General features: G+C 44.3%; 2 protein-coding genes across 2 annotated transcripts; both read left to right on the top strand.

The window, feature by feature from the left end:
- The first annotated feature begins 9,316 nt into the window (after positions 1-9,316).
- Positions 9,317-10,548, top strand: LOC144123893 (52 kDa repressor of the inhibitor of the protein kinase-like). Its single transcript, XM_077656610.1, has 2 exons — positions 9,317-9,553; positions 10,317-10,548. Exons 1-2 carry the CDS (start codon positions 9,450-9,452, stop codon positions 10,546-10,548), a joined length of 336 nt encoding a protein of 111 aa, XP_077512736.1. The 5' UTR covers positions 9,317-9,449.
- Positions 10,549-11,823: 1,275 nt separating this feature from the next.
- Positions 11,824-58,372, top strand: LOC144123894 (uncharacterized). The gene is made up of 7 exons (XM_077656611.1): positions 11,824-11,912; positions 11,997-12,074; positions 12,161-12,238; positions 12,356-12,499; positions 12,622-12,690; positions 18,563-18,642; positions 58,160-58,372. The coding sequence occupies exons 1-7, from the start codon at positions 11,852-11,854 to the stop codon at positions 58,370-58,372; spliced, it is 723 nt and encodes a 240-aa protein (XP_077512737.1). The 5' UTR covers positions 11,824-11,851.
- The last annotated feature ends 13,717 nt before the right edge of the window (positions 58,373-72,089 follow it).

A 72,089-nucleotide genomic window follows, 5' to 3' on the forward strand; every position in this document is an offset into this window, starting at 1 on the left:
GAGTCATCAATGTAGATAAAAAAAAGTAATGGTCCCAGCACAGAACCCCGGGGTACGCCAGAGTAAACTGAGGAAGGAGAAGAATCAGAGTTATTGGCATAAGCAAACTGTGTTCTGTTGAGAAGGAAATTTTCGATCCATGCTAAAAGAGTTTGGATCAATGTTAAGCCTGCTAAGCTTCAAACAAAGTAAGTGATAGTTAACACGATCAAATGCATTGGAGAAATCTAAAAATATGCACGCGATGTAGGATCGAGAGCCTATGGCCGCAACAAGGTCATCAGTGATATATATAAGCTGCGTCTCACATGAAAACGATTTGAGAAACCCAATCTGATGTGGCGTATAGAATGAGTTATTTTGAAGAAAATTAACCAGGTTTGAATAGATTATATGTTCCAAGATTTTAGATGAAACGCTAGTTAAGGAATTTGGTCAATATTTAGGGGGTGAAAGCGTGTCACCTGACATGAATAACGGAACCACCTTGCTCACCTTCCAATCGCTTGGTAACACAGAAGAATTCAAAGATTGAGTAAACAGGTTAAAGAGGATTATGAATGAGTATACATCGGTACTCTTCAAAAACTTCAAATTATTACCATCTACGACCGAGGCCGAAGAGTGTTTCAGGTTTTTAATTAAGTTTTGCTCACAGACCGAATCAATATGAGCAGTGTCCATTGGAGGAAAATTCATGTCAGCAATAACAGTCAGGGAAACAGACTGCTGTCGCAAAAAAATATATGAAAATACTTCATTAAGTGCATTGCAACATTTTTCACTGGGAATAACAACGCCATTTTCATCGGATAAAGTTATCGTGTTGGATTCTGAGCCACAAATAATGTTACAAAGTTTCGTAGAGTCTGTAATCAGCAAAGAAGGCAGGGTCTCTTGAAAAAATTCTTGTTTAGCGCTCTTCATTCCAATTTCCTATAAAGGGTTTCCTATCTCATAGACAACCCAGTCATCGGGCCTACTGCAAATTTTGCCTTCCGAAACAATGTCTTCTTTTTATTTAGTAGCCGTTTTAAAGAAAGGTTGAATCACCGGGATCGCTGCCTGCCCGAAATGAAACGAGGGGCATGTATTTATCTGTTAACGAAATGACTTTTTTTTAAAAACATAGACCAGTTTTCTTCGAGAGTACGTGGAAAAACATTTGGTAGGTATTCATCCAAAAATGTTCCGAGCTTTCTATTCATCCAAGCATAGCCTACTTTCCTGTAATTTCTTATGAACTATGGTGCTGGCGCGGAGCGACTCACGGTTCCTGCAAATGAGAATAGAATAATGCTGTGGTTACTGAGACCCGATATAAGAGTGAGTGAATCAACATCGTGGCAAGTAGTCAGTATCAGTATCAAGTCTAGGATACTGGAACAAGTCGGCGTGGTACGCGTTGGTTGCGTTATGATTTACGAGAAGTTGAATCAGCGCAGGCGTTTAGATACGCTGCGGTTTCAGATGACTGGTCTGAAGCAAACGGAACGGGGGCGGACCAACTTATTTTAAGGTAATTAAAATCATCATATAGGTGAATTTGGAAACCTGACGTCAATATTATTCAATACATCATGAAAATCGGTGCAAAATGAGGAAGAGGCAGTGGGGGGGGGGGGCGGTAGCATGCACAGAAAACCACGTCAAGGTGGTAAATATGCATACATGCGCACACAATTTCTAAGGAGGAGACAATAGGAATATTAAAACTGTGAATATGGTCTGCAATGACAATTAGAACACCTCCGCCGGATCTAAGTGCACGGTCACATCAATGTATGCTAAAGGACTTTTCGCAGTTGAAAAGTTCGTTGTTAGAAATCTTTGTGTTGAGCCAAGTCTCAATGAGTATGCAAACATCGGCGATACAAGTGTGAACGAGGGAGCTGAGGTCATCACGTTTGTTCATTAGACTTCGAATCTTTGAAAAAGGAAAACAAATTTCGCTTGCAGAATCACGAGCACACTTTGGTTGATATATGGGTACGCAGCCGATTTAAGTCTGCACTTGTTGAGGGCTCATTTCTTGCAGATGTATCTGTAATTGTATGACTTACAATTTCTTTTAGGCCTCACTATGTTCCCTTGTTATAATCCATAGCAAAGGGATGATTATTTTAGAGATAAATTTTCAATACGTTGATTTCCTAATTTTCATATTTGTTGTAGTGTGAATATTACTACTATCTACCCACCGTCTACGTGCTGTTTCTTCCTGCTAACTATATCAGTAAAGTGTATCTCTTATGTTATTTCGCGTACAGAAAAAACGAAATAAAAAATACAACTGTATTTTTGTTTCAGTTTGCTGTGGGACGCGATTGCCACATACCTTTGATGACAGGTTTGTGTTAAGGTCGCGACTTGTTTCCTACCGTTAGCTACTCTCACATAATGGTTCCCTGGGTCTTTGTCACGCTATGCGGAAAGTTTAGAGCTATGTTTACCTTACAGTTTTTTTTTCTTGTCACTAAAATTGTCTAGAATGACTTAATTTTAAGGTGCGTTAACAGTCTCAGTGTGGTTTTACAGGTGGACATCGCCATGAAGTGAACCCTTAAGAAAGGAACGAAAGGGGCAGAGAGTTTAGAAAACAAACGTTAACGCTTTCTCTCGCGTAGTTGCATGAGCTGTACAGCACAGCGCGCTGGAATTCTTTTTTGCCTTTCGCCTAAATTCAATAGAAGACGCAACAGTTGTGATCTAACCTGGGGGTTTGAGGTCAGCAGCTGAACTTCATAGGGAATGAGCCGCCGCGAAGAATCGAGTCATTAAGCGAAAACCTTTTGGGAGTGTTGAAAAAAAAGAAGGCTTAATGGCTTGGTTCTTTAGATATTTTTGTCTATGCAAGCATTCTGCCCGGTTAACGAGATTGCTTTTCCTATAGAGGGTGTAATGCGCATCGCTTAACCGCTGCACCGCTGCACTAGGAGAGGTATGAGGAGTCCTAGCGATTTTGAAACAACGCCGACAAGAACGAATTCTGCGTACATGTGCATATACCGATCAATGTTATCGTGTCATGCATTTAAGGAGGAGATTAACTGACCTCTACATGTTTTAAAATTGGTGGCAGTCCTTACGCTCAGGGCAATAAAAAATACAAATTAGGTATGTTCATTGCGTAACGGTTTCCTCCGCTTTACTTGCTGTTTAGCCGCAGAAGGTCGGATTGAACGTATGAATAACGCATTTCAATTAAAGGAGCGTAATTACAATATGGCTTGCCATACGCATTGAAAATACCCGCACCTGAAGCTTTTAGCGTAATTGGCGCCAATAGGGTATTTTACGCCAAGAAGCAGTCCGACAGATGTCAACTGACGGTCCATTGGAGGTAAACGTGGGGAATTATTGTAAACTTGTAATAAACGAAGAAAACTTTAAAACTTATGTGAACTTTACATAAAGCAACCTTATTTCGATTTCTTACTTCCGGTGGAAGAAAAAAGAAAATTCTGCTGTAAAGAAGCCCATTAATTGCTCACGCCGGGAAGAAAAAAAACTTCATCCGCGGCAAATTCCTCCGCAAAACTTCTTCGTATACAGAATAGGAGCATCTTCACTGTCAATATAGGGAATCATTAAAACAACGAGGCTCCATTTGTCTTTCTTTCTAAATCATAATAATCGTGGCAGTCGAATTTAATATCACTCTAATAAGCTGTTACTGCTACCTATGCAACGTGCCGGAGTTACAAAAAAGAACGCGCTCCAGACGTCAGAGCCGCCCAATCTGCTATTCTGATAATCACGATGCCGGCTTTAATGGAAGAAAACCTAGATTGATCGCCAGCTTTTGAGCGTTTCCCGTATTGGGAAACAGAAACGTGAAAAAGCGGTGCTAGGTCTGCCTGCACGCTCTTTAGGGAGTGTGAGTGTGTGTTCTGCTTCGGATCGCGAGTCTGACGCTGTTCAAACGTTACAATTTTTGTTCAGCTGAAGCAACATGCAGATTTCCGAGAGGCAACTGTTTGCCGTCAATAATGAATAACTTATGCGCTGAGGTCAGAGGTATTCATTTTAACTCTGCTAAGGAAGTTGCAAAGGCACCTAACCGATATTGCGGGCATTGACAAATTCTTAATTTCGCGGATTGTGTTTTATAAACATTTCAATCGTCGCACTGTGAAGTAGTGTTTCAAAGAAAATTACTAGCGGCAGTCATCATAATCATTAGCCTGACTATGCCCACTGCAGGCCAAAAGCCTGTCCAACGTCTCTTCAATTGTGTCCTTTCCCAGCTGCTGCGCACCGTATTCTCGCAAACGTTTTAATGTCGTCCGCCCAAATAAATTTCTTCCACCCCCTGCTACTCTCGCCTTCTATTGAAATCCACTCCCTTACCCTTAAGACCCAGTGGTTATTGTCATGTCTGGCATCCAAGAACTGGGCGGCGTAGACGTAGCATCGAAAGAACGTTTATTCCTGTTACTTGGCAGGAAGCAAACAGGTTACATACTGAGCGCGGTGGGCCCGTGCGAGCGGTCTTTTAAAGCCAGCACGGGCTACCCGATAAGAGATAGCCGGGCAGTGAGCATGCGCAGGCAGTACGCGATAACACGCGTGCTTGGTTTCGCGCGCACACAACATCTCCTTCCTTCTAATGAGCGCAAAGTCCTTTTGCTACATTATACAATGCAACTAATGCTATGGCTGATATCGATCAGGAGGTCGCCGGTCCCTCTGTGGATAGCGTCGCTCCCCTGAAGGGTCGTTCGTTGCCGCAGGGGCCGCAGCTGGAAGTGGCTCGGTGTCGCTCTCAGGATCCCTGGAATCTGGAATAAAATCTTCCATGATGCTCTGCTTTGAGCTGTCGATGCTGAGCAGTAGCTGGTCTTGATGACGACGCCAAATGAGCACCCCACGATTCGTCCTAACTCGAACCTTGAATGAAACGGGGCCAGAGTGCTGAATGATAGTGCCAGGGACCCATTTCTCAGGACCTTTGTAATTCCTCACGAGGACCTCATCGTTGATGTTGAAAAGTCGCTCACGTGCCTTGCGTCGCAACACATCGGAGAGCTTTGCTGAGCCACTCTTCCCCCTACAGAAGGCTTGACTGCATCGAGTCTCGTGCGCAGTCGTCTACCTATGAATAGGTTTGCTGGAGTTTCTCTTGTAGTCGCATGCGACGTGTTGCGGTACGTCATCAGGAACGTCTGTAAGATTGCGTGCAAGGAGTCTTGGGGTCGTCCTTTCCGCAACGCAGATTTCATTGTCTGTACAAATCCCTCCGCAAGGCCATTCGTGCTTGGATGGTACGCTGCACTCACGATATGACGACCACCGAAGCCTTTGACGAAGCTCTTGAATTCTTCGTAAACGAACTGTGGTCCGTTGTCGGTCACTATGGTCTCGGGTACGCCAAAACGAGAGAACAGGTCTTGGAGACACTGAATTGTGTGGTACGCCGTAGTCTTCTGCATGACATAAACTTCCGGCCATTTTGAGAGTGCGTCCACAGCAACAAGGAACATTTTGTCTTTCATGGGTCCAGCAAAGTCCAAGTGAACTCTTTGCCACGGCGAAGTCTGCCATGACCATGGATGAAGCGGAGCCGGCGCTGGTTCGTTCCGTTGCTGCTGACACTCTGCACATTTCTTCACGTGTTGCTCTAGGTCCGCGTCGATACCAGGCCACCAGACGTAGCTCCTCGCGAGTTCTATGCATCTTACGATACCGGGATGACCCTGATGAAGTTCCTCAAGCAAGAAGGCTCGGTGTTTTGGAGGCACGACTACACTCATGCCATACATTAAACACCCTTGATCAACTGTGAGGTCCAAACGCTTGTCGAAGAAAAGTTTCAACTCCTTTTCAGCGACATGCAACGGCCAGCCAGCACTTGTGAAGTTCAGTACCTTGCTTAGTAAAGGATCACGCCTCGTTTCACGAGCGATGTCTTGGCCTGTGACAGGCAGCGTTTCAAAACGAAGCGAATAAAAAGTTTCACTTTCTTCTGCCGATTGCTTTTCGCTGCTGTCGAGCGGCAAGCGCGATAGACAGTCTGCTTCCGCATTATCAGTAGATTTCTTGAATTCAAGAGCATAGTTGTAGGCTGACAGCGTCAGCGCCCAACGCTGCATGCGGGCAGTTGCCATCACGGGAATGCCTGTTTTAGGGCCGAAAATTGTTTGCAGTGGTTTATGGTCAGTCACAAGCGTGAAGAACCTTCCGTAGACGTAGACGTGAAACTTTTTTACGCCGAATACGAGGGCAAGGGCTTCTTTCTCGATCTAACTGTACTTCTTTTCGGCACTTGACAATGTGCGGGATGCGTAGGCAACCGGTCGAACTGATCCATTTGTCATTTTCTGCGAAAGAACTGCGCCTATGCCGTACTGAGATGCGTCGCAGGCAAGTTGAAGCGGTCGCTTCGGATCATAGTGGGCAAGAACTGGAGGGGAAGCCATAGCTGCTTTTATCTCCGTGAAAGCAAGCTGGCATGACGCATCCCACGTCCACTCCTTTGTTTGCTTTAGCAGCCTGTACAACGGCTGTGCCAAAGTCGAGAGACGCTGAACAAACTTGCCGTAATAATTGACCATCCCAAGGAATGACTGCAGCTGCTGCTTGTCTTTTGGAGCAGGCGCATTTAGCAGTGCCAATACCTTTTCAGGCGACGCGCAAACACCCTCGGCGTTGATGACGTGGCCCAGATAACGGAGCTCTCGTTGAAAAAACGAGCACTTATCGCGCCGGATGCACACACCGCGTTCCTGCAATCTTGGCAAGACGGCTTCCACGTTATGGAAATGCTCTTGCTTGGTCTTGCGTGTGACCAGGATGTCGTCAAGGTAGCAACTGACTCCTTCCAACCCTTTCAGCATGTTTTCCATAATTCTTTGAAATATGCTTGGGGCGGACGAAATGCCGAAAGCCAGACGGTTCATAGTATACAAGACTTTGTGTGTTTATTGTTAGTAGTTTCCGGGAGCTTTCCGCCATAACTACCTGCTGGTAGGCCCTACTCAGGTCGATCTTCGAAAATTCCTCTCCTCCTGCAAGCGCTGCTAGAAGGTCATCTATCCGAGGTAGCGGGTAGCGGTCTACTTCCAGACAGTTATTGACGGTGGTTTTATAATTGCCACACAGTCGGAGGCTTCCATCCCTCTTCACTACCGGTACCAAGGGTGTCGCGTATTCGCTTGTAGCAACAGGCGTTATGATGCCAAGCTTCTCCATTTTCGCAAGTTCAGCTTCTACTGCACCTTGCAGAGCAAAGGGAACACTTCTTGCCTTTACAAACTTCGGCTGTGACCCTTCGCGAAGGACAAGCTCGGCCTGCTCTTCCGTGATGGTACCTAGCTCATCCTTGAAAAGTTCGGAATGACTGTCTAGCATGGCTTCCAGCTTTTCTTGCCAGTGTTTTGACATTTCTCGAGAGGGACCAAGGTGCTTCAAAAAAACTAGGTTCTTCCAATCCAGACGAATATCTTGCAACCATTCTCTGCCGAGGAGTGCCGGTCCTGTAGTGTGCACGACGTACAGGGGAAGCTCCACGCTCTGGTCATTGTGGTGCACGACGACTTTCGCCATATCCTTCGGTGTTACTATGGCCCCAGTATACGTGCGCAGCTTTAACGTAGCTGGCTGAAGTCGCTTACGTAGAAACAGCCTCTGGAATTCGCGCCATGATATGACGGATACGGCTGCGCCGGTGTCAAGCTCCATCGTCAGTAGGACACCGTCAACGTTCACCGGTACAGTAAACGGGTCTGCGTTGACTGACTGAAGTGAGACAGACGACTCGTTTCGGACTGACGTGAGCATCTTCACACGTTTCCGAGGCTTTGCCTCCATAGTTTTCTTTCCTTTCGTGCAGGCGCGTTGAATATGCCCTTTACCGGTTACAATTATAACATGTATCGCCGATATGAGGGCACGCTTCACTAGAGTGATTGGGTGACCCGCAACGGAAACAGCTTGGCGACATCACAGACTGCTTTTCGCCTCGAACCTTATTCACTTCATACGCCGGGGATACGCTGTTATGCGTGAACGCCGCGCTTTTCATTGCAGTTTCCATGGCAAGAGCTCTATCTACGGCCTTCTGAAAGGTTAGCTTTTTGTCTTCCGTGAACAACACACGCTGAATGTCCTCGCGGAGCAGGCCGCAAACGAAACAGTCCCGGAGCGCTTCATCCAAGAAACTTCCAAATTCGCAACTCTGCACCAGCCTTCGAAGTTCCGCGACAAATTCGTCAATGGACTCACCGCTTCGCTGTGACCGCTTGTAAAATTTCGGATGCTCTGCGATGACGGACGACTGCGGCGCCAGGTGATCGCTCAGGAGTTTCAGAAGACTGTCAAACTCTCGTGACGACGGTGCGTCCGGTGCCGTCAGCGATTTGAGCAGCGCGTAGGTCTTCGCGCCGATGAGACTTAGGAAAGCAGGAACCTTCTTTGCTACTGGAACATCGTTGACCGAAAGATAGGCCTTCAACCTTTCCTCGTACGAGCGCCAGTCGCTCGTGGTCTCGTCGAAAGGTTCAATGTAGCCGATGTGACCCATGACTCACTTGGAAGTTTCGTCTGCCGTGATGGCAGTTTCAGGAATTTCACCGCAGGGAAATCTTCGTGCCGGGAAGCTTTTTTACACAGAGGCCAGGTTCTTTACACTGCGAATTCCGTACGGCGGTCATCCCAACCTCGTCGCCAATATGTCAATGTCTGGCATCCAAGAACTGGGCGGCGTAAATGTAGCATCGAAAGAACGGTTATTCCTGCTGCTTGGCAGGAAGCCAATAGGTTACATACTGAGCGCGGTGGGCCCGTGCGAGCGGTCTTTTAAAGCCAGCACGGGCTACCCGATAAGAGATAGCCGGGCAGTGAGCACAAGGCGGATTTAAAGTGGTGGCGAAGGCTGGGCCGAAAAGTGGTTTAGCGCGACTGCAGCGCAACAAGAGGATGGGGGGCAAAACACTCATATAAAGAAATGATATAGCTACAAAATTGGAATGTAATCTGCTAATAGAAAAGAAAAAATATATTAGCACCTTGTTTTATGAAAGGGGTAAGTCATTTTATTAAAACCTGGCAAATTTTGTATTTTTGCAACACTCTTGACCTGCCCCCTATTCATGAGTGTGCGGTGCATTACAGCGCGTCTTTGCAGGCCTTGTTTCGATACCCGGCTAACCCGGCCACAGTGGCGGGAGCTTACGAAGCGATTTCTTATCGCCAGCTGTCTGCGATGGCGCGCCTGGTAAAGCGTATAAATTTAGCGCGCCGGTCTCAAAATGCTCCTTTTGCGAAGTTTTCGTCGTCCTTGCACGTCGCTCCTTTGTCACCGTTCGGTAAGATTTGCACCCCGCTGCACCGCTGCGGCAGTTTTCTCGGTTTTGTCGTTTCCTTCGGCGTGCGGCCAGTGCGAAGTCTTTTTCCGTCTTTGCACGCTTCGCGCTCTTCTTTTGAAGCGCTTAGCGCTTCATTTCAAGATGAGCTTGCGGCATGTGAAGAAACGATGCTCCGTGGTACACTGCGACAGCGTGGATAGTACCATTGGTGTCACGCTACACCGATTCCCGCTGGACTTTCACAGGTGAGCTCTTGACAGTGTCGTCTGCTCTAGGTATGCGCGATAGCTTCGATATGGTTTCGCCGGGCTGTTCGCTCGTGTTTCATAGCTGTAACCCGTTCGTGCGTACTTGGCTTCATGTTTTCGGGGATATTTATGTACTACACTGCAGGGCACACACTTTCAGTGCTGAGGTGTGCGAAAGAGGCCCATATTTTTCTAATTTATAGTGAGTTTCATGCAGCTGACTATCACCAACGTGAACTTCACACCGGGCTCTCAGGAGCAACCACGTGCACGCTACTGACCGGGAGGCCCATTTAGAACAAAGTTTGCTACCTGACAGCTCTGAGTACGACATTGTTTAGTTTTGCAAAACCATGAAGCCAATTTGAGGATCCCCTCGCAGCTGGGAGTATCGAAACTCAGCCTCGTGTATGTGCGCGGCTTTGAGGAGGCTTTAACTGGATTCGCTCAGCAGGAGTTATTGCCTGCCTTGGTATTGCTGACCTACATATACATGACTGTCAGGGTAATTTTAAACGCACTTCACTCTCGTCACTCGTTGAGCTTAGAAAAGCAGCTAGACGCGTGGCATGAGGATGAGCGTTACCGCACTCTGGGGCGCAGAGAGCTTGGCGCGAGCATTTACTACCATAGTTCAGATGTAATGCAAGTTTAATTTACTGCAGTTAGCAGTGACAGGAATAATGACGCATTGGCGTTTCGAGTATGCGTATTCCTTTTGGCGCAGTTGTATATAACGTGCATGTTGCATCACGTCCAGGTGCCGAGCGTGGGCGCAGTTCTGCCGCAACGTCAGCCTGGAGAAGAAGGCGCCGTCGCAGCTACGAGAACTCAGGATTTGCTCGAGGCACTTCGAACCATCTGTGTATCTGACGTCAGGAAGGCTGCGACACGATGCTTTGCCTACTCGAGCAAGCATTGCCGGTAATTTTTGTTATCAAACTTTTAAGGCATTCGCCGCTCTTGAAATGTTAGGTTTTGTGAAAAAATGAAATTTTTCCTTTTTGTCGTAACCGTAAACAGTCTAGCGTCTTTTGCAAAACGAATATATATATATGTATATATATATATATATATATATATATATATATATATATATATATATATATATATTCGTTCCTTTTACGTCTCTTGTATGCACTGTACACTGTATGTGAGGTTCGTGACAAATGTCCAACATAGCATAGAATTAGGTTTGTGCTTGTGGTAAGCTAATGGCACAAGCTTAGTAGGCGAAGGGTGCTCGAGCGAATTTCTAGGCACGGGTGCGGAAAAAGTACACTGACGGTGTGAATACTCTTGCCTGATATTTCCGGTAAAAAAAAAGGATAATGGAAGTGGGATATTCGGTAGTCTGGTATGGCAAAGGGCTCCAAAGGATCTTAACGTGAGTCTGTCAGTCTTCCGGTTCAGGCTGTTTGATGCCGCTAGCCATTTCAGCAACGGAAACCAGGCGACTCTACATGTTTTGCAGCAAGTGGGAGTTGAATCTTTCATATTCACCGTGAAACCTTGTCTCATGAACGGTCCCTGTCGTGTCCAGAGGGCATTCCCGTCCTTCCTTTGATAGCTCAAAAGAAGTGAGGGGGAAAAAAGGGTGAGCCTTCCTAAATGTTTGATGAATTTTAGTACTCCAGAACTTTGCTTTCTTGTATGCAGTGCTTCTTTTTTCATCTTCAGTCTTATCAGGATGCAATCTTATGCCGACTTGGGCAAGGTACGCTTGGTGAAAAGCTTCTCGAGATATTGTGTGCTCATGTGTTAGGTATCAAAGCATGCACTGAACGATTATAGAAATGCACTAATTGTTTGTGTTGTTGCCTTTTACCTCAATATTCATGCTAGCGAAAGCCAATGTTTGTACAGGTTTCTATTTTTTGCGATAATTGCTTACGAATTCATTCTTGTTGCATCTCATTGCGTAGGCCATAGGCTGACCTGCATAAATCTGTAAACAATATGGGGCACATTACTTGATTTGCGAGCAATCGTTGTTTGTGTGATAGGCGAATTTCGCACTCTTCAAAGTAAAACATAGCATATGAAAATTGCAAATGATTTACTGGTGCTCCACAGCTGCTGATGACATCAAACTAATGTGCCTAACGATTAAGGGTGGTAAACAGGAGTTTATTTCATTGGATAAGCATTTTTCTTTCTAGAGTGATGACAATGAACCGCATGCTGTGGAAGCTATAGTTCTTTGGAAATTATTTACTATAAAGGTACTGAATTCTCTTTTCTCTCCGCAATAATGTTGCCATTTCAGACACCTCAAGGGAATGCAGCAGCGACATGGACTGTTCACAATCTCTGAGCAAAACTTCGGCATCAGTGCGCCGGGCTGGAGAACCAGGTGAGCAGGGTTGTATGCATAACTGACGTAAATCTTTTGAAAATGGTGACGACTGAAAGCTCATTGGACTGCTTCCTATGATAGCTGCTGTCTCCGGTGAACCTGTTTCCAAGGGGTACGTCCAGAGTCGGTCGTCCCAGTCGCTGCTACTCTTCCAAGAAGGTGATTGTTATTTCGTATCTGCTCGAACAGCCTGAGGAGGTATGGCTCAGAAATATGCTACAATTCCTTGTCTGTGCGCTGTGCAGATGCAGATGGTGCCAGCCCTACTGGTTCTACGCTGAACCAAGCTTGTTCCCACGCCAGTGGCTTCATAATGGTTCAGTGTAAGTGTTAATTCCGCCTGTGGCGCTTAGTTATTATTTGTGCATTGTTGGGTTGCTGGCTTCCCTGTCAGAACTGTGCTCTCACTATATTTTGTTCTTTATATTCTGTGGGCGCAGCTGACCACACATATGCAGGACCAAGCACTGAAGCAAGCGCTTCATCTCTGGAACCTGGCACGGCAGGGGTGGCCGCAACACTGTCAGCGAGTGCTGATCTGTCACCAGGAGCTCCGTTCAGCAGTTCGCCTCTTTCTTATGAAGGTTAGCAATTTTACAACGCTTTCGCAATATTGCGCACTTTTTGGTGCTACAGGACTACATGCAGCTATGACTAAACCCGACGTAGCAACTTATTGCTCTTCCGTCGACTCTGTACGTTGCAGGATCTTTCACCAGCCCCATCAATGAAAGGCGGCCACTGCAGAAACTTCAGGCCAAGCTCAGGCAGCTGCGTAACCGCAACAAGAGGCTGCAAGGACTGCTGCTTCAGCGCCGTCGCATGAAGACCACTGCCGAATTGGTAGATAGTCTGCGTGAGCATTTAACACCAGCTGTTGCTGCTTTTGTTGAAGCTCAGTTAAAGATGCACAATGTCAGCAGGTTTGGCCGTCGATGGTGCAGCCAAAACAAAACCTTTGCTTTAGGTTTATACTTCCACAGCCCAAAAGGTTACAGATATTGCAGGAAACTCCTGAAACTTCCATCTGTTAGGTCACTGCAGCTGTGGCTTGCACGCGTACCATTGAGGGTTGGATTTTATCCTGAAGTTTTTGATTTGATCGAGAAACGGGCAGCGTCTTTTCCACGGCAAAACATGGCTTGCACCATAATTTTTTGATGAAATGCATGTTTCAAAGGAGCTGTCGTACAATCCAGTGCCGGACAGATTTGAAGGCCTTGAAGAGTACAGTGCAGCACAAGGTCCAAATCTTGCAAACAAGGCGCTTGTGTTCATGGCCAAAGGAATGTCTACGCCTTGGAAGCAGCCTCTTGGCTACTTTTTTGCAGATAAGGCAGCGCCTGGAACTTTTCTGTATGATCTCCTCTTCAAATGCCACAAAATGTTGGTTGGAGCTGGATTGCAGCCTGTGGCTGTGGTTTGTGATCAGGGGAACCAAAATGTTTCTCTGTTTTCGAAACTTGTGACCCCTGAAAAGCCGTACTTAAGTGTGAATGGTGAACCGCTTTTCTTTACTTTTGATCCACCGCATTTGCTCAAGTGCTTGCGCAATATGCTCTTCAAGTACGACTTCAGGGTAGGCAGTGACACAATTAAAAGCTCGTACATACGACAGGCTTATGAGAAGGATCGAGAAATGCAAATTCGGTCCATCCCAAAGTTGAGTGCCTGGCACTTTAATTTAACTTTTGCTTCGAAGATGTCTGTGAAACTCGCAGCACAGGTATTCAGCAATCATTGCGCTGCTGCATTGTGCACATTGGTAACATTCCAACAGTTGCCATCAGAGGCTATCCACACAGCCAGATTTGTTGAGAGGATCGATAGACTCTTTGACAGTCTAAATACTTCACAGAAGCGGGGAAAGTCTCCGTATGCATCTGCAATTTGTGCAGGATCTGTGCATGAAGAGTTTTTGGAAGAGTGTATTGCAGTTTTCGAAAACATCGAAGTTCTAGGCTGTGTGCGGCAGCCTCTTTGCATCCGTGGCTTCTGCCAAACTATGAGGGCTGTGCTGCTGTTATGGAACCACCTGGCCTCTCGCTATGGTTTGACATACCTCCTTACCAGGCACCTGAACCAGGATGCACTTGAGAACACCTTTGCTATTGTTAGGTCGAAATCTGGATCGCACAGCAACTCGTCTTGCCGGCAGTTTCAAGCAGCATTTAGGCATCTTTTAGTTAGCAACCTTTTCAAACTGTCGGAAAGCAGCAACTGTGCTGAAGACATGTCTAGCCTTCTAGCCACTCTCCCAGTTTGTTTATCTAAGTCTGCTCTTTATCTCTGTACAGCTGCCACATCTTTGCCAGTTGCAGTAGAAGTTTTGCCATATGATTATCAGTCTCCAATACTAGAAAACAACATTGTCTATTTTGCTGGCTGGCTTGCCTACAAGTTTATGAATGATCACAGGTGTGTTACAGGGCCACATACGTGCGAGGTGAGGCTAGAAAATGCCGCCTTTGCCGATCAGAGCCAAGTTCTCTTATACTTAAGTGTCAAAAATCCTGGAGAAGGTGACTTTGGGAGCCTGTCAGTTCCTACACTCTCGTTTGTAGCTTTCATCAATGCTTGCGAGCAGGTTTTTGTCGCATCTAGTTCCAATATTGTGGGAAAAGAACAAGTAGGGCATGATCTGTGCATGTTGCTTCATGCCAAGGAAGAAAAATCGCTGACTGTGTGTGGTGACGACGTTTATGATGGTTTGTTTGCCCTGTTCGTCAGGGTGAGGCTGCATTGGCTTGCACGCAGAAAAAATCTTGAACTGCACAGTCAAACTACTAAACGGAAAGCCACGAAGCAAGCACTGAGGCTAAGCAAATGAAAAGGATGCAATTCCCGAGCTGTTGGCTGAATATTTTGTGAAGTTGCAGGCTATTATGCAGCCTGTGCAACAAATCAGCTTAGTCTGGTTTAACGGTTGCAAAGGGTTTTTTTCTGGTTCACAGCCTGGTTTTATTCTTTTATTTTTTACTTGTGTATTTTGATTTGCTAGGATGTGACGTGGTTGCTCACAGGGGCAATGGTTTAACAATGTAGCATCTTTCATCGTTCATTCCACTATGTCACTCTTTTAGGGTACTTTTATGCCATGTACAGCCTGTTCAAGTGTCACCTATGTACTTGTGCAATATTTTCAGATAAAACGCCATACCGATAAAGCGAATGCCTCTGAAAGGAGACTTTCTAGGTAATGGATTAACCTAGTTTCCGTGGCGCTGGGAATAATTTTTCCACCTGCTCGCCCCCCCTGCAGTTCCATGCTGGCAGGTATAATGAAATCAACCATTGTCATCATAACTACCCCTCGGCACCACTGGCTACCAGGCCACCTTTTAGCAGGCTAGTTGCATCTCAGGGTTTTTAGTAGGATCATTGTCAGCGCAACGAACAGAACAGCGCTGGACTTTTATCTGGCTATATTGTAGCGTACAGTACACTGATTACATGCTTTACTGCCCCGCGAATGTCCTTGCACTTCACTGTACGCTGTACTTCATGTGTACTTTTGTTGACGTAAAATTACTTCAAATTGATCCGGCTAACGACTAGAAGTACTCTGGATGGTACGCCGGCTCAATGTATGGTATTTGCTCCTACGTTGAGCACGTTTGAGGGTGCTAAAGCTGGCTTTAACATTGCCTTGCAGATGTAAACGCACCTGCTATATTCTTTCAGCTGAAGAAATTAAATGTGAAGAATAATCCCAGTGTGCTCTATGGTTTGTGTTGATGCGCCTACTTATGTCATGTTATGTTTGCTTCAATTGAAGCTGTCGTAGCATTGTTTTCTATACTTTTCAATTTCCAAACTGACAACGTTCGTGGCACTTCAGGGCTTTTTCCTATCTGCACTGTGACTATTGAGATGATTAGCCAACTTAAACAATACTGCTTGTGGTGCCTGTGACATGTATTTTTGTTTGTGTGCCAAGGGTGTGCTTTGTGACTGTATTTGTTTGGTTGCTGCAATAAACAATGAATATGAAACTATGAAAACCATACTTGCCGTACACTCTATTGCGAACTGTGCACTTGAGCCAGTGCTTTGTGCGTCATACCTTGCATCATACCTTGCTGTACTCAAACGCTCTCAAAAGTACTAGCACCAGTATTTGCACTACGAAACATGCATGCTTCGCCAGTGTCTGGAAGTGCTGCTGCCTTTCTATGCTGCCCCTCCTTTACCAGTCACTTTCATTGCGTTCCCAATTGCACATTAACAAGGCCATAACTAGCAGGAACTCGAGCACATTTGACTGGCAAAGGTTGGGGCGCGCTGAAAGGCAGCAACCTTCGAGAGGTACGGGCTCGAAAACGCGGATTCTACAGAAAGACCGCTTTATAATTCGCGCCAAAAGCATACGTATGCGTGACGTCATTCTACGTCACGTTTGCGTAGTTTGCCCCCCAAAATCCAGGGGGCGCTGGAGTGCCCACGAGCCGCCATTTTTTGGACCAATGGGCGTCTATGGAGCCTTCGCTACCAGTGTACATCTACCTTGGTGAGCATGCGCAGGCAGTACGCGATAACACGCGTGCTTGGTTTCGCGCACACACAACAGTTATCCTGCCTTTCATATGTACAGCAGCCGGAACACCAGGAAGAAGGAGAAGATAGTACAGAGGGCTGCACTTCCAACTTTTATTTGAAGAAAAACTGAACGCGCACTTATATACACACACCAGGTAAAAGCACACCAAGGGGAGTGGTCAAGGCACGCGAACGAACTGCCCAGGCGGCACAACAGTATTGGGCGAACAATGGGCGGTCATTTAAAAATATGTGGCATTAACGGCAGTCCTACAATGGCTTTTAGGCAAAGCGCAACAACCTTGACACATTGGCCCCACTTTAAGGCCAGTTCTGGGCCAACGTTCGACCGATCGAGCGGCCCACGCAGGCCTGGCGTTCGTTCCGCGACATGGGATTGGCTTTCCAGCTTTTGAACATTTATATCCAGCTTTCAAACATTAATAGCCAGCTTTCAAACACTGGTATTGTGCTTTGGCAAACTGGCTTATGCAACATAACCCACTGCCCAATGACTGGAACTGTGGAGGTATCATTCAACCTAGGATATATTCATATATGAGGGTTCCTAAGAATTCAAGAAAAAGACTGGTTTATTGCATCGAGTTACAAGGATCACGCTTCTAGCGCACGCAGAATACCTTGGGCTCCTACAGTCATCCTGGGAATTAGAGGAAAGGAGGACCCAAGACCATTGTGGCAGATGCTGTGGGAAAATCATTCATTTTCAACATTGCTGTGAGCCGATGATTCAGGTTGGACAGCGCAGCTCGGCAAGCTGCTGTTGCACGACTAAGACATTCATAAAGTGTTTAACGGAGCTGTCCTCCTATGAAGTTATCAGTCATATCTGAAGTAATTGTTGCACTCCTCTTGTAAGGGGACTCTTCCACTGCACTCAAATTCCTCGTCCAGCTCTTGCACGATGACCTCACAATTCGTGGAGCCTGCAAAATGAGGCATGATGTTATGACGAACATAAATATAGCCGTCACAGGACAAAAACAGAACTTATTGAATAGGAATGAATTTTGTGAGGCACAGTCAGTGTGAAAACACTCGACACACATTTTATAGGATATTTTGTAACAACACCGCATTTTTTGCACAAAGTGAAATTTAATTTGCCTTGTGCCAGTTTGGTGATTTCTAGTTTAATGCGCCGTTTCGCACCTCCTGTAAAGATATTCAATCTGAAAAAACTAAGTAATGTGATATTGAAAAGAAATCAATGTATTATATTGCTTTAATATCTTAACTACGTCTCTCTAAATTGAGAGCACATTTCTTATTCATGTAAAGATGCACAGGTTGTAGCATATCCTTCATATAGAGTCGAAACAACAGTTTTTAACAAAGCTCGTTTTTTTAAATGGGGTTAAAAACAAATGCGCTGAACGAAAAAAACTCAGAACAGCTTTGTTTTTTTAATCCAGCAGTTTACCTTAGTCGCTTCCAACGCATGTAATACAGATTCGAAACTGACTTGAAAACCACACAAAACATCCGTCTGACAGTCCAGAGTAGTGCCTTTTTTTCATTGAGAGATAACGTGGCAAAAGCTTTAACCATAAATTGCAGATTTTCTATTGCACCTGCAAGTCTGTTAGCCTGAGAGAAACAGCGCGGAAGTAGTACACATATACTTACCGAATGGTCTGTAGTGGAACACAAAACAGTTCTGATTACTATCCTGCATAAGCTGTACATGACAAACGTATTCCTGAATGCATCGAATGTCAGGTCACATGAATTCAAACCTACTGTTCTAGAAAGTAGTGAATGTTTGGTGAATTCATTGCTCCAAAGACAAAAAAGTTCTTACCATTCGGGCAGATCTGCACTGCGCACGACGTCAAGCCAGACATTTGGCAATGAGAGTAGGTACATAGAAGTCGCCCTCGTGCTTTGTCTCGCTCTCTTTTTGTGCCGGAAAATATAAAGCCGCATGTAGTCAAAGCAACACTTACTCCCAAAATCACATTCATTTGTGAACGTATCTCAAGATAAAATATTTGTAGTACTTAAAAATAAGATATTGCAGGTTAGGGTAGTGAACGGCGTCGGAGCTCTCATATAGTTTAAGATGTGGCTTTTCGCTTGCGCAGACTACGAACGGAGCGAGCTCGAGTGTGCATGCTATTTCGTCGCGCTGGTTGTGCTGTTGGGCGTCGCCGTGCCAGACAAGGCAAGACTCGTCCAGTAAAGAATGAGTCGTGTCAATACATCGCGCTGTGAGGAGTGGCAGGGGAGGCGACGGTGATGGGGGAAAGAGGGGGTGGTGGCTGCATTGGGGAAAGCCATTTTTTACACAGCTTTTGTGGTGGCAAAAAAAGTTTCGAGCTGCTAGGTAGAGAAAACAAGATCTTGGGGGAGGGGGGGGGGGGGGGGAGGGGGGGGGGGCACGAACGGCGCAGCCCGGAGCTGCACAGGGAAGAAACAGCTTGGAGAAAAGATAGATAGATAAAGAGGAGGAGGGAAAGGCAGGGATGTTAACTAGAAAGGGGTTCCGGTTGGCTACCCTGCACTGGGGAAGAGGGATTAGGAGACTAAAAGGAGGAAGAGAGAAGGGGAAAAAGGCATAACACACACACACACACATGCACACACACACGCACAACGCCTTGAAAAGGGCACGTCCGGGAGATGAGCTGGGGAGATACGAAACTTCAAAAGAGAGAGGGGACGAGGGCCGAAATATGTGAAAGAGGTTTGGAATTCTCGGATAATGAATCATAAGCAGTTTTGAAGGCAAGGGTGTGGAAAATGCGGAAGCCTCAAAGTATTCTTGCAAAGCCGCAGGAGAAGCATCATAAAACAATAAATAAAATATTATGCAAGCAAATTCGCATACGGGACATGTGGCAAACAAGCTAGGTTAACATGCGTCGACCACCATTTGTCAGCAGATTTATTTGTTGGTCGTCGAAAAAACCTCCAACTTTATGTTGGTGTAGAAATTTCACTCAAAAAGCTAAAACAAACAAAAACGTGTTGAATTTTGGCTCGCAAATATTTCCGATCCTTTTCATCAATAAAGTGAATGTTCGAAAGCAAAAAAAAATTAATTTTCGATCAACTAAGTAAAGACGCCAGCAAGAGCTATAGCCCTCAATTCCAATTTTCGCAACAGAACAATAAAATTCACGAAAAAACAACATTTTGAAAGATTGCGATCTGCAGAAAAGGAAGGAAAAAGCAAATCAGAAAACAAAGGAGAAGGCGCGATCACAGAGAACGACGTACGGAAGCGTAGGCATGTCTTGCCATGAGTTCGCGTGCGTTTTTGAAGCGGCGGCCTAATATTTCGCGCGTCCCCAACTTATAATTGTTATTTACGAGACCGCTGCTTCTTTTCTAGACGTTGCTAAAATTGCGCACAAAGTCCGCTTAGGGAATGCACTTGCACAAATTTATTACGTTTGATTTAGGGTCTCCATTAAGCAGACACCCACTACGCAGTGTGGCAGTGAATTCTCTAGAATGTGCAAAAAAGCCCTCTTTTCTGGTTCTCCGATACTCGCGGAGGCAGAGCATAAAAAACGCTTTCATTTACATAAATTTCATAAAAATAGGCGGGTTATTATGCCCGTAATCGGACAAAGTCAACAGCGTGAGCTCTGTCTGTGCACTTCTCAAAAAAAAGTATTTTTTTTAATAGCGGCTTGGCTAAGCCATATATAGTTACACGAATCATTACAACTGGGTCGTGCCAGCGCGCATTCGTTAATTACTAAATTTACGAGACCTTTTAAAAAGAATGATTGGTTTGCCGCGTCTAGTTGCCCAGTATTAACAATAGAATTCTATAGATCTGTAGTTGTAGGTCTGGACGATGTCGTCGTCGGCCTCATGCGACAGAGCGGTTGCTCTGTGGCGGAATATGCAGTCCACTGACCACCACCGAAGTCGCCTTCACGTCGCTGCACAACTCAAAATCAGCGAACGGAGACAACAAAAGTCTATGGCAGCAGCACCATTGCTATACAGCGAGTGAATGCGTTTGGAATGCTTTCAAATGCGTTTGGAAATAGTTGTGAAGCACCTTAGAACCCAATTCACCAGCGACGCATCCCACGGCAGACGTCGCTGTTTCGCGCCCCGACGGCTTCGACACGCTCCTCCTTAAGTTTCTCCCTTACGAGAGCTCCCGCTGGTCGGCGCGATCTGCTGACAGCTTCAGTTTCATTTAGTTTTTTCTTCATAACTATCCTCTATCTCCGACTGTGCATTCGGAAATTATACGTTGTTTATCCGACTTTACGCATGTACTTCGAAAGTGTTTGGTAATAAAAAGATGAATAAAACTTCAAATTTTGGAACTCGCCCAAGCCCAGCCCTGGAGCTCAAACGAGTTTTAGCGAGTTCGAAAATTCCGAACTGCCGAGATGGTACTCGACAATAAAATCAATCTTCTACCCAGTATAATAGATGGTAAAATGTTCACCAGCATCTGCCCAGACAGCACAGGTAATTGGCCCAATATTGTAAAAGGGTGGTTTCGCATTGGCCCTTTGTAGGACCAGCCTTTGCCAATACATGCCCAGTATTGGGCCAATTACCTGTGCTTCTTGGGTGCCAGTACACTTTTAACACTGGATAAGGGCTGGCAAGTCAGGGCCAATATAGCCGCGTTTCAAAAATGGCTTATCCAGTTCTGGCAATGACTGAGAGAATTCTGGCCAACATGGCCCACGATAGCTAGGTTTCGAAAACGGCTTTGCCAATTCAGGCGAAGAGTGGGAGAACTCTGCCTAAAATGGCCCACGATAGCCAGATTTTGAAAATGGCTTAGGCAATTCTGGCAAAGCGTAGGAGTAATCTGGCTAACATTGCGCATGTCAGCCTTGATTTGACGAGGGCACAGCCAATATCAGATTCTCATTGGCAACTTGGCGCCACGCTCTGGCAGTGGCTTTCTAATATTGACCCGCTGTCATGTGCTGCCAGGGTGGGACCCACACGATGTTTAGGGCATCTAAAGATAACAAATATCACACTATACAATGAGTTTTATGATATGAAGCACAAATGACATGCATAAAGAGACTGGAAAAACAGGGTTGAGTGTGCGCGAGTGACAGAAATTAGAAAAATGGAAAAATAGAGTTCAGGACGGGAATTTTGCAAAAAGACATGAGAAGGCGAAAACACGACAAAAAGATTAGCGAAACGAAGGATGAGCGCCAGCAATTAACACGAAAATGCTAGAACGAAAATGCAACATGTGAAGTGTGCCTCTAAAAACCAGGCGAAATCAGATAAAACCAGAAAGAAAGGTGATATCGTTTCGAGGTAATGAGATAGGTGAGGTGCTTACGCAACCTTCCTTATGCCAACAGATGTGGGCTGTTTCACGATTTCGCGCTTTAGCTGGTTATGTTTTTTCAAGACGGTTGCCTTCTTAAATTGAGGAATGCATTTCTTTTCGCTGTCAGATGCCCGGCAATAGGCGGGCAAGTTCCTCAATGGCGCCTCAGTTAAATCGTTCTTATGTTCCATTAACCTTTCATTTAAACATCTTCCTGTTTGGCCTATGTAAGCCTTACCGCAAGTTAAAGGACGGGAATATACAACTCCCTCCACACAAGACACAATAGGATTTGGGTGCTGGTTGTACAGCTACTGTTTTTTTTTTCTTTTTGTTCACTTTATTGCACAGGCTTAGCAGGCGTGGTGGGGCTGAAAAGACTACGACTACACCTGCTTTTCGCTACTGTCTTTCTCACTAACATTCTGATTCCAATGGCTACTACAAAGATTTGTGCAGAACTCTTCGGGTATTTTAACTATCTTATGGATATTGCTAATGATACTGCCCTCCTTGTCTCTTAACGCATGCATCTGGTTTTTACTTTCAGTGGTTTCTTTTTCGCCGCTTTTAGGCTACCTACGTTGTTAAGAGCATGCTCAATTCTCTCCATACTAAACTTCCTTACGTCGGCTGCCTTGAGCTTATTTATTACCTTCGATAGCTCTCCTGGTTCTATTTTGTCTCTAGGGCTAGACGCCCTCGTGGTTTGGCGATTCTTAATTAGACCTTTTCGTCTCCCGAGATCGCTCGCCGGTAACCTGTCGAACCATCCTACCACCTACTTCTAGGGCGCGGTCCGTAACGATAGGAGCGACATTATCATTCATTGTTTGAACATTAATATCGTCTTCCTTAGTTAAAGCCGAATATCTCTACTGCAGCGAAATGCTGAATTGCTTTGCTTTCCCTCTTAACGCTAACTCGTTAAGCGGCTTCCGCTTCATTAGTTTTTTCCCATCCGTCTTCATATCTAGGCTAATTCCATACCTTACCATTCTGAGGTCGCTACAACACACTTTTCCGAGGACTCCCACATCCTGAACGGTGCCAGGTTGGGCGCATAGTATGAAGTCTATTTCACTTTTAGTCTCACCACTGGGGCTCTTCCCGGTCCACCCCCTGTTCTCTCGTTTGCGGAATAAGGTATTCATTATCCGTAATTTATTACCATCTGCGAATTCGACTAATCACTCTCCCCTGTTATGCCTTGAACCTAACCTATAGTCGCCTACCGCCTTGTCGCCAGCCTGCTTCTTGCCCACCTTCGCTTTGAAGTCGCCCATCAGTACAATATACTGTGATTTTACTTTGTTCTTTGCTGATTCCATGTCTTCATAGAAGCTTTGAACTATCTGGTCATCATGGATGGATGTACGCGTGTAGGCGTGCACCACCTGCAGCTTGTGCACATTTATGTTTTGGCAGTGCGCGTATCCTATAAAAAAACCTGCGCTAAAAATTGTAGCGACACTAACAATGGCCAAGCTTTTTCCTTCTAGGCTAAGTTTTTTGTCCATGGGTGTTTTGCATATACAGAATGATAGTGTCCTCTGAAACAACTTTTATGGACTGTGCACTCCGAAATTCTTCAGCTGCTCCCTGAAGACAACATTAAGATCGCCTGCAATGTCTTGAGGAATTACAGACATCAAATTATAGAAGTATTTATGTTTAGCTAATGTTTTCTTTCACCGTGCTAGCTCTACCGTATACAGCGCTTCAGAAGCTGTGGTACGTAGCAAATAAATTCCTGAGCAATGAATTTTACAGCATAGGTATGGCAGGCATTTTCCACAACGATCCACGCATGGTTCCGTTCACTGATCCTGTGACGACAGTCTGTACGTGCCTCGTGTTGCCTTCATCCGTCGTCAGGAGCGGCGTAGACAAAAATGGGTGGTAGTGGCGAAACGTGAGCATACCATGCATGCACCTGGCCTCTCGCTTAGTGTAGTGTTTGCCGTCATTGGTTAGAAAGCGTGCGCACCATCATCATCAGCCTAACTACGCCCACTGCAGGTCGAGACGCCTCTGAGATACTGCACGCAGCAGGGAGGTCAGAGCCTGAAGACATGCGGCCGGTCAAACATAAGTAACATGCACCGGAGACGCTCCCCACGGACGCGCTGCCTGGAAACAACCCCGCATCTGTGTCTGCACATTTGGTATACAAGGTGAGACAGCTTTTAGGCCCACCAGCGGAATTGGAAGACTAAGAGAGACCCAGGCTCGGTGCTGTCCCGTGATGACGGGACAGCCATCTGCAACTGTCTCCCGCCGCCTTCGTCGTCTTCAAGTACGACGCGAGCTACGATAGTGAGCGGGGTGGTGTGTGGGCGGAGAAAGGGATTTGCGCTCGATCGGCTTTACTCTTGCACCGATCGCAACATATGCGCCAGCAATCTGCTAAGCCGTTCGTTGGCTAGTTCTTTTAAGACGGGAAAAACACGACTTAAATGAGGCCGTATTGAAAACATTCCAAGTTAACTTCTTTTCCCCGCGCCTGTATTTAAGAACTTAGGCTTATCATACAGAATAATTTTTCAAAACGAACAAACTATAGACTATGCCCCACAATTCCCAAACGTGGAAGGATGACTGAGCTGAGACACTTTCATAATATTTGCCGCATCCCATATATATATAACGCATCCCAAGATGTGTGCTACACTGGCTACCCATCGGAACCAATGGGGCAATATTGGGCAACCAAGCCCAGTTTTTGTACATTGTTGTGCGGCGATCCCAACATACGGGGCAATATTGACCAAATTATACCAAGATATGTCTGATCCTCACTAGCTATAAAAATTTGTCATGACCACATCGACCAACGAATGCCATGATGTATGGCACTCTGGCTGGCCGTCGCAACTGCCCGGATAATATTTGGCATCGAATACCAGGTCACACGCGATGTTGGCAGGCCATTGCTTCTGGCTGACCCTCATTGCTCGTTTTTCAACAGGGTATACCAATGTTGTGGAATAAAGAGCATAGCCGGGCCATTAACCGACGTCTTGTATCGCCTCGCCATTAGTGGTAACGCATTGGCAAGAACGGGCCACCGTAGGACCACGGATTGCCAACGCGTTTACAATATCGGGCCGGTGACATGTGCTGCCTGGGAACATATTCCAGTATATACACATTTCTTACATGCGATCGTTACTGGTGGGACAATATTGACCAACGCATCCCAAGATGCGTGCTACACACTGGCTCCCCGTTGCAACCGGTGAGGGAATATTGGGCAACCAAGCGAAGTTTGTACACAATGTTTGGAAGCAATCCTAAATTCCAGGGCAATATTGACCGACCTATACCAAGATATGCCTGATGTTCACTGGCCATGAAAATTGGCATACCAACATCGACGAGCGAATGCCATGATTCTATATACAAATGTTAGCGCAAAAATAAGAGACAATCACAAGTAGGCAAGACAGCGCGTTGTCTTGTCCACCTTTCTTGTGATTGTCTCTTATTTTTGCGCTAACATTTGTACATAGAACTATGCACCAACTAGCCCCGCAACAAGTGTTACTTGAATGCCATGATGTATGCCAATCTGGCTAGCCATCGCAACTGCCCGGACAATTTTCGCCATCCAATGCCAAGTTGTAGGCGATGTTGGCTGGCCATTACTTCTGCGTGGCCATCGTAGATCATTGTTCACCAGGGTATTTCGATGTTGGTGAATAAAGAACCTAGCTGGGTCATTAATGGACGTGTTCCCAAATCGAATCGCATTATTGGTCGCGCACTGGCGAGATCGGGCCTCCGTAGGACCACGGATTGTCAACGCGTTTACAATATCAGGCCGATGAGATGTGCTGCCTGGGAATGTGCGCTCCACTAAGGTTGTCGGTCGGTAGCAATTGACGGTTCCTTGCTACCAACTTTGCATTGTATCGACAATTCTCCAGAAAACGCAGCAAACATAAGCTCTTCGCAAAACTGTGCGTCGAAAAAACGAAGATTTGCTTTCACATAGCGCAAATAAAAGAAAAAGATGAAGGACGTTAAGCTGTATACGTAAGGAAAATTGGGATGCGGGTAAAGGTATCTTGAACATATCTCCACTATTACACATATCTTCGCTCGGTAGATCCTGAGTTACTTCTGAGCATACGCGTCCTTGGTGCTCTTTTCGTGTCCAGAAAAATAGGCCGGAAACCTGTTCAGCTTACAAAACCAGGACTGAAAGAACCTAGTTCCCATGTATTCAATGGAGGTAGGAGTAGATGAGAAAAATGGAGGAAATATTCTAAGTTTAACACGTATAATTTATTCTTAGCAAAAGGAAATCCTATCTGTGGTGTTTTAGGCAGCCTTATCGACATAAAATTTCCTAGGGCTCCTGGGGAATTTGCAGCGGTGTGCACTCGCCGCCACGGTAGCCAATCAACCCTGCAGGCTGTACAGAGCTCTAGAAAGAGGCTTCCATTATTGGCCGATGTCTCGCCGCCGGAGTGTTTGGTTAAGCTTGTCTGTATTCGTACCTTAGAGCCGACTTTCAAGAAGACCCACACTCCACATTCTCCGCCTACTGCAATATATTTTATCTTTCTAACACTTTGCTTATGAGCATCCAGAGTTCAATAGATATGTGTACTAATTTCCAGCGGCCTCGGAAAAGCAGTCGCCTTACCCGAGCTGACTTGCATGTTTGAACCTATGCGCAGCCGCCGAAAGTCCGGAAAACGCACGATGTTGCCAGGACGGTACAAAGTAAAATGCGAACTTTTTGTCAGTCGACGTGCAGCTGTAATTACGAGCGAAGTAGTGACAGTAACCGTGAGTCCTATTAAGCGAGTATTAACTCCTTGCCATCCACCCAAGCGCGACCATCAGGCTACGAATGAAAGTCATACAGTTTCGATAGAAACTTCGTAGTTAAAGAAAAATTCGACCGGCTCAGGGGTTCGAACCCGAGACCACCGCTTCACCAGAGCAGTCGCTCTACCAACTGAGCTAACCAGGCCGGCTAGCTTATGATAGGGCCAATAACCTTAAATGGGAAATGTGTTCGTTAAATTTTTGGGGGATCCCATAATTGGAGTACATTTCTAATATTGTAGTAATTACTCACTGGCGTACTCCAAAACGCAGCCATACGGCAATAAAAGAAAAACTATACAGCTTCCATTTCTTTTACAAAATTCGAACTTTCTGTGGAAAGCTGTATCGTTTTCGTTTGTAGCCGTAAAGCTGCCAACTTCCTTTGTTTCGTCCGATCCCTCGACACATCTCGATAGAGGTGAGAGCTCGATACCTCTCGGAATGTGTCGATTTCCTTAATCATTGCAAGAACACGCAACCCGGTCTATCCATCAGTAGTTTGTCATCCTTACTATGCCACCTCTTGCTCCGTCTACCTGGCTGACAAAGCGGGTGGATTCTGTATAACGCCAAGCGCTGTATTTAAATCAAAATCTTGGGATGCATATTTCTTCTGTCTTCATTTTTAATTCAAATGTATCTTTGAACTAAGTGAAGTTCCGCACACAGAAACTTTTCAGCAATTTAAATTTTTCTGAACTTGTGATGGCGATCGATAAGAACAAGAACAACTTTTTAAATGCCTTCGTCAGTGCAAAAAGCCAATTGGTGGAAGTGCCACTAAGCACCATTGTCTCCGAATCTGAAGCATGGCAGAACTCTATTGCTCGACTTCTGCAACGGCGCTTTAAGTTTTATCCATAAACTACCCGTTTTTATTTAGAAATTCTGAACAGGTTTTAGATTGTTTTAACATTAACACTGAAAAGCACTTCCAGGCATTCTCAGCTGACAATAAAGGCCTCTTCAATTCATTTCCACATAACCTACTCCTTGAAGCGTTGAGTATTCAACTGAAAAATATGGTCCCATTGCCTTCAAAAATACTGCTTGGGTTCGTTGTTTTTTTAGAACTTGTCTACGGCCAACCTACATCCGATTTGAAGGGACACCATACTTGCAAAAATACTGTGTATACGTGATTTTAACGTGATTTTTGCTCACATCGATCGGCTTTTTGCGCGTCTCTAACACGAAAGAATGGTTTGAAAGTATTCCGCTTTGTAAATGATTTGTTAGTTAATTTGAGTTGTGAACAACAGGCGTTTAAATGGGAAAGCCGGACGGTATTCACTACATTTTAAATTGTGATGAGCCCCGATGACATGACCCACGAACTACCAGTCAATGCCCAAATTAGACCTTTAGATGTTAGGTTCCGTTTTAAAGGCGACAGTATCTGGTGATGCTATGAACAGCGAGTGAGGAAACCACTTCTGCCTTTCAACTACGCCTACTAAAATCTCGTTAAACGAGCTATTGCCATGTGGTGCTTCAAGAGCGCTCTCTAAAAAACTTGACAGCATCTTACCTGAGAAGCGTTCAACCAGTACACCGAAAGACTGCTGAGTGCCGAATACTCTCAGCACCTTCTCCTTTCAGTCGTTGAAGGCATCCTCAAAACTATGCGCACTGAGGCGCAAACGTATTACAGCGTAGGCAGAAGTAGCTGTAATACCTTACGTTCATACGCTAGCACAGAACCTGGAAAAGGTAGTTCAAATTTATGACGTGAAAGTCGTTTTCACTGCCCCGCACAAGCACAAGCTGTAAAAAACTCAGCAACGTGGCTGCGGCAAGCAGCGCAGCCAGGCTTTTTGTACAATGCGCAGAAGGAGCAATATAACAAATTCCCTTAAGTTGTGGTAAGACGTGTGTTGCTCAAACTCTGAGATTGACGAACGATCCGTCAAGAAAGCATGGAAGAACATCAAAAATGCACGTGAAGGAAAATATTTTGAAGGGTTTCTGGCCAGACACCGTCTGACTACCGACGACTGTTGCCCTGATCTCGAGAGTACCTTTATTAGTAAAAAGACCGAAGCATGTACCACAGGATAAATTCGGAATCGGAACAAATATGCAATCTTGGGGAAGCTTGTGCCAGCTCTACGTCAATCAACCTCTCGGGCAAAGAGCTTACTTATTTTATGATGACCGCAGCTCGAACAGAATGTATATATGCGTAGAAACATTCACAACAAAGTGGGCGGAAGTTCAGTGCCATACATGTCGCCTCGTCTCGGCCCCTCTCCATTTTCCCGCAGCCGTCTTTTTCAACTATAAAACATCCAAACCTTATGTAATTTCGGCAGTGGACGACCCTTTTATTAACTTTTCGGTAATACTTTTGTTGGATACTTGTGTAGTACCAAATTGTAAGACATAACAGTGATTTAGCATTTTTTGTAACGTAAGTTGAGTCATTATTGTACCGTAATTAGTTTATGATAGTAAAATTAGCCAAGGCGATTCATTACAAAACTAGTAGCTACACGAAGGTGTTTTAGTTGGGCTAAACCTAAAACAAATCTAATCTACCTTTATGCGCTTTTTGTAAGTGCAAAGTAACCTATGCATTTACATCTTTCGCCTTTGTTATATTTCGTCTATGGAATATAGCCGCTTTGTCCTCTAAAAATGACTCAGTTTTGTCTGTGTGTATAGCTAGTTTCTAAAGTACAGAAATTTTCTGTGTATTCGTTACAGTCGCTTCACCCCACCCTAAAACACAATACCACAGCTGCGAATTGAAAAGACCTTATTATATAACACGTTTTACTACGGTTAGAAGTAAATGGAGGCATCGCTTAATTCTTCGCAGAGCCATGCTTAATTTTAACGAAATATAGCTGATGTGATCATTCCAGTATATGTGTTCTTGAAAGATAACTCCATATAACCTGCCACATTTTCTCATGGATTCTACTTACCGTCCTAAAACAGTGGATTTCGAAACATCAATTATTTTTCCGCGGGCACAAAATAGCACGCATTTCATTTTATTTCAATCAGAATAAGCAAACTTTTTATACCTGTATGACGTTTGTGACAAAAAGCACTTGCTTTATTCTTTATTTCACCCACGTATTTCCCAGACAAAAACAATGTACAATCGTGCGCGTAAATATCAAACCGGAAGGTGTTCATATTTACACTATCTTTATATAGTAATGAAGAAAATTGGACCAAGAATGCTTCTTTGCAGAACTCCTGAGTGTATGCATCTTAGCTGCGACCTGTTATTATTTGTGTCCATGAATTAGAACCGGGCTTTAACCGCCACGGTGGCTCAGTCGTTAGTGGACCCGGCTACTGAGCCATATCCCCCCGGTTCGAACCCGACCGCGGAGGCCGCGTTTCGATGGAGGCGAAACGCAAAAAGGCTCCCGTGTGCTGTGCGATGTCAGTGCACGTTAAAGATCCCCACGGGGTCGAAACTATTGCGAAGACCTCCACTACGGAACCTCTTTCTTCCTTTCTTCTTTCACTCCCTCCTTCCTCCGTTCCCTTACGGCGCAGTTCGAGTGTCCGCCGAGATATGTGAGACAGTTACTGCGCCAATTCTTTTCCTCAAAAACCAATTTTCATTTTTCATTTTTTGTTTCAAGATAAGACTGCATCAGTTCTTGAGCATTTCCTCTGAACGCATGTCTTGCAAGTTTATCTAGCAAAACTGAATAATTCAAGCAATTGAAGGCCTTACTAAAGTCTAGTTATAATCCAAGATCCAATCTTCAAAATTCTTTATTATCACTTCCTTTTGCATCAGCAACTTTGTTTATTTTCTGCTGCTGTTTCTAAAGGCGAATTCGGTTTATGAAGGTTTTAACGTCCCAAAGCGACCCAGGCTTTGAGAGACGCCGTAGTGAAGGGCTCCGGGAATTTCGACCACCTGGTGTTCTTTAACGTGCACTGATGTCGCACAGTACACGGGCCTCTAGAATTTCGCCTCAATCGAAATTCGACCGCCGCGGCCAGGATCGAACCCGCGTCTTTCGGGCCAGCAGCCGAGCACCATAACCACTCAGCCAACACAGCGGCTTTACAGGCGAATTCGTATCCAGCTATTGAGTTCATACTTCTGGGGAATGTTATAAACGGCTATTTTGATCACCTTCTCAAGACGCTTAGAAAAACTGGCAGTATGAAAACTGGCCGATTACTGCCAAAAGTGTTTTTTCCCCTGGCTTTTGTCCCCTGGCTGTCCCCTGATTGTGATGACATTTGTCATTTGTATAATAATAGAAAAAACACCTGTAGAATTTGAGTAGTTGCAGAAATCGGTTAATACAGGAGCATGTACTGGTCTGATTTCTATGTCGTTAGTGTAGCGGGTGCGGCTCTTTTTAAGGGCGTGAAAAAGTCGAGTGACTTCAGAGGCTTGAAAAATATAGAAATTGGTAAACCCGTTGAGCACAATGATGCTTCAGTAAAAGGTTTAAAACTGGCAATTTCGAAAAAGAATTTATTAACTTGCTTGAACAGCCGCTCCAGTGAATTATATGGCATTTCTCACAACACTGGCTTTGCTCCTAACTGCCGTTCGCTTATTCAGAGTCTTATTTACGTTCTTCCACATAATGTGTCTTTCATGGTGGGAGCACGTCTCAGATATTTGTTTGTATTAATTGTGCCCGAAAATTTGATGTACTTCTTTAGTTTTTCTTAGACACTTTATATTCGCATTACTTCTGTTCATCACAAAAGGGTACAAAAGATTCATGTATATTATTTTTCACCCGAATGAATATAGGAGGTCCATGGTATTTCATGAGTCATGCGACGTTTTACGAGCGCGATGTGCCTTTATTGTGAAAGATGCATATTAATGCCTTTGAAAATGTGTAAAGATTCATAACATGGTTTATCGGCACCCGTAATTGAAAATATGACACTGCAATTTTTAGATAAGACGTTGTTTTTAAGTTTCCATCTTGTTATTTGATATCTCGCGGTACGTGATTTCAGGCTTAGTGTGTGTCTGTTATGACAAACGTTGTTCCGAAAGCAAAAGAACACGCTAAAGGTCGCTGATGTCTGAGCTAAAGATGTGTGTAATGATGGGCTCATGGAAAGTATTTGTACTAAAAATGCCAATCAAGGAAATGTCACGGGCGTAACGCGAGTGGAACTTGTACTATTACGATAGCTATTGCGCTCTGAAATTACTAATCGGCTACCTAGCAGTGCTTGCAGTTTTCAAGGTGTAAGCATTTAGACAACTGTCGCTGACAAGTACATATCCATTCATATTTGCAAAAGACAATACAATCTCTAACAAATTCTAACAAGTCCTCCCAGAAACATCTACCATTATTCGACGTCGTAAACTTTAGTTGATATCGGGTCTCCCTTAATATAACGGTTATGATGGAGCAGTATTTAACATTGAAATGCGCAGCGATAAGAAATTTTATTTAATTGCTGAATACTGAACGCCATGGCAATGCAGACTGATGGGGCTAAACAAAACATACAAAATATGCACAACCGTGGCAGTGACAATCACGCAAATTAGCGCATATAAATAAAATGAAAAAAAAAGACTGCAGTCGGTAAAAATAATTGAAAAGGGCTGAACCACATAAATAAATGCTGGAAAAGAGGTTTTTTTTAAACACTCAAGGCACGCTTTCTAAATACAAATATTGCAAAAAAAGGTGACAAAATTGGCGTAGTCGTAGCTGAAAACGACTTCTCCTGGAAGGTGGTTGTGCATGTATATAAAAGAAAAATAAATAGAATGTGTTTGGGCTTTAGTGTTAAAACCAAACTTGTGAGCGTGATGAACACGAGAAAAGCGACAGTTAGAAGCGATAATGAAATGAGTGCGTAACGAATAATGATGAATGATTTGGGGAAAAAAAGTGAGCTGTTCTTTTCTTAATTACAGGTTGGAAAGTTAAAAACTATGCTTTTCTGGCGTGACGCTTGCAGTGTGGTTTTAATACTGAGAGAACAAAAGGCAAAGAATTGCTGTACACCAATTTTAGTGCTTAAATGCAGACTAAATCTTTGGGTCACAATTGGGGGCAGCATATTCAAATATAGTGTGCACAAGAGTATAAAGTAGCAATTCTCATTCGGATGGGACTCCACTTGAAATTTTCATGCAGATAACCTATCGTGCGGTTAGCGCTGCGAATTATTGTTCTAATGCGCGTTCCACCAAGTGGAACGTCGTTGAGTGAGTACACAGAAGTACTTGAAGTTTAGGCTCTTGCGCTATTTGTTTACTAGATCGAGACATAGCAAACAGCGGGTAAAGGCATCAACTCTATGGGTGCGAGACGACGCACTCTAGAGTTGAAGCTTTTTTTAATACAGCATAGGAATATTTTTGCGCTCATTTACGCCCTGTGACATCTCTACTACCGTTGTCTTTTAGCGCTAGTTACGATGCATGGACACCTGTAATTTGTCGCGAAACTTAATATTTCTTCTTTGAACCTGGAGTTTCATATAAGCTTGATTGCATAATTTTAATAAATAAGATTCTGATATTTACGTAAGCTGTCTTTGTCACTTCACTTCAATTTTACCTTAAAGACACCCATCAGAGGGTGTTGCACAAGGAGTGGGGCATGCAGAAATGAAACAGAATAAATACAGATATTTTTAAACAAGTTGTACAAAGAATGATTGTCATTGTGCAAGTACATAAGAAATTTGTTCAAGTAACACAGATGGGCAGGTCATAGCGGCGAGTTCTCGGGGAAGTCCGTTCCAGATGATGCAGAATAGTGTAAATAATGAATTTAGGTGTCATAAAAGAAGTGCTCCAGGAACTAAAACTTGTCGGCAAAAGGATATTGATTCTGCTAGACGAAGCATTGCCACTTTAAGTGACACTTTAAGAGCCGTTACTAAGAAACCAATGCTAAGAAAATAATCAACTCAGGTTAACAGTTTTTCCAGATTTAGTGCTGACAGTTTGAGCAAATGCACAGTATGGTTATCCTTACGAAAATAATTGGAGACATAGAGCAAAAGCAGTAAGTTGTGGGCACTTACTCTAGCACAGCAATTAAAGAAAGTACGAAATGCATTAGCTTAGTTTTGCCTGAAAGAGAGCATCTGTGAGCATCTTGAGCAGATGTGAAGATTATTTTACATTCTACCGAATCCTGTGTTTATTCTCCCGTTAGCAGTATGAAGGCTATCGGAAATGAAAAACTGTGGTATATAAGTTCCAGTCTGCTTTAAGTATTTTTCACGTCATTGGGTACTTCAACAGAGTGCGCCCTGAGTCACGCTCGCTGTAAGGCAGAAACTATACATAGCATCCACATATTACGCGTTTTCACAGAAGTGTGCCCGTTTGCTTTTCTGCCTTCATTGCAAGTGCAGGTGATTTGTTGCACGAAAAACATAATTTGATTCAAAGGAGTATTTTAGTGAAATGAGTAGAATATTTTGACGTAAGATAATGAAATGAGTAGAATATTTTGACGTAGAATATTATGATAAACATTGACTACGCCAATTACAATTGCTTCCTTTGGTCAAGGAAGGTACACCTGAGGATGCCAGCAACTTCAGTTTTCATGAAAACCCATACATATCGGGAATCCAAAATTAAGTAAGATGCGAACAGCGTATTGACAAAACGATGTAGACACAATCCTCTGCGAATCCAAGGCGTCGTATTGCTACACATGCAATATTAAATAGAAAACAATAGAGAACAATAAAATTGTTCATCGTAACTACGGTGGTTTTTATGCGCGCATTCATACAGTGAGGAGGCTGTATTTCAATACTCCCGTGTTTTGAGCACTTCTCTAAACTACCGATATTTAAATCTGCACGCACCAGAGCTGATCACACATGTGAGCGTGAAACGCACTACATATCTTAGTACGAAGGCTCGCTGGTCTATGGTTCTGGTGGTGACCACTACTGACCATGATTTAGAGCTTTTATGCATAATTATCAGTAAGGAGTACCAAGGTTAGCAAACTGAGCACTGTATTGGTGCTCTGATTCGATGGGCATCCTTCAGGCAGGAAAATTTTATATTTCTATCTATTTATAGCGCCAGTTACCGGAATTTAAAACTCCATTTTTAAAGGATTTCTGAACTTAAAGCTGGAAAAAATTTCAAAAACTGATACAGGGTAGGTTTACCTTCATTAACTCTTTCACAAGCATGAAAAAGATATAATTCTCATCCGCATGCCCTCGTTTCTGTTGAATGCTATGTTTTTTTTTGTTTTTCAGCCAAGCAAAACTCATTGTGCTGAAACATTTCGATGGCTTGCGCCGTAGAGCAGTTGTACAAGAAATGCCCGTTCTTTAGCACAGTCATACCAGAGCTTTCATTAAGTCTACCTGTTACTGCGGCCGGAACAATTTTTACGACAGAACTTTCAACCGTTTTCTACACTCAACTTTCTTTTATCATTTCGTACACAGTCAGGAAAAAACTTCCTGCTGCTGCTACGTAGACTGCCGAGAAAATGCACAGAAGCTTCCAACAAATCTTTGCGGATAAACCAGAGAGGACGTTCGTAGAAGTTTAAACAAGAGCAGAATTTCTTCACAGTGAATAAGTTGGTTAGAGAATGACTTTGAAGGTAACTTCTATGAATAAATACAGGAAACTCGCGTACACAGATGACATGCAATCAGGATGTAAAACGGGATCTTTGTTCTTTCCCATCCGTATTCATTCCAATATTTTCCGGACGAATATCATACAAACACAGCTATATTTATAAGCATGATAAGGCACAGCACGCATTTCACAACGAGAAAAGCTGAACGTGAAGCATGGAGATATCGCCAATTTCCTGTTCTACTACGCCCTCAAATTTATCATTTGGGTTTTCATTTTGGTACGGAGTTTTGTCCGTTCAGATACGTAAGTAAAAATTGCTTCACCGCGAAGCAATATAGAGCATTTCTTATTTGAGAGCATACATCCCGCTTGTAATCTATTTTGAGAATCATTTACTTGAAATAGTAGAGGTAATTTTTACTTCTGAGCTTTCGCCGGGTGCTCAACAAATAACCGGCTACAGCAAGTATTACTCGATCTTTATCTTACTTCGAAACTTCCCCTCGAAGGACTCATTTCCGAGGGAAATATTCCTTCTATTTGCTTACTGGAGCGTGTTTCGCGAGAAAATACTCGGTTGTACATTTATGGCAGGAATTGTTGCAAGTGCATTAAACTCTCTGACTTTATTGTGCGCCCAGGTGCTTTCTTGCGAGCGTCTTCACTTGGAGCACGAAAATGCAGGATATGTGGATTCAACTCATTTGATTAGCGGCCGATCGAACCTCTTTGATAAGTTTAGTGACATTGATTATTTAAGCAAACTACAGAAAAAGGAGTATTTCGTCGATATTCTGCGCATGCCTTGGGGAGAAGGCTTCGACTGGTAGTTGCGCGGAAGGACGCTTGAATAGAAGAGGAGAATATTAAAAATGCCACCACTTTAACGTTCCAGAAAAAAAAATTTGAGCAGTTTTACTCACTGTGTTAGAACCAAGAATATGATTTTTTTATGTCTATCTGGGCTGCTTAGAAACGAAAAGTTTCATATTGGGGATCAGTAACATCCTACCAAACAAAGTACAGGAAGTGTAAATAAACTTAGACAGGAACATTTAAATGCATTCATCATGCACACATTCAACATTTTGGTGCATGCAGGGTATCGTTTCTGCTTATTTTATTTTCTGTGTAGTTAAATTAGTTGTAATGCACATCATTGGCTATGTTACTGATGGCGCCTCTTTGAGCGCCTTCTTGCGCATTTTTTCAATTCAGGTCTGATACACAGAAGCACTAATCAGATTTCAATGAGAGCGACATAAATTCTGCACTCTTGAAGACTAGGCCGTAGCCCTGGCCAGGGCTGATGGGCCCCTTGCTTTGTATTTAACTCGAACTTAATTTCTCTTGCGGGAAATATAACTAACATCGCGGTGGTTTACAGTCTTTGGTCTTGAAGTGATAACTGCTTTTCCAATATGTTATGGTGCCAAAAAGTTGCGCATTAATTTACTCTTTCTAATAACCAAGCCAAAATGCTGACAAAAATTTTTTTTTTCATCTCAAAAATTCATGTTGGCATCAATTCTTCCTATTCTGATATGTAGTGTGTCATGCTTTTCTTGGAGTCAATCCATTAAAAAATTGTCAGTTCAAAAATTATTGCTATTAATTCATGTCTTTCATCCGCAGTTTCATCAGGCAGGGTTCAGTGAAGCAGGAAAAATTAAGCCTGAACCTATTAAAATTTTTATATGCGCCAGATAGGAATAGTTTTTGAAGATTTTCAACATAAAATCTGGTTTTTCCTAAATGTTTTACGAGATATTGAAGGAATGATATATACTGATGAAATAATACTTACGTTAACTGAATGCCAATGCGGTAGGGGATTTCCCATTAAAGGAGATAAGCTAATTATGATGTTGACTTGATATATTTAGTTATATTTGCCTGCCATAGCTTATAGTAATCACTTATTCATCAATTCCTTACTACTTCGCAATAAGTGAATTTCTAGCATTATAAAACGTTTTGCTTAGTATGAGTACTAGAAGAGCCGATCAGACCCTGTCGATTAGGCCAATATGCCTCATAGTGACGTGGTACTCTGGTCAAAGTGTGCTACCAATGAAGATTATCTGTACACAAAAGCGAGAGACATAAACGGGTTAGTTGCTACTAGATATGAAGTGCCACCTCCGCCTGTCAAACAGCAACAGAGGCCGCAAGGCTATTCTGGGCAAGCTGTACCCATCGTATACACGCTCAGTGCACGAATATACAAAATATATTCCCCTTAGCATAGCTGGACGTCAGAGCCAGTGATCTTCACTTTTCTGGCAACACATCAATAGTGGAATGGCATTAGCTCCTTTATATTTTCGTGAAAAAATATTGCTTCAACTTACCAGCATGCTTCCTGAATATCCTCTACCGGCACCTTCTTTGAATGTCCACTATATTCAAAAATGTTACGGAATGATTTCAGTAGAAATTTTTATTTATTAAAAAAAGGTTTAACGGCGTCTTTACACACAAAAATAGTCTACACAGATAGCTCCGGAGCATATTTTTCCTGCGCCCCACCACAGAACCGTAGGCGTGGGTGTAATATGTAAGCGCCGAAAACTTCTGCGTTCTGCATTCATTCAGAGATAATATAAAGAATTAAACAAAACAGATATTTAAATAACTGCCATGCTGTTGGCGTATCACTGCATGCCGCTTTTTTAAGTCTCAGACTAAAACTTACATTCATGGTAATAAAGATTTTTGCGTGTTAGTTTCATTACTAACTTTCTCACCGAACTTTGGGATTGTCAATGCTTGACTCAAGCCGTTGTCGTGTCGCATGTTGGCTATTCTTGTTAGCACTTATATTTCCACTGAAACTTGACGTTGTACTGGAAAAATTGCTTTTTGAGTTGTGAATTTCAGAACAATCTGAAATTCAATCTTTTTTTCTGCCCTGCTATGTTATCCACGATGATAAAATTGCCAGCGTCAGAGACAACCTGAGCGACCCTCTATTCGCTGATCTTAATACCATGATATGTCACCAACCCAGAGGGAACAGCAGGACATGATTCTGGACTTCTACTGGGAAACCAGTCAAGTGGGTCAAAAATTTGTCAAGAAATTAAAGAAATATATAAATGTCTGCAGGGAAGAACTGCTTAGGATAGGCTGTGAAACATTGTAAGCAGTAAAGATGCACATTTACCTGGATAGGGATTGGTTGCAGATCCGTGCCAAGAAATTGAATCAGCTATTACTATAAGAACGGGGTGGAATAAATATGGCAGGCGCTCCGACGCCTCGAATAGCAGATCAGCACTTCCCCTAAGGAGGAAAGTGTACAAGATCGAGATTTCTAACTGGGGCACCTTACAAGTTATGGTGGTAGGGGAATAGGGACACGCCAGCGCATGTACTCAAAACAGTAACCAGAGAGGCATTGTTCTTGAGCACGTGCGCTCTTTCCTCAGTATTTCTCTCTCTCCCTAACCTGCAGGGTCCCCCTTTTATAAATCACGATACCAGTTGCATCTCGACTAGTGACAAAAAAGCGCACCGATTAATGGAAAGGGCAATTCAACAGGTAATTTTAAGAGACAGAAAGAGAAACTGTTGTGTCACAGTGCAAGCGTGAGTTCATGGTACATTCGCTGCAATTAAGAAGGTGTAAGCATAGGCGGGAGAGGGAATGTGAACAAAAAGGTAATGCTAGTCCTTAAGTGTGAGTGATTTCATTCCATGGGAAAGAAAACTTTCCTGTTGATTGATGGCTACACAGGGCGTTATCACTTTGTTCACCTCGAGAGAGGCGTCGAAATTTGACTAGAAAGATAGAAACCACGCCCCACAGTTTCTTCAATCTTAAAGATTTCGAAGGTGCTCTAAGGTCCTTGTCCCAAGGGTTCGCGGTAACCCTTGGGACCTACAAGCCTACAAGAACTGAATGTTGGTGCTAGTTCCCGAAGAGGTATTGCAGCCTACGGCATGGTGAATAGAATTCGTTAATGAAACCAATTTTTCAAGAAATATCGACTAAGTTGCCATTCATACAATTTACTTAGCTCATACAACTATTGCCTAGGCACAAATGCGGCAGCACCTAGTTAGCAGTACAGGCCTAATGTTTTTTTTTGTTTTTTTAAGCAAGAAATAGCAATGCATCTTTACCGGGCGTCTTCTTTCCGACAGTCATGACACTTTTCAGGTAGAGTGCATAGAAAACAAAATGAAAGAAATAGAAAACATGTGTGCCCATTCTACTGAGCAAGAAACTACTTCCATGCAGGCAATGCAGCGCTACAGACGTGCACGAAGGAACGGACGTCCCGAGCGCTGATTAAACTGCCAACTAAATCGGTTTATTTACGACCACGACATATATCGACTTCCTTCTTCGTTGTGTCTGGCTGTACTTTTTCCGTTGCTGCAAGTCAACCAACCAGTCGATTTGCGCTCTCAATCAGTTCAGTTCTTTGTACTCTCTTTCGGTAAATAAAAACAATTTAAATATGCTCCTCATCTTTTTACTGGTATTTCGCGAGGCGAACAAACCACAAATACTCGCTAATCAAGATAAATATTGTTTTTATTATCATTTTTCTCGTAAGTTTTTTTTTTGCTATGTATCCTCATCGTCGTCTGTGTTTCTCCTTGATGTTATAATTGAAGATTGCGCCACAAATTTTTGGGTTTTAAGACGTGATCGAGGCGCGAGTTTCTCTATACGCATCCCTGTGCTCTCTACCTGTTTAGCTATTGTCGAATCTACACTGCTACATAAGTCGTTTAGTTCAGTGGGGACGGTGTTCGGCTTTTCGTCATGAGGTCACGGGTTGAATCTCCTCCATGGCGGTCGCATATGGTTGGAAGCGAAATGCGAGAACGATTGTGGGTTTATGTTTTCGTGCACCAGAAAGAACCACAGATACTGAACAGGTGACAGGTAGGCAGTACTGCTGTGGCTCACTATTTTGATTAGTGTGAAAAGGCAACAGTGCATTTCTTGCCCTGCCAATTTGACTGCAGCACTCAATTATGCAGATTTATTGCGCTCTTGGGGAAACATTATTCAATATAAAGCACCCCGTTTCTAAATAGTTAGGTGATTGCGTACAGGCTAAATTTCTTCTGAAAACTGGATTCACAAAAAAACCTACAGGCACTAAAGAAAAAAAGTCTGTGAAGTGACGGGATGGCTACCTGCCCCTATATTTATATATATATATATATATATATATATATATATATATATATATATATATATATATATATATATATATATATATATATATATATATATATATATATATAGGGGAGGGGGCAGGTGTTACACAGGGCCTGCTTTATATGTAATTTTCCTTAAGCGATAGTTTAATCTAAGTATTATTATCGCACTCATCAGCGCAACACAAAAAAAATATTCCCCTATGCACCTTGATTTCAGTGACTGTTGGCTCAGTTCATAAGTTTGTCAAACGAGCCCCTCATTTCCTTTATTTTGCCAGCTAATAGCTTAACGAATGTCTCGGTTCTGGCAGTCTTGATGCCATAGGTAGCATAAGAGGGCTCTTGCACAGTTTCCGCGCTCTCCGTTAGATGACGTTCCACGTCACACACTCGCGGTATTACAGGACGTGCTACGTCCGCCTCTATGGACAAGGGTGGCGCTGGTGATCACTCTAAAGGTTCGCTTACACCAAATAAACATAAATACCCACGAGAGCAGCAGATTGGACAGCCGTCACCGTAGCTCAGTTGGTAGAGCACAGGACGCGATATTCGGAGGTCGCGGGTTCGGATCCCACCGGCGGCATGGTTGTTTTTTCTGCTGCTTCATACGTAATCTTCCTTTAGCGATAGATTAATGTGAGTATTATTTTTCCACTAATCAGCACAACACATTAAAAAAATATTCCCCTATGCACCTTGGTTTCGGTGACTGTTGGCTTCACTCATTAGTTATGATGATGAATTTTGATGGCGCAAGGGCATCTATGGCCAAAGAGCACCATGACACAAGGTATTTTCTGACTTCTCAAGGTGGGGTCAAAGACCCATTTTCCAAGCATTTCACCCTAAATAAGCCGAGCACTAGGGGACAGCTTGCACTCATTGTATCACCGGTGGTGCCCGGCGGCACTGGGGATCGAACCCGGCACCTCCCCCTTGATATATATATATATATATATATATATATATATATATATATATATATGTGTGTGTGTGTGTGTGTGTGTGTGTGTGTGTGTGTGTGTGTGTGTGTGTGTGTGTGTGTGTGTGTGTGTGTGTGTGTGTGTGTGTGTGTGTGTGTGTGTGTGTGTGTGTGTGTGTGTGTGTGTGTGTGTGTGTGTGTGTGTGTGTGTGTGTGTGTGTGTGTTTGTGTGTGTGTGTGTGCGCGCGCGCGCGCGCGCACCTGGGTAGGTGGTCATCCTGCCACGAAGCAGGCTTCTGACACACAACGGCGAACTGGAGGGAACGTCCACTGTAAGTGCTATCGCACTGAGAATAAAAACCTGTGTACTTTACAAAACAGCACTCTCGACACAGGGTTCACTCCCTTATGATGTACAATAATGGTTCGACATATGTTTGCTTGTAAACAGGAGCGCACATAGGAACTAAGATTCGAAAGAAAAAGCTTACCCTCATTATGTTGGCCTGAGTACCTGGCTAGCTTTGCTGGAAAAAGAGGCTTTTACCTTTTTGGTACCAACCACCTGTCGGAGACGTGGTCTTGTTGGCCTCTGCATATGATCGCATTAGGAAATACGAACAGCAATCATTTTATTCGCTCAATAAGCCAAATTGGTATATAGCACGCAACATAACAAATTGCATAGTGGGGTCCAATATATCATGTCTGAATGGAAAGTTCTACTGCGGCTTCCTTATTGAAGGCTTTCACAAAACTCGGCGCATATTCGAAAAAAACGACGCACCGCGGCAGCAGTCGCGCCCTCGCGCACCGTAAATAAAACTAGAACAACGGAGAAGGAACCGCAGAGAGCGGGTAACCGTGCGTGTGGTGCTACCCTAGGTTTCCACTCTGCTCGCCGCCGCGACGCCAAAGGAAACATGGCGGCGCGTGCTGTCAATTGTTCGAGAACATCCGAGTCAATTCTTTTTTTGTCGATGGAGAGGGCGATGCCTTGACCCTGCTAAGTGATGACCTCTCCCCTTTCCTCTTTCGTTGACAACGGCGCAAGACGAGAAGGCCCTGGAAACTTCTGGAAACAGATTGCCGCGCTTGACCAATAGGTCGCGCGCCCGGCGCGAGAAGGAGAAGGAATTTGTGCAGTTGATACTGCGTGTATGTGCACGCCTGCCTTGGCGCGAATAACGAACAGACGCGGACGGTGCCTATAAATGAGAGGCGTTGACCGCTGTCTGTCAGCCCGAGCGACCGTTTAAGCTTCACAGGAGCGCACCCGCCTGAAACCCGTGATAAGTCCACAAGCCCAGCTTTGGGCCAGCGAGGCAGGGTGCACCACCTGCGGGGCGGCTCCGTGTTCCTCTAGTTGTCGGACTGCCGCAGTGCCTGGTGAATAAATTGTGTTTTGTTTCCTTGTCTCGCTCTGTGTTTGTGCACTTTGGGTAAAAAACTTGAATTGTTTTCTGTATCGAAAGTGTAACTTTGCATGATCTGCATTGTATTGTAAACGACTTTTGATGTGCTTGTACGAGTGACTGTAAAATCCTCAGTATCGACTCTTTGCTGTATAAGCTTTATATTGTTAGTGAATCTTTGGCTCCGACCCAATCTCAGGCTGGCGACCAGAGTAAGCTGGGCACCGAACGACCACCCCCTTGTCACTTTTTCTTCTAAACGCGTGCCATGAGGCATACGGTGAAAAAAGGGGAAGGAATGCGGGAGATTGAAAGTTAAAAGAAGGAGTGAAGATCCGTTGCGCTGAGGTAGTCGCAGAGGTTGCTCATGAAACTATTGTTCATAGTCCACTGCACTTAGTCACGTTCACGGATCCATCGCAGGCCCACCACCCTGAGGAGCAGTTTTCGAATAGCAGCCATCGCTGGGCACGTCCCGCTAGGCACGTCCACAACACGTGCCGCACACCACAAACGTCCGGTGCAGCGCTACAGTGAGGGCACCTGTCGGTTGCTGGCAGATCTTTCGCACGGCACCCATGACGGTCAGATGGTGTCAGAGCCGCCCCTGCCCGAATCCGGCGCACAGATACCTCATCCTATCGAGTAAGACTACGGGGGAGAGGGTTCGAACACAGAGGAATTAGAGCGCGTGTTCGCTGGCGCAGAACTTCAGAATCGAAAACATGGCACAGGAACGAATCTGGGGGAAGAGGGAAGGTGGCAGGTCGTCTGATGTGTGAAGATGAGTCAAAGCATCCGCTTGAATGTTATGTGGATCCTGAGCATGACCGCTAATCCAGTGGATGCGCAGGGAACATGGATACTTTAATTGCGCAGAGCACGTGAATTTATTGCGAAATCTGAAATTTGCGTCGAAGAGCTTTACGCTCTTTAAGGGCGGCGCGGGAGTCGGTGTAAATATGAACAGTATTGAATGTTGGAACGAACGGAAGGGAAGTAATGGCATTGTAAATGCTTGATGTTCCAATGCCAGTTGAGTGCACGTATCCGCGGTATACGTCACGCGAGAGTTCAGATGCGGATGAGATATGGAATATGCACTGCAGTAAATCCTCTCTCTGTAGTATGTGATGCCTCCGTGTACAATATGCACCCTTCAGGCAGGAACGCGGCTTATACTGACGGGGAAATAGTGCGATTGTCTGTGAGCTGGCAATATGACCACAGAGGAAGTGTCTTTAAACGATAAAGTTGGAGAGACTGTTTTCGAGCTCTGTTTGCCACCCGTTGATGGATGAGTTCACTGAGTGTATCACAGGTAGCACAGGTATGGGTGTTAAACGAGGCAGATATGTTATGGCGCGCATAGCCCCACTTTTTATGTTATGGTGCGCATAGCCTCGCGCATAGCCCTTGTCACTTAGTAGGTGGTCTCTGGCCGAGCTTGCCACTCTGAGCCGAAGGTATCTCGTTTGTGACTGAGACCACTACCCCCAGACCCTCGAAGGGTGTCTGGGAGTGCGCGCAAAAGTGCGCGAAAAAGGGACGAAGGCTAATCTTCTGTTGAGCTTGCTTCAAAACTTTACTTCATCCCTGTGTTCGATTTCACAATCGGCGTTACTCTAGATCCTTCTTTCCAACCGGTCTTCAGAAGACAATGATTGCACGGGCCACGTCACTAAATCCTTGCCTTGGATGAATGAGGGGGGGGGGGGGGTGGGGGGGGGGCAAAAATCCTGCTTACCGTTCGGAGATGATCTTCGGAGAGAAAAAAACCAAGTGGATCGCGCTAGCAGAGAAGAAAGGGGAGGGGGCGAATGAAGGAGAAAGCGTCCCAGGAGATCGAAGTATTGTCGGGTACGATCGAGGCGCCGGCAGCCGAGGTTAGCGAACGCAGAAGGTGCACACGAGACATCTGTGAGGTTTTCGTATCGCAACTTTCGGCGTCCAAAGCTTCTTTTTTTTTTCTTTGCAACGATTTGGATTGCTTTTTGCAGTCTCGATGATATCAGTCTTTTTTTCTTCACTCAGAAACCTTTTGCAATTCCTTTTAGCTTCTGCACCGTGAGCTGTTTGTAACAGCTGCACGATGTTACGCCTCAGGTACCAACTAAAGCAAGAAGGAAAGGCGCATTGAAACCTTACCCTGTTTTTTTTTCTCTATATATAAGCTGCACTAACCCTATAAACAGAGTTTTTGTCTTTTATTTTCTATACTCTGCTGTTGCCCTGACTGACTTCTTCGACTGCGCAACTTGCTTTCGTGCCCTGTATGTTTGTTTCCTTTCTGACATCTCAATGAACACCTTCTCAATAACCATTCTATATTGAATTTATATTTTCATGGCATTTGTGTTCCTGATTTCTTTTTTTTGGTTGAGGGAGGCACACTTACTTTCTCGGGTTCCGCTGCAAGCTGCGATGTTCGTAACGTGGACTTGACTCACTGCTATAGTTTTTCGCAAAACATCTAGGATCATGTCATCATTGTTTCAGATGTCCCAAAGAACTGCCTTGACTCTTGCAGAGAAACTCTCTACCGTCACCTTTACATATTTTTGTAGTAGTAAACCATAGCGGTCGCTTGCAGTCATCTTTATCTTCTTCCTTGAAGCAGGGGTGCCCACCGCCAGAGACGGTTGTGATTGATTTGACTGACTGAAGGCTTTGTTCGCACCAGGGGTGCTCCGTCAGAGACAGTTTTGCGACGAATTAAGACGCAGGTATAAAAGAAGTACGAATTCACTGTTTTAGGTACAAAAATTTACATTGGATACAAGTTCATGCACAAAGACGATTTAAAGCGGCAAAAAGGTTTAAACAAAAAGAAAAGGTGGCTAACTCAAAGCGAGGCCCCTACTCGGTATAGCAAAACATGCATTACATCTGACCGTAGCCCTGAACTATTTTCCCGGGCTCCGAGGCCCGGTTCTAAGGTCCTGAAAGCCCGGCCCGTATTCGGTAGCGTTCAATCATGTCAAACTATTACCATGATTGTTTAAACAAGTGTATGGCCAGCCCTCGAATCTCGATTTTTAGTAAGGTATATAACCCTCTCCATAAAGTAAAGAAGACAAAAATTGACAGCAAATTTACTTCCAAAACCTATTTTCTCAGAAGGGCACCACAAAACCATTGGTCCACTGGGTGTCCTGCCCCGCCCGGCAGCCTTTTCAATATTACCAAAAGGACCACAATCTTCCGACCCCGACGTGGGTGCGGCCCACGACGGCTACGGGGACACCCTGCAAAGGGAGGTACCCTAAAGCAGTTCCTCAGGACCATCAATAAAGTTCTTTGTGTGTCTGTCTGAATCTCTCCCGCAAACAAAAACAAAAACAAAAATGAACACACAATCGTGCCAGCACGTGCAATCGGCTTCGTTGAAGCCCGTCAACCTTGGCGCCATTTCGCAATTAGAGCTGCCTTCGGGCTCCAGCGGGGCGCTCCCGCTTTGCGTAACTGCCAGCCGGCGCCGAGTTTCCCAGGGCGATTAACTTCACCCGGGCCTGCCGGCTAGCTAAGGCCTCATCGATACCTGGTCGGCGGGCTTACCTCAAATCTGGCCGTCACTGCCCATTCGTCATTTTTATTGCCCCCCTCCTTGACAAGACTGCCATTTTTCAAAAATCTTCCGAACAAGATGTTTATGGCAAGGTCGCGTCGCGTCTGGTGTCTGTCGAGACGAGGGGTGAGTCCGGCGCGAAACAACCCCGGAGGGCGAGAACAAAGCGCGAGGATGCCGCGGCCCGGGGTGCTTGACACAAGACGGGCGCTTCTCTTAGGCGCGTCCCGCCGCCGCCGCCTGTCGCCGGGGTGGAAGAGTTCAAAGGGAGCCTGCAGCGGTGAGGCGCCGAGGCCGGCCGACCAGTCCCAATGACCCTGCGCATCATCGATCCCTTACAGTAGTGTACTTTACGTTACCGCGTACAACGTGCTTGTTCTCCGAAAACCCGGGCAGGTTGCACGTCGAGACTCGCTGTTTGCGTCAGTGCTCGGCGAATGGCAAAAGACGACAAAGTGCGATAAGTTCTGCCGGGATGAGCGTCCAAGGCTGCAGAAGAAGTCTGTGCATGGGGTTCCCTAAAGACGCGATCTTCTAGGACAAAACCTATTCGGAACAGTAATAACCTCACCTAGGCGCGTGCGGAATCAATAACACAGGCATTCTTCGCATAGCCTAGGAAGAAAGAAGCAAACTTAAACAGCAAAGCCAAGAAAATAACCTCGTAACCTCTAATTGAGCGAACATTTTTGAACCTCAAGTTGTAACGCAGATCAGAGCGCAGTTACAGTGAAGAAAGCTTCGCGCAGAAAATAATATTACGATAAATTTTTACCACACCACTACATTTTAAAGAACTTTTGCAAACACACAAACTCGAGACCAAGTCAGGAACGAATCATAAGGAAGCTACAGCCAACTTTGCATTGAGTACGGGGAGTGCGTGTGAACCTTACGACCAGCATTGCACGTCCTAGTTGCGACAACTGCTGCTTAGTAGAAAACGTGGAATATATTTTGTTAGAATGCCCAGCTTATGCTGAGGAGCGCGCGCATTATGCACATCTAATGGAATCACTCTCTCTCTCTGGTGCCTTTAACACTCGATTGTGCATTAGGACCTTCAGCCTCCCATAGGCATCACAGACGCATTGTGAAATTTTTATTTTATTATTTAAACAACATTCGTCTCCTAGACAAGCTGTAATCCCTTTTTTCAGCACTCTCACTGAGAATTCCCTGTGCAGTGAACTTTGTCATCCCATTTCCTACACCTCTCTCATTTCATCTTTCTCTCCCCGAATCCCTTCCCCACGCAGAGTAGCGAGACAGAGGATTTAAACGCCGGGTGAATTCTCTGTTTTTTGATTAAAGACCTTCTCTCTTTCCCTCTCTTTCAGTATTGCACCCCAGCTGACACTCTACCTTTATTTTTAATTTTCCTGCAGACAGTGGGTGCCTGATAAACTTGCCAGCGAGTGGATACGTCCAGGAGTAGAAAGCGGCATGCGCTTAAGATATAAGCGTGGCAGGTTCCGTTCAGCAGAAAGAGTTTTAACGCGATTTTTAATTTGTTGACTGTAAGCAATAATCTGCTTCGTCAGTAGCACGGTTGTGACATTACTAAGGACCCCTCGTCCCTATAGTATATGTCAGCTCGCATGCTAAACAATGTAGCAGCTTCATTAAGACAACACTTCACATTATTCTGAGAATTTGATATATAACGCGCCACAAAACTCCTGTCGAAATGTCTTATATTTATTTATTTATTTATTTATTTATTTATTTATTTATTTATTTATTTATTTATACATACATACTGCTAATCCCATTTGGGATTGTTGCAGGAGGGCAAAATAGGGTTAGTAATAACAGTTCAAAAAATACATCATTTTGGTAAGATCGCAAAATAGACAACTAATAGTAGGGGTAAAGCAAAGGCACTGGAATTAACTATGGGAATACAACCAACATGGTTGTATTTCAACCAATATGAAGTACAACCAATATGCTTGGCTCTGTGTAGACGACATTACTGCTCAACGCAATATCACAAAGCATGCTTTTGTTTCTTTATAGTCTTTTCTCACAATGCAAAAAAAAACTGAGATCATGCCTGTCAGCCAGATCCGACTTGAAAGTTTGTCAGAATTTACAGTTATGGAATAAAATGGTCGTTCGATAGTTATCAGTCAGCAAATGCGGCAAGTAATCTGCATCGGCAGCGGTCACAATGCACTTTCGCTGAATAGGCGTAAACCTCTACCCATCCAAATGGAATGGATGCTTTTTTTTTCAATTGTTAGTGCTTCAAGTAATGCTTAAATATTTTGATATTTTATCGACCAGCGCCATACCTGAAATACTCGTGTCATGTGTATTTGTTAAAACTTCATACCTCTCGTGGCCACCATGGATAGCCTCCGAGAGAGATATGCTATTCTGTTGGGAATAAATGTATTTTTAGTGATTTTTTACTCTCTACAAATTTTTGCCCGAGAAACGCGAAAGATATGGACGTCAGGTTTGAGACGGTTGACTTTACAGTAATGCGGACATCGGTTACTGAAATTAATTAGTCAACTTTTGCATTTTCCGTTGCAGAGCACAGCATTTATATGGCGAAATTGAAGGCCGTCAACATCGAAGACGAGCCCTGTTCAAAATTTGCCCGGCTCGGCACTGTAAAAGCTCGTTAAATTGTCTACTTATCAAAATAGCGTTGCTGCACTTGGCATCGTCGCTAAAATCATATGTCCTCCTATACGATTAAATAGACAAAATGCGCCTGTATATGCAGTATTTAAAATTCTAGCGACGCCATTTGAGCGCGCACAACGCAGGTAGTGGTTTTAAATAGTTTTGAGAGCCAACGTTTTCAACTTGGCAACAATGCGGAACGGCGCATTTCAAAACTCGCATTCTTTGCCCTTTACTGAAGCACTAAGCTCTAATTTTTCTGTAAGCGCGATCAAGCTCCCCAGCTCTAGGCCACCTACCGAATTTCCTCGTCGTGCCTTCCACCGCAATTGCCCCTAAGGGCTTTTTTTCCTCTTTGACGTCGGCTCATGAACCTTTTTTTTGCCATGCCTTAAAGTTTCATTCTTCCAATCGGCTTTTTCCCCACATTTTCGGCTTTCGACAGTTTCAGGGCCATGTTGATGTATGCCTTGTTTAAGCGCACGATAACTCAGATGGGCGCGGGAACTCTCCAAATTTATTTTTGCTTTTCGTTTCTTCTCGGAGGGTTATAAAAATTAGAAAGTGGAGTGTGGCCTGTGGCGGCCAGAGTACACGTTCCGGCCTGTACAGGTCAGAAACCGAGTTCAGTTTATTCTGCAATAGATGTCGCACTGCTGATTGTAAAAAAATAATTGCAGCTAAATGGCTTCTCGTTCTGGTGTCAACAGCGTGGTTGAAAGTGTAGTTAGCTAGGCGCTTTAGTTTAGCTGGCAGGGTATCCCAGCAAGGAAGGAAAACAAGGCTGCCTTGGGCTTCTTTTCGATTCTTTGAGATCTGTAGTCAATGCCGGGCTATTCTGTTTTCATTTGTAAATTCTTGCATACTCCAAGAGCTGCCAATAAAACGTGAAGAGATATATTAAAAGATAACAGAACAATACCTAATTAAGGTGGGTGCCTGTGATGTTATTGCTCTGCTTCTTATTCCGTTTTAACTGCATACCTGAATACTACCGAGCAACACCGCAAGTAAGTTGGCATGGTAGGGTACTTTCAGGACAGCACAGATGCATTGACGAACAGAAAAGAAGGCGACGCTCCACATTCGATGACCATGGGCAATTTTCTCATCACAGAGGAAGGAACATACATAGCTCACTATATGCACACATCGCCGGTACGAAATGAGTTACGATGGCCGTGCATGTTGGAAGTGCGTTGCGCCAATGTTTTGCCACCATGGCCGGCGAGCATAGAAATATAAGCATGAGAAAGGCGAGTTACTATTTTCCCTTGTTGCTTGGGGGCGCCTCCGATGCAAGTTACTGAACTCAGCGCGTTGCGCAAAAGCTGCTGGTAGCGTCAGCGAATCCAACACCCAACTCTAAAAAAAGGTACACTAATGGATGTCATTTGACTGACCAAGCTTAGTCGCAGGATCCTGAGATTCAATGTAAACTTTGAAAGTTGATAGTCTTAGAAGAAACTGTTTTGCTGTTTACAAGGAATCTACTAGACCTTTAGTTATAGAAACATTCCACAGATGGCGCCAGCTACCTCAGCGATGGTAGGAAGTACATTGAGCGAGAAGTATTACATCTTGTTCACTGAAATGTGAAGGTGCCGCAGAGTGAGCAACACGCCAGGTGGATTGACGTGTGGCCGAAATATTTTACTGAATGACATAGCTACAGACGCTTCACCGCTCTATCCTTTCCTTCATTTCCAAGAAAAGCTGTACTCTTGTACAGGTTAGCGCACACTAGGCCTCATGCACTCAAGACGAAAATAATAAAAAGAAAGTAAGCAGTCCTCTAGAGCACTCCCTTAAAGAGGCAGGGTGTGCTGCCCGAGCTGAGGGCAGATAGCGTCAGTAAAAATACGGAATACTTCATTTGGCAACGGAAACAAATGCTCTCTTCAAGAATACGAAGTTGTAGCAGTGAAGAGTATTTTAAAAGAGGTTTCCATGACCCCTATTTGCTACACCTCTGGACCCTACGGTCACGCGTTTAGAAGCCTCCTCTCATTGCTAACTAAGCCTCCCTCCCCATTGCTAACTGCAGCAAGCTATTATGCTTTGTGGTGGGAATATGCTTTCGTTACCAAGAGTGGGCATTCCCTGTATTTAATGATCGAAATCCACTTCAGAACTTAGGCAGCCTGCCCTGCACTAAAAGGCAGTGCTCTAGAGGACAGCCTTTATTCTTGATGCGCACAGATGGGCACGTAATCGCGCTCCAGCGGGATATGTGAGGTCAATGAGAGAGAGAGAGAGAGAGAGAGAGAGAGAGAGAGAGAGTGAGAGGAACCAGAGAACTCCTCTTTCTGCTTAACCACTGCTTTGGTCGTGCTCAGATATCGGAGAAATGTGGCATCTGTCGATCCCTTTTGCTTGTGTTGTGTTTTAAGTTCAATACCTGCGTCATTCCTGGAAGAAATAACTGGACGTTTTTAAACACTTCCAGTTTAAAAAAAATTCTTTGCAAAGCCGAACCACAAAAGACGCTTCCGCAACACCTGTATTAGCCACAGCACCTATCGCTCGGAAGGGGGTGGGAAACACTTCCCATCCCTCGTTTCGCGTCGTTTCGTGTAGTCATGCCTCTAAGGAGAAGGGATGGCATTGCAAGCACACCTGTTTCGAAAGCTTCTGTTATGGTTCTACGTTTCTGAACATAATGTGGATTTTCAATTTACTCCGACTGAACTAGGCAACTATTCCTTGTAAATCGAAAACAAAAAGGAAAAGGACCGTCAAATCCCACCTCTGCACAAAATTTAAGCGCAGCGGGGGGCATTCTTTGGGTCTCTCTGGGCGAATAAAAGTATGTATCACACGCCGCGATACAGGTGCCATCTGTAATCAGAGGACGCCCGTACTTCTACACGACAGGCAGCAGCTGGCACCGGGGAAGCGCCGCGTTGCACTGAAAATTGAGCCCATGTTCGCTTGGCTATGTACCACGGAGTTGCTCTCATTGCGGAAAGTTTTGAGCGCGCATACTTTTCCAATAGCATTTTTTTCGGCTAGTTGGTATGATTCCATCTGTGGGCAAGCATAAAATTTGGGACTTGAGACGTAGAGAGACAAATTAAAATACGGAACACAGCGCTATGTTCCATGTTTCAATGTGTATCTCTACGCCCCTGCGTCCTTAAGTTCCGGCTGGCCCACAGATGTGTTCCCAAAGCTTAGCCGTATTACCCCGGGCCATACCCGCAGGCGCACAGCCTTGCGATTCCTGTCCTGACCTGTTCGGATCGGTTGTGGTTTAAACGAAGCTGTTAAAATGCAGACGGTATATGAATGCTACGTTATGCAAATCGCCATAGGATCTAGTTTATATTCCGTCTACAATCGTTTGTATTTCCGACTCGTTTGGTAGCCTACTTGCAAGAGGTACGGATGGAATTAAAGTGCGCAGAACAGGAGTGCAGCCGAAAAAGCTGTGAAACTTTCTGAGAAGACTGCGTGGTTCCGGCTGTCTTTATATCTGTGCGAAATATACTGTACCGTTTAACATGCCTGTACACGGTCCATGCTTGGTGAGATTCACTGTTCTCTGTGTTCAGTGCGAATGCATCAGTGAGCAGAACGCTCCATCAAGGGTGTGCGCCGAGACGCATGATGTAATTTATTTCTATAGATGTAACGTAAAATGTTACATGCTACTACTTCATGGTCGGAGACCTGTGCTCTCTGAAACCAGTTGTTAAATTTTATTTGGTAAAATAATCGGCGCGAGTGTTGAACAAAGTTCTTACCCTATCGCATTGCTCTACCACGCAAGCGAGCTGCTCCTCCATACGTAAAAAAAAAACGAAAATGTGCGCTACAATAAACTACATATTTATACGTGAAAAAGTTATTTTCATGCATGAAAAGTCCTCTCACCTCTTTCCACCACAACGAAGGATTTCTTTACAACGAGAACAGAAACAATTCGCCACCCCCTAACCGCGAAAGGAGGGGGTATAAGGATCCACGCGGCAGCTTATGGTTCGACTTCGGGTTGTCGTAATGTGTACTCTCACACATGTGTGACTGACAAGTTTCAGACGCTAAGTGACTCACGACTTCCTCCTCGTAACGAAATACAGACTAAAGGACATCAGCATGGTGCAACCTGCGATACGCAAAGGAGGGCCATGCATATATTCCAAACGAAATTATGAGGGTTGTGCACGAACTGTCATTTCCCATGCTCAGGAGCGGCGTCCAGAGCTTAATAAAGCGAAACAAAAGCATTAACTCATATAATGAAAAGAGAGACTAGTACGTTTTGGAGTCCGCAAGACACTTGAATTTATATTGTCACAACAGGCCGCATCCGGTTCTCTTTACAATATAATCGCAGTAGTGGTGGTGGTGGTGGTGGTGGCGGTGGAAAAAAAACTTTTATCGACACCGAAAGAAGGGTAAGGTGAGGGTGTACGGGGTAGATGGGAGAGAGAGTTAGGTGAACTTTCGCGGTCGCACAAGGTGGTGGTTAGTCCTTGGGCCCTGCCGATCTCGGTTGCCAAGCGCACCAGACTGAGTTGACCCTCCGGCTGTAAGCTGAGAAGTTCTGTCTCCCACCGCTCCTGAACTTTGAGTCCCGCGTATGGTGGCGGAGGTCTGTTTGAGAAGTTTCGATATGTGTTAATCAAGTAGGCCTTGGGGTGGAAGCAATTTTCGAAGCGAAAGCTTTGCCACTGCCCTCCGTAGATTCTTCGCCGTGTGCGCGAGTTTGATCTTAAACCGTGGAGAGACCACGTGACAGCTAAGACGTCACTCAGCCGCCGCCACCGCCGCAACAGAGCGCTCGCCTCTGTTTGTATAGGCTGTCGACGTTCATTGCGTTCATTGGCGTTGGCATTGACTACATTCTAAACTCCAATGATTTTGAGGAAAGGAAGGGTGCGTAACTGGCTTCTGGGTCAGTGGACGACTCAATGGCGCCTTTTGTTAGCCCATCGCTGAAGTCAATGAATGATTTTAGGCAGTGCGTAGGAAGAGTTTCGACTTCAATATTAACGGCAAGCGACCCGCTGGGCCTATTTCAGGGTATAATGAGAGAGATGGTAGACTGGGCGTGATTGGCGGTAGTTAAGGGTGATTTCGTGTTATGTGAGCCCGCATTAATTCGCGCTGCGAAAGGGAGGGCAGCTTCTGTCCGCCCGGTTTACGAGTGCTGGGGCGTAGTCGTGGGCGGTTGTGTTCTCCGGATACTCGGATTGCACAGGAATCCAGAGGAGTGTGATTTGTTGGGTGGGGGGGGGGGGGTCAGAAATTATGCAGAATAGGTAGGCAGGTGGGTGAATCTGCCTTGCTGCAAAATTTCGTATGGCAGATTTTGACTCGGATATGACATGATCGAATTAACTTCGAGGCCTCCTCTGCTTCGACGGGGCGCTGGACATGCTCCACGCTGAGACTTGTGGAGCGTTGCAGATTTTCGTTTGCGACTGCAGCTGCACACGCTTCCTTACTGTCGCACACGGCAGCATCTACGTACGGCAGTGTTTCCTGAGAGCGGCAATGTTTGTGTAGACACCCCCCCCCCCCCAATCCCCTCCACTTCAATGGGTGGAGCAGTGGAATTGGTGAAAGGCATCGGCCCCACTTTCAGGTTTCCTGAAGATGTCGGCCGAATTTTCATTCCGTGCTCTGTCTGCAGCGAACGCATATTCATGGTTCCGCTGCCTCACGCTGGCGCGCATCGATGCTGCGCCCGCATCTCGAAATGGCAGGAAAGCCACCTAACGAAGCGTGCGGCGCCACGACGAAGGTAGCAGGCTGTGGCGTGCGCAGTGTACTGACGTGTGGTGCAAAGTAACGCCCGAAACCACCGCACGATGCAACTGGGCTCATATTCTTTCATTCCCATCGCGCGCTCCTTCAGAAAGCGTTGCCCGTGCCCATCCAGATGGAGAGAGAGAGACAGAAAAACTTTATTTGGTCCATTAAGGATTTATCGTTCGGTCTTCGTCTGCATCGCTGCAGACTCTTGACCTTCAAAGCAGAGTTCGGCCTCTAGTCCAGGGCTCCACTGAGTCGCTTGCGTGCTGCACCATTGCCCCTTGGGCGGCGAGCTCGCAGCTGGTGAGCCGGCTCTCCCACTGCTCCGCACTCGGGGTTTTTTGTTGGTGGAACGTGTAGTTTCGCTTACACTCCCAGGTTATATGGTAAAGCGAGGACGCCCGAACTTAGTAAAGCGCAGGATCATTATGTATGTTACACATTCAAATCAGGGCACAACACTAGTCCTCAGCAGCTGCCCCACAGGGCAGGTTCGTTACATAATTTCTGCTAAGCTATATCTTGAGGCAGGTGAGCATTAAATAAACACAGATCTGTTGAAGTAGCTATTTCCAGACTGTTCTAGCTAGAACTTCCTACCATGTGTCTTCAATGCCTCGCAATGCTGAAGGTACCGGAAGCTTGGCCGAATATAAAATTATATTAATTCATAACAAAGAAGGTATCAAGAAAAGGAAACCAATGAGCTTACTGTCAAGGTGCAAGCTGACAATACAGGAAGAGCAAACATGAACTTCGATCTACCAAACGGTATGGCTGCTTTCGGAAACTGTACTCAACAATATATCATATTCATATCATATCTTCGATCATTCGCAGAATATAACCGACGCCTATATATAGGCTCCATAGGTCTCGTCGTAACACCCATAACCATTTAGGCATTACGTAACCATAAGTGCTGAAAATGCGTGAGTATATATAGAGTCGTTTGAGAATTACTACAGTGCTTCGAAGAGAAAAAAATAAACCCTAGTGACAAAGTCACAATCACTATCATTCAAAGCTGGTTTTCTAGATACATTTAGAGGATTTGATTGGAAAGAGTTTTGGATAAAAGTTAACGGAGAGTAACTATAATCTATGATTTTCTGCAGAGATCGCCGTACAAAATAACTCAGGGGACGAATTGAGCAGCATGGTTGAAGACCTGGGCAGGTAAAGCAGGGCAGTTTGTCTGTAAGTTCATATAAACAAATATAAACCGATATAACCTTACAAAAATTATTTAGATAGTGTGAATATTGCCCATAGACATTTCACCATTAAGGCTAAACACTTTCTAAAAAGTCCTAAACACTAGTCTACTGACCATAAAAAATCTATAGAAGATCTATAGACAATCTATACCTTTATGGCCATACACTTTTAGTAGACCTTTTTATAAACACCTCTTTACACAATGCATCGAAAAAAATAAATATCTATAGGAAGGCAATCAAGAGCGAGAGCGAGATAACGAAGAGGGAAGAGGCAGGAATGTTAACCAGAAGGGCGATCCAGTTGGCTACCCTGCACTGGGGAGGAAGGATGAGGGGATTGAAAAGGTAAAAAGGGAAGGGGCGATGAGCACAGTCACAGTTCGACACTCAAGCGAGCCGCTCTTAGGAAGGGCATTTGTAGGCCTTGAGGGCAGTTCACTGCTGTGGCCACGATTCGAGGACCTTACGCCCTGTTAAAGGCCAAGGATCGAGGTGGTACAGAGCACAACACAGTGATCTCTTTCGGGAAAGGCAATTGGGTTTATACGAAGTTTAAGCCACTCCATAGCTCTTTTTAGGGGACCGCAATCTCGCAAACGAACTAAGGTTTACGATATGTAGAGAAACAATGGAAGTGGTAATCGAATGCACCAACATAGAGCAGGTAGTGGCCACATAGCGAAGAGAACATGTTAGGTTAATTTGAAGTGCATTGGTTAAGCACTCTCAGGTTGTGAGTTGCAAGACACCCGTATCCCTCAGCTGATAGTATACTATAGTGGCAATTTGCCAGTTCTGAACTGTGGCGCAGAACGTTCTGGGCTGACGAAAGAGACTGAAATGAGAGTGAGGACACCGCAACGAGCTTTCAAAAGGAAAACAGTTGTATCGTAAGCAGACAGAAAAAAAATAATGCGTCTATGGGATCAAACGTGAGTTAGGGTGGCCTAGCTGAAATATGGAAGAAAAAATGGACATCGGCAAAGTACACAAAGGGGCGGAAGAGAAGCAATCACGCCTTAGGGTAAATAAACGGATTCCAAGAGAACGTGAACATAAGAAGCGGCGGCTAGAAGCCAGGTAAGAAATTTTCGGAAAGTCTCAGAGTTAAGACTTGCCAACTGGCGCTACAGAAGGTAAATTAGAGGTCAATTCCATAAGTATCTGTCTGGCAGTAGGCTTGGCTAAGCTTAAATTGATGATCATATTTTCGTTATTTGCAAAATGATGATACTGACTGTGTACGCACACGGATACACTATGTACCGCACGGAAAGCAGGAACGCAGTAGATCTCAAGGAATAGATACATTTGGTTTAAAACAGGGAAGAATGATGCGTACGTTGTAGCTTCCTCCTCGAGAAAAAAAAGCGGGACGAAATTTTTAAAGACAATTTCAGACGGTTTTGCTGACATATCTTCTGCTATGGAGAATTCAGGCAGTGACATGAGTAACATACTGAAACGTAAGCATATATGTGGCGTTGCTACTTTCTTTTAAGAACCTCAGGGAACAGAAGCTAGAGGCATTGTCACTAAGATGGTTTCCGCCCTCCTGTAAGATCTAAAAATATAACAAAAGAACTTACGTATAAGTTATGATTCCTGCCGCGCTTGAAAGATAGATGTACTCTGGAGAACCTTTAGTAGAAAAACTTCAGTAATTTCTTTGTTTGCACTCTCATACCAGAAGGGAAAACAAAATTATATGCATTGATAAGAAGACACTTTCATTCCTTACTTGGTATATTTAGATCATTGTGAATTGCACTTATCACGATGCGAGAGAGAATTTCGCTCAGCCTTAACGGTTTAAGTGCCAAAGCTAGGTGCCTTCCTAGCTCAGCCAAAGTAGAGAAACAATCGTTTAACGTACTTTTTGCTGGAAAGTCTCGAGGATGATATGAGGAGTAGAGATTACACATTTCCTGCAAAATTTGGCCCAATGAAACGGAGCAACTATGCTGGATCTTCCTGGATTTGAGGGCCAGGTGAAATGACAGGTGAGACATGCTAAATGGGGTTTACGAGCACGTTGGAGATGGCGGAGAGTGTATAAATGATAATAAAAACAATCCATTTGTAAGGCTATACATTAGCAGAAGAATGGTGAGTTGGGCGAGTTTGTCCCCTTTCTGTATCCTTCTTCCGTCCGCTCTGAATTTTGCCGCCAAAATGCTATACATTAGGCTACAATTGTCAATATTTATTTTAATTTCTCATTTGTAGTTGATGCCTCTCACTCTGCAGTCATTACAGGCCTGCCTCGAAGGACAGAATGGAGTGGACAACGCAATACGCCTCATCCGACGAGTCGCCAACCGCAAGGCCGGTATGAAAGAAGAAAGTTTGATTCGGCTTGTGCACTCCTTCTTAGTTAGCCACGTCACCTACGTTGCAGCCTTTCACAACTGGAAGCAGTGTGAAAAGAATAAGATCAACGGCCTCATACGCATAGCTTAAAAGACGGCGCTCGGCCTTTTCGAGTGTACGGACACCAACAAGCTCCAGAAACTCGGGGTCCACAATACCCTTGAGGAACTCGCGGAAGCGCAACAGACTGCCCAGCTGGAGCGGCTCTCTATGACCGAGGCCGGTAGGCGTATACTTCATTACTTGGGCTTCACGCCCAGGTTGAAAAAGGCCAATTGTGACGTTCCTGTTCCTGACGGGACCCGATGCCGGATTCGGGTAGACCTCATCCCGAGAAACATGAACCCTGAGTTTAATAAGGAGCGAAGAGCGGCGAGGGCCAAATTCCTCATCGACTTTCATGCCAAGGATGCGCACGCCAGGTTCGTGGATGCGGCTGAATACCAGGGAGACCACACGGCGTTCGTAGCTACTGTCATCGATGCGTCATCAGGCGCCACGAGGGCAGCGGCAAGCTTACGGGTCCCAGAGGCATGTCAGGCGGAGGAGGTAGCCATTGCCTTTGGCCATTGCGACCCCGGATGCCAAACGGTGCTGTGTGATTCCCGAAGTGCAGTGCGGAATTATTCCAAGGGCAAAGTGTGCGGTGAGGCTGTGCGCGTTCTGTGCTCGACTGACCTACAACGGGAAGAAAGGTATGTCAGACTCAGGTGGTTCCCGGCGCATGCGGGCAACGATGCGTCGGAGAAGCACGCTAACCACAACGAGACGGCACATGCAGTGGCGCGAGCGCTTACCAACCGCGCAGCTGCAACCGACCGTCCAACGTGGTGTTGTGCCAAAGACCACATGACAACATTCAATGAACTTACGCAGTTTTACCGCCTCGCTCGAAGGACTTTCCCACCCCACACCCGGGACTGAGCCGAGCGGAGGCGGTGCTGTTTAGACAACTACAAACTGGTTCTTTACCAACCCCGGTGTTAATGACTCATCTATACCCAAACTTATATGAAAGTGATGTATGTCGCGTGTGCCAGCGGTAGAGGGCAACTCTGACGCACATCCTATGGGACTGCACAAAATTCCCTTACGAGGCTTCTAAAAGCATAACGATTCCGCCGCGACTCGCGGCTGCGGCGGAATGCTCTGACCGCGACGTGCAAACCTGGGCCGTCCAGCAGGTCTCGGCGGCTCTTGAGCGACAAAGGCCTCAGATCCTCCGCTGAGTTGCCGCCTGGGCCCCCGTCACGGCGCCATTAGGTCATGATGCCATTAGGCCATGACGTAAATAAAGTTGTTTCTCCTCCTCCTCCTTCTCAAAAAAGATAACTCCTTGTTCGCGCGATGTTTACTGGTAGTTGAGACTTTGCGAACCGCTGAGAAGACAGTGCCTAGCCCGATATAGACACAGAAATGCAACGAGAGACAGAGACTTCAGCACTCTCCAATTTAGTCTTTAAGGGCTGGACACTCAATTCTTGTCTGTTAGTGAATCCATTATCTTTCTCTACTTCTGGACTTTTATGTCTGGGTTCGTGTTCAGGAGTTTTACACTACGGCAACTTGTATACAGCACGCTTTGCGCTTTACTCTAGAAACGTAGCTTTCTGCTGGCAATAACATCATCATAAGCTTTTTTTTTCATTTGCAGCAGGAAAAATTACTACGTTCTCAATTTGTTTTTGACATATGAGAGCGACGCCACGTGCTTCGACCTTAACGCAACCTTTGGAGAAACGAAAGGAAACTTAGGAGCCCGCGTAGGCACTGTGTCGCAAGAGTTTTGTGCTGACGCGACAAGGGCAATAGGAGCAAACACCACTGCGGACGTCAAATAAAAGAATAGAAGACCACAGGAGATAGCATTATATATAGAGCATAACTTCTTTGTTTCCGGAAATCCGACTCAGAGTATTTGATCTCGACGTCGTCCGTTCTCCTCCCCAAAAGAGCAACTAAAGATGAGCGCGTGCGGAGGAAAACTAGCAACGGCTTCCTTGCGACAAACGGAAAGGGGAGTGTTGTCACAGGCAGCGAACGGAAAAGAGCAAAAGGGTTGGAGTGGTGGAAGCAAGACTCTGCCGAGCGGTGCGTACTAGCGGCTGCGCAGACATCGTCAATGACAGCCCAGGGCGACAGCGCTGGTTTCCCACGGTAAGCGACAGAGCAGATATATTGAGAGCAATCGGTGCGTGGTGACGCGACGGCTGGCTGGCATGTCTTTGCAGGAATTAGGGTGAGCACATGGCGTACAAGCAAAAACAAATTGCAGCATGCTTCCCTAGTGCAACTCGGGGTTTTTTTACTGACAAGTTCTGTAGCACGACGGGAAAGCTAAAAGAACAGAAGCTCTAATTAAGCAACCAATAGAGACACATATCCTGGTCAGCTAGGGCTGCTTTCTTATGGCCTATAGTCCTATATGGTCGAAGATTGCGATCCGTTTCAATGCAAAACAATCGAACACCTGCGCTGGATGCCACCACAGCTTATGCGGACAGCTGCACGACTGATACAAATGATGTGTTCTTCTAATGGAACACTGATTTTCAGAAACATATTCAATGGTTCGACGAAAATTCGTCTGACCTTGCATTGAATTAATAACCGCATTCCTTTTTCTTTGGTTTTAATTATACACTTGTGCGCTGAGGAAAGGCTGCGTCCAGCAAAAAGCTTGCAAGTAATAAACTGTTCTGCATCGTAAGCATTCCACACGACACATTAGTATTCAGAATTTGGACAATTGCTTAATTACAAAAATGATTCGATTGCACGCATTTGACGATATTTGCGACTAGAAACTTTTTCATTCTAGTGAAGGCCCAAGGCGGTGTAACAGCCACTTCAGGCCAGCAGAGAAACTTGCCTGCTCCGGAACTCGCCTCAGTCTCAGAACACAGTTTAAACGTTAAATTATTAGCATAAGAAGCGGCGTTAACATCTAGTCAAGCGACGAAATTTAGCGAGTGCAAAAACTTTTACTGCACAGCTGTGACGAGAAATTCAGAATACACGAAATAAAAGTCGTAAAATCCCCTTCTCTGAAAATAGTGTTCCGTGTCATTTTCGAAGAGCGTGCACAAGCAGTCTGACCATTTTCCGGCACCTTGTGAAGTGCGGCAAAACACGTAAAAGTTGGTGGACGTGTTTCTAGGGGATGTGAAGAAAAGAGCTATGGCAAGTAATGATAAGTGCTGGCTCGAACGATCGCGCAATATACTTTAACTAATAGCATAGCGATATAATAAGGAGAGCCCAAAGCAAACATTAAGCAGCGCCGAACGAAAAACTCACGCTGAAAAACATGACGCGTACGGTGAAGTGCACGGGCTCTCCTAAGAGGAGAGCACCGTTACCACTTATATAGGGTCGCGGCGACTCCCGTAAGAAACTAGCCCGAAGGCTTCAACGCCTAGGGCGGACAGCGTTATCTAGCCTCTCGAGTATTCTACATCGGACGGGAGTTTCAGCGGGGAGGTGCACTCTGCAGGGTTGCGGTAGGAACTTGTGTTATTAAAGTGCCGCTTATAAAGAGAAGAATCGTTTGATAAAATGGTCAATGAGGCCCAAAGGAATATGCCTGGAGCCCGCGGAAAAAACCTCGCCCTAGCGGTATGCACCTATTCTTAACCCATTTTTCTAAAAGGCTATGCAGAGTGGCACTGGGCTAAACGAAATATTAGTTTACTGAAAGCGATGCGAGACTTTTTCAAAGTTTCGGAGTGTTTTTTTCTTTTTTACATGTCAGTATTTATCGGAAAACAGCAATGACTCATGTTCAGAGAAGGGCGTTATCTTTACGCTATATCTGTTTTTTTCTTATCTTGCCAGATGAGATGTACTAGTCTGGCGGCCGCGACCAGGAGAGATAATTTCGTTAGCTTTCAATTAGGTTTACAGGAATTGCAGAATGTGCAGTCGGCTCCTAAAATACCGTTTCTAAAATCTGAGGAATGCTTTCTTTACTCAGTTTTTTAACGGCATAGCAGCTGCAAAGTCCGGTCCTCTGAAGAGATAACATAGTAGAGTGGTCATTCTTTCTGTTTGCTAATAGTGAACGAAGAAAGCTTCGTGGAAATATTGGTAAGTGCATACTGCAAAATTATTTAGCGGCACTGTGCCCTCCGTTATATTGCTGCCAGGCCGTTCTTTACTTTAAAGAAGCAAGAATAAAGAGCACAATAATACTCCAAAACTTTTTATTCGGGTATTACTGTCCGTTTTCACAGCATGCACACAGTACTGATTCTCTTGGCGGTTGCAGACTCGTCACTACAACTCGTTGCTACAATGCCTTATTCTGGATGCCTTCCTGACATATCAGTTAAGTTTACACTATCGATTTCATGTTTCATATTTTGATTTTATTACCTTAACGGCAGGAGTGGAAATCTTCAAAATATAGTCGAAATATTTCATTGTGTCACACAACTTAACAATACACATTATTTAAAAATCTGACAAATAGTTAAGCAAGACTGGAGAAAGACTTTGACAAGTGCGGTATACACAAAGAGCATATACACTTGTCCGCATGCAGCAGGGTTACAATAAACATATGAGCAGCTGACACATATCAGGGTGCAAGTAAAACATAAAAATAAAAAGAACGAGATAAAAATGAAGTGAGGGAGGGAAACATTCCTGTTACAGGAGTTGCCACCTTCTAACAATGTTATGTTCGGCTTCTTAATTTCCGTAAAAATTAGTCGACAGTTAAAAACCTATGTTCTTATCGCGCGTAATGTGGGAATAATTAATTATTTTCTTCCAACCGCGCACCGAACGTTAAGCAACGTGCTAAAGAGAATGAACTTTAAATTGGGCGTGTAATCGAAACGGTATGGTGCAGCATTCACTGTGAGGGAACGAAAGTAAAAGTCTGCGGTTAGGCAGGCGGGCTCCTTAAAATTGGTTCACCCTGACCTTTCCGTGTTTTACTCCTGACCAATCTGTGAGGTTAAACCAGGCGTCATTTTCTCCGCACTTCGGCACACTAAAAAAAACAGTACAAAGACTGGACCAAGAGTAATGGATTATACAAAAATGTGACAAAAATATCACTCCTACTCGATTCTATTCAAATCTGCTCTGTCTTAAGATATGGACTGTGTTTCTGAAGTGCATTGCTCACTGTGTGTGTTCCTTGTAAGTTAATAAATAATAGGCGCGTGGCAGCAACACAATGTTATTAAGTTCTCAAAGGACGCTGAGGAAAAATTTCTCTTTTTCTCATCTGGTGGTATGCGACACAGGCGCCACAACGCCGACGCCATAATTATAAACCTATTACCGCCTTTCTTTTTTGATGCAACTACCCCCGCCAGCGAAAATCAAGAAGATTGAGCGCACATTCTGCATTTAGATGTCACGTTCCCTTTACTTCGTTGTCCAACACATAACTTGCTATCGAAGAAAACGAAACGTTAAGCTTAAGTAAAGGGTCCGGCTTGCATAGATGTTGTAGTTGCGTGATCGGCGCAAAAGTTCTCCACTGACAGAGAAGGAAGCTTTGCATTCGCTGGACTTTTATGACCTTTGATTTTAGTCTCCCGGGACTGGAACGCAATTTTCCCAGCGGTGCACTGACTTATGCGCCATATTCTAAAACGTCCTTGGGCGTCCAGCCTTTCATACACAGCATCATGAATAGAGTAATCACTGCGGAAATGGATGCCGCTCATGTGTGCCGGCATGTTTGAGAACAGATGGCAATCTAAAGACGTCAGGCGGGAAGAGAACAGCAGATGTGGGCAAGCTGCAAACCATAGTCAGGACGTTGCTGCTCAGTCCGGTGAGCAGCGTGGCACGGTCCGTAGGCAGGCGCAAAGAGGCTATTTTTTTAATTTTTTAGGCCGTTTCAACTCGATCTCTCGCTGCACTCACTACAACAGCAGGAAGTAACAGAAAGTACACTGACACCGATCAAAATAAATGGCCTTTCCCGAATCACTAATGCATCGCTAGTAGATGCAGAGAACATATGGTAAGATGAGGCTTAGAGAAGTAACAGAAAGTACACTGACACCGATAAACATAATTGGCCTCTCCCGAACCACTAATGCATCGCGAGTAGATGCAGAGAACAGATGGTAAGATGAGGCTTAGAGAAGTAACGTAAAGTACACTGACACCTCTCATAATAATTGGCCTCTCCCGAACAACTAACGCATCGCGAGAAGATGCAGAGAACAGATGGTAAGATGAGGCTTGGAGAAGGCCTCCCCGCACTACTACTGTATCAAGAGAGGTGCAAAGAACAGTCAGATTTAATGGTCTAACCTTTGGGAAAAAATAAATTAGGGTAACCCTTGTCAGTGTAAAACAATTGATTCCACGACTTTCGATGCGGACTGTTGACGCCAAAACATTTCATCAGGAAGTGATCCTTTGAGCGCCGACTGTTGGAAGCGCTATTCAGTCGCAGAGTCCAGGTGAGGCTAGCAGGTTTCGTTCTGAGTCACAAGACTATTCATGAAATTCTCCGGTCGGCATAAGTTGCAAGTTGCCTCACACAGGGCAACTGTTACGGCTAATGTACAGCTTCCCTGTGTATGCCGAGATTCTCATGAATGACTAAACGCACAGGCTGCTCAAAGATACTCAGGTATGTTGCACTGACTATCTGTGTCAGTTGACTATTCCCCATATTATATGGTGCATTTCTTTGATGCTGTCGCCTGTTGCCTGACAACGTGGACACCCCGTACGCTGCTAGCCAGTGAGCGACTTCCATCCGCCTTCGAATTCTTTCAACCGCCACCTCACAGTAACATTCGACGGGAGCAGAATTGGGCGAACTCATTTCCAAGTTCTCTAGAAAATATATGGCATCAAGCTTTTCCCGAAGAGATAATGAATCATTCATAATCAGCGATAAGGATCCCGGTTACGGGAACCTCTATCCACGTACCATATATGACTGAAGTAAAACTAGGGAAACAAAAGTGTATAAATTATTATAGGAATTACTATGAATCATGTTGTTAAAAGCAGGGAACATTTCAGATTAAGAACTATATTTAACTGGTCAAGCGTAAAAATATTCGAGCCGTTGCTCGTATAGATCTACATGATTTTGCGAAATTCTGAAAGCCTGAATTTTAGCCGCCGCGGATGGTAAAAACTCTTTTTGTTGTTGTTGTGGATTAGTGAAAACCGCATTGTGCTGTGCTAGGCTATAAACAGAAAAAAAATGGGATTTTTAGGTGTAACGCTAATTATGCCACACTTTCTACACCCGCAGCCAAGGCTTTCATGCGTCAAGTATACTGTAGCGAATTAAGTGACAAGAAAAACAAGCCGATCTCGTTGCCGCGTGTAGGCGCAGACATGAAATGCAATCGAAAAATTGTGGATCACATTCTTGGAGTACTTGGAGATCGTGTGATGCACTCTCTTCAAATCGGTGTCGTTCGATTGCCTTCAGTGCTTAACGTGCAGATGCCTGTTGGCATAATCTGTTCTTCGAGCTGAGCACTGCTCCCGGTCTCCGTGGACGTTTTCGTGACGTGAGGAACCGCCTCCTTGAGCCGCTATTTTTCTCTCAGCTGGGCAGCGTGCCCGATGCTTGTGTCGCTTTTATTTCTTTCCATGCCTCAGCATCCATCAGGTTCTCTTTTTCGGGCTGGGAAGCGCACTCTGTCTTGCTTTCTGCTTCCTCTGCTTGACTGGATCCTGTGTTTGTCTCTTTTTTTAGGCTTAGTTTAAATTTTTGCTCGCCTTGGTCTCCTTGTAACCTCATTGTGCGGTCTTGCAATGCATACATATGAGAGCATTGTTCTCCTCCTGCTTGAAACTCTGGTATGCCGCTTTGTGCTACGCGCGCGCGTATTTATTCTTACTATGTGGTGCCGCAATCCCCACAGAGTGCGAGTTCTTGCGGCACTGGCCTTGAATTTAGACACATTGAGAACCATGTTGCTTGTTTTGCACCTGCGTTGGCTCGAATCCGGCTAGGAAGGTTTGAATTTTTCGTTGGTAATATTTAATTGGACTTAAGCTTACGAGGATGGGTTTTTTTTGCTGGTATTGATCTTAACGTCGCCCACATTAAGTGTATGTTGAAATGCATTTCCTATAATGACAGGTAATACTTTTCATGCCTAATCATGTTCAAAAATTTAAAATAACTAAACCATGCTGTGCTTAGATTCGAAGCTTCCGCAAAAAAAGACGCAAATGTTTTTATGAAATTATGGATGCGTATGTGTGCGACTAGATTATTTAAATCAAAGAAATTAAGATATGCAAGGGTACCTAAAGGTTTGAGCATCCGCCTGGATCTTCGATTGTCCTAGCTTCAATCTATAGCACAAGCTTTCCCACTGCATATTCGATCATCAGTGTAACTGCAAAATGGTTTTAGTGACAGGCGACCATGAAGAGAAAAATAATTGTTGGACGTTTAAGAAAAACCAGCCCAAAAATAGATGCAAATTGTAGCCTTTTTGTACAGCCTTTCCAGATTAAGTATTTTTGAAGAACGCTATAGACTGCAGGGCTTATCCTTGAGACAAGTGTGCGCAAGTGAACTTTCATTTGTTTAAACTTTCTCTTGTGTTTGTGTGAAAAATCAGCAAAATGAATCCTTACCCATAAGCACAAGTCATTATGGGTACTTCATCTTCCAGAGAATACACAGACTGAAATTGAAATTATGTTGTTATGTAGGCGAAGTGCCTGCTGTTCATTAGTGAAGAGGCCTGAAAAGAGCTGCCATTGAAGAGGATGCCTCTGCTGTCCAATTGTGGGGCTGCTCTCCTTGTCTGTGCCCGTTCAATGTGTATTGCAGAGCACAGGTACGTATTCAGTTTTCTAAAGTGTGTTTTTCTAGACCTCGATGTTGAGATCAGTGTGTCGCACTAGCCTGCTTTGAACGAGAGCGTTGACTGCATATGTTGGCATTCCCCCTTGAAATAATGCGTTTGCGTTCCTTCTCAATACGGCTATATCAAATCTTGCAACTTTTATGCTCAGTATGAAGTGGCGGAGCTACAGAGGAGCATTTTAAGGCAATATTACAGCATGAAGACGACCTTGCTATCCTACCTTAAAGCTAGTGTCACGTAGCACTCCTCATAAACAATTGTAGTAGTAGGATAACTCTTTCATACTTCTACTGTAACGTCAGTGCCACATGGCACTCCTGAAAGACCTTTCAAACAAAGGCATCTGATTTTATTTGAGGGGCAAAATTTGAAGGACATTATTGTGCAGCTGAAAAATAATTGAACTGTAAGCCTTACTCGGGCCCGCTTTGCTGACTTCTCTCGTAATGGGGCACAGATTTTATTCTGTCTACTATGTATGGCCTCTCACTGTATTTACAATATTTTTACTGCCCAGATCCGAGTGCTAAATAAGTTATTTCTACTGTTCACACAGTCTATGCACAGCAAAGCTGAAAGTGGTAAATGGAAAATGGTATATGCTAAGTAGTCATATTTGCATCACTCTGCATGTTCACCTCAAAACGTTCCCTCAGAGAGTTTTGGTGCTTTATTTTACTAATTCAGTGAGTATACTTGTTCTAATACACATATATTTCGCAGGGATCTTGTAGTGACATGATTTACTCAGCTTTCTGGCCAGCTATCTGATCGCATGGTTAAACAAAACTTGAAGCGAACAGCATATAAGGCATGAATGCATGCTGCACTCACAATTGTTTACATTATCAGTTTTACATAATATATGGGTTGTATTCCACATACTCATATATAGAATAGAGCCGAGTACATAGAAAAGTAAACCGAAAAAAATATGCAAAAATATTACCTCTTTTTCTCATGCACCTAGCGCCAATGGTCGTAGTGAAAAATGACAGAGCAATAATGAGTGATTTGACTTGACTTATAATATGCACACGCTTTTAGAAATACAAGAGTCTAGGTGCGCTTCTTCCACACTAGGAAACTGCCTTATCTGGCACGAGTCTGCATAACGATCTCAGAAGAACCGGCCCTGAAACGACGGCGGACAAAATAGGAGGAGGACGACATGGACAGGGGCTCTGAACTTTCATCTTTGAAAGTTGAAAGTTCAGCGCCTCTGTCCCTGTCTTCCTCCTTCTCTTTTTCCGTTTTCTCTTTTGCGATGGTTCTTCTGAGATCATGGCTTACCAACTAGCCCAACAACGAGTTGTAGTGCTTTGTAGTGATGATCATTGCATTACTATTTCTACTTCCTCTGTCTACTCGTACGTTGTTAGTTTTTTTTACAGTTCCTGCTTTATCACATATAAATATTTACGTATTTCACATTTCAGTGTTCTCAATTTACAAAAGAAACAGTGTTTATTGCTGTTTGCTGTCCTTGTGTTAGTCACTTTTAATGCATTCTTTGTGTGCTGTTTTCATGTGTTTTTTTTATTGCGTCACATAGTGCATCATTCCACTTTTCTATTTCTGGACCTTTTTCCCTTTTTGCAGCAGCATGTTGAGAGGAACTAGCTGCTCTTTCTTTTTGCTTCTTTCTCCACCTGCGTTCATATTACGGAACAAAGCGTATTTAATTGAAGGTTGAATTTTCAGTTGTACAGCATAATCTAGGAGCCTATTTCCTTTCCTAGCAGCTGCCATAAATGGTGATACCTACTGTTGCCAAAAGTCTTATCTTTACATAAATGCAGTTTACAAGTGCAGGACATGCTTTGCTATCATAAGAGAACATAATTGGATTCTGTCTAATTTGTGCATGATTGGTTACTGACACAATGACCTTCGTGCTTGACATGCATTATTGCCAGGAAAGCAAACTTATTGTGCCACTACAGATCAGCCTTTCATAGAGGGTTTGTTATGGTTTCTTCCGCTGTAATATCTATTTTATTGCTTTTTAGGATACTGGAACTTACATGAACGAGCATCTCGTGTAAAATACGAGTAGAACTTCATGCCATTTGTCAGCTTTCATTAAAATGTGCACCACACAAGTTGCAGTTTTACTATCTGCCTTGCTGCAGGATGTGCCTCCTGCAAGTGATCTGCCCGCTCAGAACCAAATACCTTGTTAAGCTTATTCACATAAGTTGTAGTCTACTCAGACATTTCTTTATAACTCAAGCTTTAGCACACGGATTGACCAACGGTAGCGCATCTTGACGCAAGGCAGGGAGTGCCAGGCACCATAGCGGATAGTGCCCAATAAGCGTAGTCTGTTGTGAGGTTTTGTATTTCTGCAAGTACCTGCAGGTACAGTGCGATTAACAGCCCCATATCCTTTTGATGTGACAAACAGGCTACACCTAAACAAAACTGGTGTGCTCAGACAGCTTTAGATGCATATACTCATCGTAAAAAATTAATCTGTTGGCTTTGGTTTGTACGTATACTGTAGTTTTCATAGTGCCAGGATTCAGAGCAGCTTGTTCAATGTGCATTCATTTGCGTACTAGCAAGGTTTCCTTTTCACTGCTTAAGATTCTAGCCTTGTTGCTTGAGTGTGGCACAATGATTGATATAAATTTGCACATCTGTACTTTCACATTCCTCTAGTCAACTCTTTGTGCTTCTCTGCCAAAATAGAAATGAAGAAGAATGTTCTTCTAATAGAAACAGCCAGCCACCGCTTTACTGTCCAGCACCCTTTTCAGATGCAAAAAGTGTCAGCTCATGAATTTTCTCGCCATGAAATGTACTCATATCAAATCTGTATTAACACCAACCACAGCATATATCGATTTCTGAACATCGATATGAGTGTCTTCTAATAAATTCAATAATTTCTCTCAAATTTAGTGTCCTGCAGCATTTTTTCATGTTGTCAGTTTATTTCTGCAGGTTACAAAGCATTATTATCTGTGGGCCTGGTAGTGAATGAAATTACATGAAATGCTAGAATGTTTTCTATTGTCTCAAAAAGCTTGCGATATGAGTTGCAATGTCATAATTATGGCAGAAGCTCAGTTCCCGAAGCAGTGAGAGCGTGTAAACGTATGAAATTAGCTTTGAATGTAAAGAATAAAGCAAACTAAAATTAAGTTCGGTGAATTATGTGAGAAGCATTAATTTACTATAAAGCAGAAGGCTCAATCTGTTCACATTCATATTTATTCGGTTAAGTGATATTGAGTGTGGAGTACATGTTTGCATCACTACGCTAAATTTAATGGCAGCTCATGCTATCTTTCTTTGCACTGTGATCACTATAGCGGTGTATTTCATAATAAACATATATTTTGTCTCTTAGTTTTCAGGCATTGTGGCTACACACAGCTGAATTCAAGCTGCCATCAAGGCAATGAAATATAATTCGCTTTCTAGGAAAAGATGCACGCTATGATGCAACAGGTCTCCAGCGTGACTCAACCGCTGCTTCGATCTATCAATAAAGCTAAGGGTGCTCTTGGGCAAATATGAGGACGTTTTTATTCTTTCAGTACATGCTTGCTCTTCATGCTCGGCAAGAACACGAATCACGTAATTATGTTCATGCTCTTATCTCCTATCCTGCTCGAAATTAAGAGACCCGTGTGAGCGCGTACCGAGCTGTGCCGAAGTGCATGCGGGTGCCGCCTAATGAAGCAATACTGTTGTCGAGACCGACGCCTAGTATGCAATTTGGCACGTTTTGAACATAAACTTGTGACAGTCTCCTAATTTTGCTCACGATAGTATCTCCGAACATTGAGTATCACTATAAAGGCATATTAGGTAACAAATTTCTTTCTGGATGCTTCCTTATACCTCATCATCACCGGAATGGTGCACCGATCACACCACGAAACAGTAAACAAAAGCACGCCAGAGCAGGTATAGGCCGGTCGGGTCACGCCAGATGAGAACACACGACACCGCGTCACAGAACCCGTGTCTGAAATCCCGGTCTTGGAAAACCAAACATATTAAATGCCCATTTTCTTTGGTGCAAGGGTATCACAGTATTCTAATTTTTAGATCACCACATGCACATAGTGGATGTGCTGTATATATAGCTCGAAACACTGTGGCAACGTAATAAACACCCAATAAAGTCTCGACTGGATGTATTTACACATTTCAATTAAAAGTCAAATAAATGTAAACAGCAGATCTATTAAATAAAAAAGGAAGGTAATAAACTGGCAATTAAATGTTCACTTACAGCCCATTATGATGAATTGACTGTTCATAGACATGCAATTAAATGTGAACTGCAGGATTGTAAACAGTAATTTAAGTTCGCATTGCCAGTCGATAAAATTTCAACTTGGATATATCGAGTTGAGCTAGTAAACAGTAAAGTGGAATACGGTAGGCAATTTTAAAATGTAACTCAACAAAAAAATGTCGATAAGCTCTGAATGACATCGCAAAAGAATTTATTGCAGAAAGTCAATAAGTGTTTAAATAGAACTAGGTAGAAATTTTTGTAAGGGCCGACCAATCTTGTCACAACACCTCGTAAATTTCCCATGTGCGCTTATCCTTCTAGGTTTTCGGTATGCTGCGCTGGGTTGCGGAAAATTGAAGTGTTTACAAGTCACACAGTGCACTGCGAGACTTTGTTTTCCAGCAACCGGTGTTTCATGCAACGGTGTATATCCCGCACACAGCGTCCGTGACACGAGATACCCCCTGCATATATCACATTTCATATAGCTTCAAAAAGAAATGGCTGGTGGTTTATCGCCACTATGCACGAAATAATGAGTTAAAGCACAGTTTTGCAGCGAGCGCCACATTTGGCTACCACTTGAACATTTCGCTGCGCCCCGGAGAGGCAAGATGTGCGCATGCGGTGCGACCGGAGAGAAGCAGCAGGAGCACCGCGCTGACATCGGAGCTTCGCCGCGGCCACGCGTGACGCCACGTGGAAG

This window comes from Amblyomma americanum, chromosome 3, assembly GCF_052857255.1.
Source record: "Amblyomma americanum isolate KBUSLIRL-KWMA chromosome 3, ASM5285725v1, whole genome shotgun sequence".
Lineage (NCBI taxonomy): Eukaryota > Metazoa > Arthropoda > Arachnida > Ixodida > Ixodidae > Amblyomma > Amblyomma americanum.

What these genes read in the sequence shown, in the direction of transcription:
- LOC144123894 (XM_077656611.1), top strand. Translation starts at nt 11,852, where the DNA reads ATGGACTGTTCACAATCTCTGAGCAAAACTTCGGCATCAGTGCGCCGG. An exon ending in GCGCCGGGCTGGAGAACCAG is followed by an intron (nt 11,913 to 11,996) that starts GTGAGCAGGGTT and finishes TTCCTATGATAG; the next exon opens with CTGCTGTCTCCGGTGAACCT. An exon ending in GCGTCGCCGTGCCAGACAAG is followed by an intron (nt 18,643 to 58,159) that starts GCAAGACTCGTC and finishes CTCACTCTGCAG; the next exon opens with TCATTACAGGCCTGCCTCGA.
- LOC144123893 (XM_077656610.1), top strand. Translation starts at nt 9,450, where the DNA reads ATGAGCTTGCGGCATGTGAAGAAACGATGCTCCGTGGTACACTGCGAC. An exon ending in TTCCCGCTGGACTTTCACAG is followed by an intron (nt 9,554 to 10,316) that starts GTGAGCTCTTGA and finishes CATCACGTCCAG; the next exon opens with GTGCCGAGCGTGGGCGCAGT.